The 71,096-nt window shown below is 35.0% G+C and overlaps 6 protein-coding genes, 1 long non-coding RNA gene and 1 pseudogene across 10 annotated transcripts in view; 4 read left to right on the top strand and 4 right to left on the bottom strand.

Annotated features, from left to right (window-relative positions):
* Positions 1–5,014, bottom strand: part of LOC146946100 (beta-galactosidase 15-like) — a 5,166-nt gene extending 152 nt beyond the window's left edge. Inside the window, exons 1-17 of the mRNA XM_085744300.1 lie at positions 4,825–5,014; positions 4,530–4,738; positions 4,357–4,423; positions 4,027–4,119; positions 3,781–3,924; positions 3,489–3,577; positions 3,276–3,381; positions 3,089–3,176; positions 2,872–2,990; positions 2,594–2,755; positions 2,124–2,317; positions 1,923–2,026; positions 1,692–1,801; positions 1,339–1,572; positions 629–843; positions 254–530; positions 1–151 (exon numbers count right to left, since the gene is read on the bottom strand). The exon at positions 1–151 is cut by the window's left edge and continues 152 nt beyond it. Coding sequence (XP_085600426.1) covers positions 38–151; positions 254–530; positions 629–843; positions 1,339–1,572; positions 1,692–1,801; positions 1,923–2,026; positions 2,124–2,317; positions 2,594–2,755; positions 2,872–2,990; positions 3,089–3,176; positions 3,276–3,381; positions 3,489–3,577; positions 3,781–3,924; positions 4,027–4,119; positions 4,357–4,423; positions 4,530–4,738; positions 4,825–4,998 — 2,499 coding nt within the window. The 5' untranslated portion in view covers positions 4,999–5,014 and the 3' untranslated portion in view covers positions 1–37. The remainder of the gene's footprint in view (positions 152–253; positions 531–628; positions 844–1,338; positions 1,573–1,691; positions 1,802–1,922; positions 2,027–2,123; positions 2,318–2,593; positions 2,756–2,871; positions 2,991–3,088; positions 3,177–3,275; positions 3,382–3,488; positions 3,578–3,780; positions 3,925–4,026; positions 4,120–4,356; positions 4,424–4,529; positions 4,739–4,824) is intronic.
* A 9,215-nt stretch (positions 5,015–14,229) lies between these two features.
* Positions 14,230–17,236, top strand: LOC146946099 (zinc finger BED domain-containing protein RICESLEEPER 2-like). Its single transcript, XM_085744301.1, has 4 exons — positions 14,230–14,355; positions 14,813–16,073; positions 16,204–16,949; positions 17,049–17,236. Exons 2-4 carry the CDS (start codon positions 14,816–14,818, stop codon positions 17,085–17,087), a joined length of 2,043 nt encoding a protein of 680 aa, XP_085600427.1. The 5' UTR covers positions 14,230–14,355; positions 14,813–14,815; the 3' UTR covers positions 17,088–17,236.
* A 16,783-nt stretch (positions 17,237–34,019) lies between these two features.
* Positions 34,020–39,413, top strand: LOC146946098 (uncharacterized). The gene is made up of 2 exons (XM_085748144.1): positions 34,020–34,856; positions 39,174–39,413. Exons 1-2 carry the CDS (start codon positions 34,020–34,022, stop codon positions 39,411–39,413), a joined length of 1,077 nt encoding a protein of 358 aa, XP_085604270.1.
* Positions 39,414–40,315: 902 nt separating this feature from the next.
* Positions 40,316–44,578, top strand: LOC146946097 (organic solute transporter ostalpha protein (DUF300)). 3 transcript variants are annotated; one of them, XM_085744297.1, is made up of 9 exons: positions 40,316–40,591; positions 41,579–41,800; positions 42,205–42,261; positions 42,483–42,591; positions 42,714–42,898; positions 42,984–43,072; positions 43,412–43,661; positions 43,769–44,005; positions 44,128–44,578. In XM_085744297.1, the coding sequence occupies exons 2-9, from the start codon at positions 41,651–41,653 to the stop codon at positions 44,323–44,325; spliced, it is 1,275 nt and encodes a 424-aa protein (XP_085600423.1). In that variant the 5' UTR covers positions 40,316–40,591; positions 41,579–41,650; the 3' UTR covers positions 44,326–44,578. The 3 variants fall into 3 exon arrangements, with proteins under 3 accessions (XP_085600423.1, XP_085600422.1, XP_085600424.1); XM_085744296.1 differs by having other exon boundaries at positions 42,714–42,902; positions 42,973–43,072; XM_085744298.1 differs by lacking the exons at positions 40,316–40,591; positions 42,483–42,591 and having other exon boundaries at positions 41,663–41,800; positions 42,714–42,902; positions 42,973–43,072.
* A 584-nt stretch (positions 44,579–45,162) lies between these two features.
* On the top strand, positions 45,163–46,479 carry LOC146946096 (uncharacterized). The gene is made up of 2 exons (XR_015026633.1): positions 45,163–45,755; positions 45,998–46,479. It is a non-coding gene; the product is annotated as an uncharacterized LOC146946096 (long non-coding RNA).
* A 1,946-nt stretch (positions 46,480–48,425) lies between these two features.
* LOC146946095 (uncharacterized) lies at positions 48,426–54,451 on the bottom strand. Its single transcript, XM_085744295.1, has 13 exons — positions 53,909–54,451; positions 52,834–52,989; positions 52,524–52,736; positions 52,330–52,419; positions 52,129–52,245; positions 51,554–51,823; positions 50,858–51,011; positions 50,617–50,694; positions 50,298–50,398; positions 49,831–50,001; positions 49,599–49,673; positions 49,177–49,281; positions 48,426–48,862 (listed from the first exon to the last, which is right to left on the bottom strand). The coding sequence occupies exons 1-13, from the start codon at positions 54,299–54,301 to the stop codon at positions 48,530–48,532; spliced, it is 2,256 nt and encodes a 751-aa protein (XP_085600421.1). The 5' UTR covers positions 54,302–54,451; the 3' UTR covers positions 48,426–48,529.
* A 1,809-nt stretch (positions 54,452–56,260) lies between these two features.
* Positions 56,261–58,376, bottom strand: LOC146946094 (Pentatricopeptide repeat (PPR) superfamily protein). The gene has a single exon (XM_085744294.1). It carries the CDS (start codon positions 58,148–58,150, stop codon positions 56,345–56,347), a length of 1,806 nt encoding a protein of 601 aa, XP_085600420.1. The 5' UTR covers positions 58,151–58,376; the 3' UTR covers positions 56,261–56,344.
* An 8,424-nt stretch (positions 58,377–66,800) lies between these two features.
* On the bottom strand, positions 66,801–68,237 carry LOC146946093 (F-box protein PP2-B11-like; annotated as a pseudogene). The gene is made up of 3 exons (XR_015028223.1): positions 67,965–68,237; positions 67,796–67,872; positions 66,801–67,573 (listed from the first exon to the last, which is right to left on the bottom strand). The product of XR_015028223.1 is annotated as an F-box protein PP2-B11-like (transcript).
* Between the last annotated feature and the right edge of the window lie 2,859 nt (positions 68,238–71,096).

The raw sequence follows: 71,096 nt of genomic DNA, 5'->3' as shown, positions 1-71,096 counted from the left end.
GAGGTTCATGTCCCAAATTTATAGGCTAAAAATCAACCTAAACACCACAAACTGCCTCCACTGCAAGCCTCTTGACTATATTTCCACAATTAGTTGCCCCAAATGTTTTTTCTGAAACATCAATTGAGCATGTTTCCTTGCCAACACATGCCTATATAAAACCCAAAAAACAAAGTTAATTAATCATCATCATATACTATATTATATAAAATAATCTTGAAATAGCAAGTAATAAAATCAAGTAAAAACTTACTTTTTTTACAAGAGACAAAGCTTCATTATTACTTTCACAACTACCCTTAGTGAATGCTCCACACGTACCTTGTGGATTTCCAAAACTTGCAAACTTTATATCCGAAATGGACCGACCATGGCATGATAATTCCAAAGTTTTATTTTCATAAGCATTTGCACAAGCAGTTCCAACAATAACTGTTTGGAAATTTATTTGTGAAGGGTTACCACCAATTTCCTCAAACAAAACCAACGTGTTCACACCATCTTCAATAAAGTCACGAGGGACATGGTACCTAAATTATTCAAAGTAACATAATTGTCACACTTGATATTATTATTATTATTATCTTAAATTAAAATAGTAATTAATTGAGCATGTTAACTAACTAACCATCTTTGTGAGGGTTTGCCACAATTGCTAACACATTTTGTATCAGTATATTCTCCACGGTAATCACAAGGATCATCACTACAACCATCTTCATCTGCATTATAACTAGGCCAATAACGACCAAGAGAGTGACCATTCACCCATGCATAACCTTTTCCCAAACCTTGTAAATCAACAACTATAGGGTCTGATGCTAGTGGAGCTTTGAAAGTGGTCTAACAATTATAAACAAACAATCTAATTAGTTAATTGAAGATGGACAATTGTAACAATTTTAAATTAATATTAAAAAATAAAAAAATATATATAAAACCTAGATGTTGTTTTATTCACCAATTATAACATAACACATGGATTAAAAATGAATTTAATCAGTATGCGGTAACAATGTATAATTGTTTTACACATACAATTAAATTTTGACATTTTAATTATTGAATATGAAAACACATAAGTTGTCGTATTTATTAATTGACGTGATAACACATCGCAGAATGTATGTGTGAAACAACTTCACACTATAAGTGGATGGTAATTAAACTCCTAAAATATTTAGTTAAGTTTAAAACAATTCTATTTATATATTATTGGATATACAACCTATGTGTAAATTGTAAAAAGAAAACAGTAAATAGTACAATACAAAAAGAACTTATCTAAAACTTGCCCATATATTAATACAAGTATAGAAGAAAAATAAATTAATTTACCTTGTACCAAGTCAACATCTTGTTAATAGGTAGCTGATCAGATTCCCATTTGGAAGAAGAAGCAAATAATGAATCTTGATTAAAGAATTTGTTTTCCCATCCATGCAACCCAACTTTATATGTCCACTTGTGTGATGACAAATCTTTGATGATTGTCTCATCACCTTTTGTACCAATCAATTCAATAGGGCTAACAAGACCATCTTGCATTTTATCATATTTTTGTCCATAATTCTGTTATCCACAAAATACACATATATTAATATCAATAATAGCAACCAACATGAGTGCTTTTGAATATTTGAATAATTTTAATTATAATAATTATGGTGCATAATTATGTAATGTAATACCTGAAGTCCAACGGTGACACTAAGCAAACTGATATCATTCCTGCCACGCTTCAATTTAATGTTAGTCTCAAATTGATCATTGTGAATGCCATATGTAGCCCAATGAGAACCTATTTATAAACCATATAGAAACCATGTATATCATTAAATGAATACTTTGGCAATGTTATAATTTTAACATAATGTTAATCAACCATGAGTGTCATTTAAATATAGCATGTGTCACATTACCAATGTGTTCTCCATTGACAAATGCATGAATTACATGGCCAGTGCCATTAATCCTTAGAATTGTATTATTTGTCCAAACTGGATCCTTTTGATTAATATCAAGTCTATCATTAGAAAATAAAATAAAATAAATGTTAGTGATTGACATTTGAATATTGAGATGAAAAATAAAGATAAAATTAATAGGGTTTTATTAATTACCTTGTCATGTACCAAAGATAGTCACTAGAATCATTAGCAGCTATTTTTTGATCAACAATTGTATTTTCAGAGACACTTGATTTCCCAAGCAAAGCATTATGAACGTTCTCTGGTCTCCATACCCACTTCAAAGCTTCAGGTTCATCTTCAGCTTTATTTTGTTTCTTTACCATTATGGAGGTTTGAACATTTACCTAATTATTAAAAGAAATAATTAACATCAATTAATAAAAAAAAAACTAAATAGAAATACAATTGTGTTTATCTTTATGAAAAATATGTGATTGGTTCGTAGCCATTCTCCACATACGTAGTCGGGACATCAGTTGTCGATAGATCAATATTCAAACAGTCCATATTTAAAGTCATTTTTTCGAACGGACCAATCTTGATCGACAGACACTGATGTCCCGAATGTAGGATACCGATACTAGACGGAATCTGAATTTAAAAAATGGTGAAAAAGTTACCTTGGCAGTGTTATACTCTTCAGTTTGACAGTCAGGAAGAATACTAACAGACCATGCAGGAACATTATATGTATTTCCTTTAAATGTTACTGTGGCATCAGTGGAGGTGTTGGTATTGGTCAAGAAGCAACTTGATGAACCATTTGTTGCATAAATAGTAGCCTACAAATTGAAAGCATATGATATACCTCATTAAATGTTTTTATCCTAAGATATAACATATAATGTATAAAGTAATACAATCATGCAAATAGAATTTTGTTTTCCATTTATTTTACCTTCACATAGTTTCCTAAATCAATTTTAGATACATTTCCATTGGTAAGACTATTTTCCATTGACTTCAAAACCAAGTGAAGTTCTTTGAGGTGACCCCATTTTGGTTGTGCAATGTTTCCTACAAAAATTTTAAACAAACATTTACTTCATGAAAAGAAAAAAGAGAAAATAAAATGTATATTCTAATTAGATTAAATTAAAATTGATGTAGGTTACCATATTCATCAAGAGGTGCATCATAATCATATGAAGTGGTAATGTATGGACCACCAGCTGTTCTTCCAAAATTAGTTCCACCATGATACTAAAAATAAAATATACATGTACAAGAAAATGTTATTACCAATAAATTACTTATAAATTAGTCCACAAATATTAATAACTTGGACTCTAAATTATTTACCATATAGTAGTTTTGGAATGTGCCTCCAGTTTCAAAAAACCTTGCCACAGAATAGGCAATATCTTCTGCAGTTCTATGTGGATCTTTGCCACCCCAATTTTTGAACCTTCAAAGAAGAATAATAGGAATTTAATTACAAGTTGAATTTATCAAAGAAATAAGATATATCAATTTGTTTTACATTTCAAAAAAATTGGTGTAATTGAAACTTACCAGCCAACCCAATTTTCAGTCCACATCTTGGGGCTGTTAGGATTATTGGGTTCAAAGTCGTGACAATACCATCCATTGCAAGTATTAATCTGGCATACAATAATTCAATTAAGAAAATCAAATACTAATAGTTCTTAAATACTTTTATTTTAACCCCTCTTGAAAATGAAATACAATAATATCATTTAATTATTATTTGATATAAATAAAATTTATAATAATCTAAATTTAATTACATAGAAAAACATTTTTTTTTGTTAAAAACTTGGACAAATATAAAGTAGAAACTTACCATTGGTTGAGGAGCATCAGGTTGTTGGCACATGATCCATGGAACTCCAATGTTGAATGAATCAGCCATATTGGCACACCAATTTATATAAGCTTTGCCTTCATCCCCATAAGCTGACATAACATTCCCATATTCATTCTCAATCTGTTTAATATGAAACATTAATCATCAATTAGTATATTAATACACAAAGTGGAGATAAAATAAATATTTTTAGTTAAATAATAATTTTAATAAACGAATTACCTGAGATAGAATTATAGGACCACCTTGAGAAGCAAAAAGTTTCTCTTTTCGTACCATATCCACAATCAAAGTAGTGAAATTTTGCATTTCATTCTATAAAGCCAAAATCAATGAAAATTAAGAAATAATAATTCACTAAAATACTATATAAAAAAATCAATAGTATCATAAATTAATATTCAATAAAAGTACTATATTAGTCTTCTTCAAAAAAGTACTATATTAGCAACAAAAACCTAAAGAGTACTTTTGTCAAAAAAAAAAAAAAAAAAACTAAAAAGTGCTATATATCAATGGTATTATAGACATTCAAAATTGTCAATTATTTACCATAAAGACTTTATTTGCCGTCCGAATCTCAACACCAGGAAGATTGTAAACCCACACAGGGATTCCTCTGAAATTAAACAATTGAAGAGTTTTATAATCATAAATGAAACATATGATATTATTAATTTAGGTCAAAATAAAAGTAAAAAGGGCCATATTTAAATTAGGTTTACCCATAATTCCATTCAGCACAAACATAGGGACCAATACGAAGCACAGCATAAAGTCCTTCATCTTGAATAGTTTTGAGAAATCTAATGAGATCGTTGTTGCCACTAAAATCATACTCACGACGAATTGGTTCATGTGCATTCCAAAACACATATGTTTCAATTGCATCCAATCCACCTTCTTTAGCTTTCTTAATCAAATCAGGCCACATCTAATATAAAATAGTACGTGACAACATTGTTAGCGTATAAATAATATACATAATCAATGAAAATTCGAATAAAAAAAGCTTGTTACTTGAGGTGTGCTTCTAGGGTAATGGATTGATCCAGAAATAAGAACTCTTCTTTTGCCATCGATTTTGATGGCTCTACCATCATGAGAAACTTCAACCGCGTAAATTCCATATAGGGTAAATAAAATATAGCAAAGGAATAAAGGAAGGTAAGCAAAACATCTTAGAGAAGCCATTTTTGTTTGTGATTTTTGGTGCGTTTCAAAATGAAGCAGTGGTGACCTTATATAGCTTGGTAAAATTCATATTTCTATTCACTCTTATCCGTATACTTTATGTTTATCGAATCACAGCTGATTAGTGATTACTGATATTAACTAAAAAAACAAACCAAGAGTCTATCACTGCTCTCAAAAAATTAAGAGTCTATCCATTCGTTTAAAACAAAAAAACTAAGAGTTTATCCCTCCTCTATAAAAACTAAGACTCTATCCTTAAAAACAACGAATCTATCCTCCCATAAAAGAATAATCGTCTTGATAACACTCGTAATCTCCTTAATTTTACTTTCATTTTGCAAAATTTAATTTATTTGTTTTTTAAAAAATTAATTATGGATAATGTCATGTAATCAATTTCCATGGATAACTATGAGAGTAATTTATTTGTTATTTAATTTTTTTTTTGAAGAAATGTTATTTAAAAAATTAATCACGGATAATGGTCATCTAACAATTTTTTTCTGTATTAGAAAAATTTAATAATCATCCTTATTAAAAATTTTCATGTCGAAGCTAAATTTCATTCTTGGTGAAGTTCACTTCCACGGAATATGACAGTCTTGGCATAATAGAGATTTCAAAACCATTCAGTTTCAATAAGAAATTCAAATTGTCAATAAAGAGGCAAGATCAAAGGTCGAAGACACGTGGAAGCATATTAGATATGTGGCGAAGACTTGTAGTTTTATGACTGTTATTTTCAGTTACTTCTTATTGTGTATATACAGGAATTTTTCATAAGAAATGGGGGTTACAAATCAAGAATACAGAATCTTTACGCTCAAAGTACCCAAGTTATAGAGATCAAAGGTCGAAGACACGTGGAAGCATATTAGATATGTGGCGAAGACTTGTAGTTTTATGACTGTTATTTTCTGTTACTTTTTATTGTGTATATACAGGAATTTTTCATAAGAAATGGGGGTTACAAATCAAGAATACAGAATCTTTACGCTCAAAGTACCCAAGTTATAGCGAGAAACGAGTAACAAGAAATGTATGTGTGATTCGATGTACCAATTTTTATTCATGCAATGCAAATCCTTTTCTTTTAAATTGTTTACCTTCATCTTTGAAGTTTTATTCCTTTTAAATCTTGAAAACCTTTTTCAATCTGTCGAATAAGACAGTTTATCTTCATCTTTTTCGCATTCAAACTCATGAACACCATGGATATTCAAACCTTTTCTAGAAAACATTTGCACAAATATGTCCTAGGATTTCTAGTTTGATCCTGCAAGCAAGTTATTTAAAACTAAAGCTTATTTACTAAAAAATTTATGGAAAATTTTATTAACGTATGCATTTAAGAAGTGGCAAAGCTCTTTCTGAAATGTCCTCGTGATCTTAACTCAGTTGGTATGGACAATACATAATATATGCAAAGTCCGAGGTTCGAACCTACAAGGTCCGCGGTTCGAACCCCGACCACCACAAAAAAACCCTTCCTAAAATGGCTCGTCCACATACCAACAACGCTTCTACATCCAACAAACAAAGTGGCCTCCAATCCAACAAACAAAGTGGGCTCCAAACTACGCAAGAACAATCAACCCAAGCGCCAGTTAGTGGTGCCAATGTGTCAACTGCCATGATAGCTTAGTCAATATGGTTGAAAACATTTTGGCCCAAAATGGCCTTAATGTGGGGTTGCATAGACAAAATTTTGTGTCAGCATTATCTGAATATGTGGTACAAACTTAACTTTCAAAATGACCTTTTTATTTTTAACGACTTTGAATTTATATTGTATTGATGTACTCTATCAATTTGAACGAATGAATATCGTTTATTTTTGTCAAAAAATAATAATTTGTCAATGATTGAATTTGGACACGAGAATTTTTTTTAAGGATTGGACTTGAGAAAATTGTAAGCAACCATTTTGAATCCTTATTTTAAAAAATAAAATAAAATCAATTCTTTGTTATTAGCTACTTACTACTCAAAGAGTAGGGATTGGAAATGGTCAGACTAGTCTATAGAGATTTCAACCTGGCCTACATCAGGTTAAATCATGTCTTTTTTTTTTGTTAATCAAAGGAAGACAAGACTTTTTTATAAACCTATTTAGATAAAAAAAAATTCAGGTCATCTTTCTTATAAATAACACCGAAGTAATTCATCCATCTATTTAAACAATGATCATGTTACTTATTTAAATACGTTGATCTAAAATATAGACTTTTAAATAGTTTTTTGAAAAGAGAAACTCGCAATTAAAATATAAAGTGATGAGCTTATGTTGATGACTTGAAAGTGAATATGCTTTCTATGCTATGATAGAAGTGTGATAACATGATGTGTATGGAATGGGGGATAATATAAAGTGGGGCTAATTTTGGACCTAAAAATACTAACTCAATTCTCCTTTTCTTGCATTTCAAGTCATTTGAACTATCTCTGATCAATTACATCTTTCTCTGCATTTTATTTCAACATTACTTGCAAAATTCACATAAAAGGGCATTTTAGTCATTTCCTATGTTAAAATTTCTTTCAATCTTTGAAAAATTGTGTGAGTCTTTTCAACTGGTTTGAATAAGTCCTTATTTCAATTCTATGTCAAAATCCAGTTCAAAAATTGCATTTGAAGTCATTTTGAGTCAGTTATGCCCTCAGGGGCATTTTAGTCTTTTCATGTGTCAAGACTCTGTTTAAACCCTTAAAATTGTCTCTGAGTCTTTTAATTTTGTTTGTATAAGTCTTTGCTTCAATTCCTTGTTAAAAATCCATTTTAAAAATTCATCTGAGTCATTTTTAGTCGTTTTAAGCCTCCAGGGGCATTTTGGTCATTTCACATAAAATTGCTGATTCATTTTGATCTGCTTTGTTGCGTTTAATCGTCTCGCTTTACGTTAATTTTCAATTTATTACTTTCAGTTCAATTTTAGTTTTAATTTTCATTTTGGTCCTTGTACTTTTGTTATTTGCATTTTAATCCCTTTTTAAGTTTGTTAGAGTCCAAGTGCCATGTGTCCAAATGCTATTGGTCCTTAAGAGTTTGTTACAAGTCTAGTGCCACATGTCTCATTCCAATTGGCCCAAAGCTTACCATGTCACCTATATAAGTCAAACCCATAGTCAAAATTTCACATTCAATCATTCTTCACAAAAATTCATAAAAAATCACAAAACAATTTTTTCCTCTTTCCCTCCTTTCTCTTCTCACGTGGCAATTCACCACCACAACAAACTTTCACCACCATAACTAACCCACTCCACCACCATAACAACCTTCAACCACCACTTCCACCACCCTAACAACCTTCAAAAATCCTCCATAACCACCCAAATTCATCACTATTCTTCCATCACCACCGAATTCAACAACAAACCACATCAATTCATCCTCAACCACTCATAACCAAATCACCTTCTGAATTCAACAACATCGAAATGCACAAGCTCAGAACAGATTCAAGGCTAAACCGAAGAAGAAGAGGACGAAGCTGAAGCCAAGGTCAAAGGAACAAGTCATAGAACCGAACCTGAAGCAAGAAAGAATTGGAACAAGAAAACAGAATCTGAGCTTCAATATTCGAACAAGACGTGATCAAGAAGAAGAGAAGAATCGTCCAAGATCAAGCTTGCAAAGGTTCAGATCAACGAAGTTTCTGGCGAAATCGGAATTGTTGTTGCCGCTTTCCGTCCGAAGTCCTCTGCTTCTCCGATCTTCCTAAGGTATCATTACTTCCTCTTCTTGGATTCAATCTATGACCAATATTGTGCCCGTAATCGTGTTGTCTGTCCAAATCGATTGTGGCTTCACGTGCGAATTCGTTTTGTTTCTCCATTTTTGCGTCAGATTCAAAGCTTTTATCGTTAGTGTTTGCTTTTTCTTGTTTTGCACCTGCGTTCATTCTTGTGTGTTTGGGGATGAGGGACGATTGATGGTATGTTAGAGAAAGGCGATTCAGGGAATGGTTAAGAGGAGAATTTTGTGTTTTGTTTGCGATGGGAAAAGAAGGAATGGAACGATGGGAAGAAGAAGAAGCTTTTCACGTTTTGACTAGTTAACCCATTTTACACAAAAGCTTTGACCCATGCCCATTTGCAATGCTGGTTCAGGGTCAACCCTACCCGATCCATTCCTTTTGTTCTAAAGCCCAACTGCTATGTCTGTTTGACCGTTTGCTATGCGCACCCCTCTTCCTGTGCGTTTCAATGTTCTTTTTGCTATTTTCACCTCCTGCGTATGATTTTTTCTATGATAAAATTCCCAAAAAATTACTATTGGTTTTTGATGCTTTTTGATGTTTCTTGATAATTCTTGCATGTTAAATCTTGGTTAAAAATGCGTGGAAAAGTACTTTGATCATTGTTTTAAAAACTTGCTAGAAACTTGTAAAACCTTTGAAGATTTTGTGGATTTCTCTTATAAATAAATTTGGTATTTGAGCCCTATTTTTTGGAGTAAAGTTACATGTGGAAATTCATTTCGGGAACATGTAGGATATATTCTTGTTGTTGCTTACTTTTTGTTGACATTTTTGTGAAGTTTTGATGTGGTTTTGAACTTGAAATTTTGTTACATAATTGTGGCTTTGAACATGTGATTTCTTGGAGTGAATTTGCCTATTAAATGTGGTATGTGCTTGCTGTTTTGAGTTAGATTTTTGTGGACTTTGTGTTGTAAATAATGTGAAATGATCTTGTGAAATAAAGTGCATAAAGGACTTGAAAATCTTATAATCTTTGGCATGTCGATTTTCCTTGATTCTCATATTTCCTTCCTTGAAATAAGTCACCTAAGATTTCCAATGTTGTTAGAATTTAGGTCTCAAACTTGCTTTAGAAGTATATTGAATCTCAAGTCCCTTTGTCACCTTTTTTTACTAGAATTGTTAGTTTACTTTACTTGCAAGTCACATTTGTTTTACTATGCATTTGTCATTTTGTTTCTATATCATTGGTTCTACTAACCCTTTTATTTCATGTCTCATAAGCATACTTCATTCTTCCATCATAGTTTCATTTCTTGCACTTTAAATTCCATGCAAAAATTAGAATGTAAAACCTAGGGTGGTGTACTTTACTTTCATGTCATTTTAATTCCTTGCAAGACCATAGAATGTATCTAGGCCAATGATGTAATAAGGACAATGGACTCTAATAATGTACACCGACACAAGCACCGACACATGCACACACACCACTTTAGGTATATGGTTAGAATATGCATGTTTAGATGTATCTTTAGGATTGTATGTCTAGATGAATGTTTAGGCTTTATACTTAGAAAAATCATTTTCCAAAAAAACTTGAACAAACTTCACTCAAATGCTTTTCTAATAAACCTTGGGATCAAAATCCCATTGTAATTTTCCCTTTCTTTTTCTTAATCAAACTCTTAATGAACCTTAATCATACTTGACTTCTTTTGCAAAATGACTAATCAAACCTCACCTTTTCTTAAATTCTCATGCCTTTAAGGCCTCTCAATCTCCATTCTTCAAAATTCATTTTCAAACTTAAAATCAACCAACAAAAACAAAAACATTTTTGGAAGAGAACTACGGTGGATTTGATCCCTTAAACGGGTACGTAGGCAAGGAATCAAAATTCCTTCAATTCAAATAAAATAAAAATTCAAAAACATTCTTCTCCCTCCAATTCTTCACTTAGTAAACTTTTAGGTGTAAATATCATTTTCAAATAGCATTTAAAAATAAAGCGCGCGCGTAGAAATTAAAGACGGTTCCTATAGGATACTATAGTCGTTATGGGTGCCTAACACCTTCCCGTAGCGAAAACAACTCCCGGACCTCGATTCTCAAGGGTTTTGCTTACTTTTTCCCTTCCCAAGAAAAAATAAGATATCACCGGTTAAAAGGTTCAAACGCAATCAATGTTTGACACCCGAAAACCAAGATAAAACAGCTGGCGACTTCACTGGGGAGATTCGAGAGTTACGCCTAGTCTTTATTTCCATGCTTACGCTTGTATTTTTACTTGCTTCTTTTACTTGCTTTCCTATGTGAATAAATGTTTAATTTATTGCAAACATGTGGGGTGAGAATATCAAAAGTCCTGCACCCGGGCTGAGTGAACTTAGGATTTAGGAGGGATATAATCGACAATTCATTCCGGGGGTCGCCTCGTGTTTTGGATTATGCGATCAATCCCACATAGTTGAGGCATTTTAGGGGTGATGTTGTCGGCGCGTGTTGTCGCGTTTAGGCACTTTACTTCTAATTGTTCTATGACGCTATGAACCGTAGATAACCAAACCCATCCATAGCCATTTTCTAGGATGTAGTGCGGAGGCTAAACCGAGTGTTGTCTCGAGTTTTAGTCGTCACGCGATACTACACTCAAGTTAGACCTTCTCACGGATAATCATGGAGCGAGTGTTGTCTCGTGACACCGTGATATACGTTGGAGAGGTTGCAACTTGGGAACCTTTTTAGAACCCGGTTACTATTTCCTAAAGCCCTAGATTCACCGGACACCGTGTCCACCCATGACTCCTCAACTTTGAACTTCAACCCACCATGTTTTCTCCGAACTTGAACATAATCATGCATTCATGCATACATGCATACATGCATAAACTTTTTCCATGCATTGTTATCGAAGGGCTTAAACAAGTTGAATTTGTAAACATTGTAGGAATGAAGAAGACTAAGTCCTACAAGTTCAAGGAAGTAGATTTGGCTAGTTTGAGAGATTTGGCACTCAAGGTTGAGGACCCGACTGGTTTCCGACATCGTTACGGGGCTTTACTTACTATTCTCCAGACTAATGTGGATGAGAAGCTTGTGCACACTCTAGTGCAATTCTATGATCCGGAGTATCGGTGCTTTACTTTCCCCGACTTTCAGTTGGTGCCTACTCTAGAGGCTTATTCTTCCTTGATGGGTCTATCTATTGCTAAGGGGGTACCTTTCTCAGGACCTGAAAATCCTCCTACTCCATTGGTTATTGCTAAGGATCTCTATCTCAAGACCACCGATGTCTCCAAGAATCTTGTCACTAAGGCACGCATCCGAGGGTTCACTTCAGAGTATCTACTTGAGAAAGCCAACCTCAAGACCACTTGTCAGGATACTCTTGAGGCTATTCTTGCACTTCTCATCTATGGGCTTATTCTCTTTCCAAATCTTGATGACTTCGTGGACATGAATGCTATTATGATCTTCCACTCCAAGAATCCGGTTCCTACTTTGCTAGCTGACACATACCATGCTATTCATGATCGTTCCGGCAAGGGTCGTGGATACATTCTTTGTTGTGTGCCTCTCCTCTATAGGTGGTTTATTTCGCACCTTCCGGAGTCTTTCCACGACAATCCGGAGAATTGGTCTATTTCACAGAGGATTATGGCTCTCACTCCTAATGAGGTGGTTTGGCTCACGCCCGCTTCTAGGGTTAAGGAAATCATCTTTGGTGGTGGGAAGTTTCTTAATGTACCTCTTCTTGGTACCCGGGGTGGAATCAACTATAACCCGGAGCTTGCTTTGCGACAATTTGGTTTTCCGATGAAAGATAAGCCCATCAATCTTGCTACAGCTCCTTACTTCTTTCACTACTCCAATGCTCCCACAGGAATAAGAGAGGATTTCATAGGAGCTTGGTCCAAACTTCGGAAGAAAGAGGTGAAGCACATGGGTGTAAGGTCCGGTTTTGCTCATGAGGCCTATACACAGTGGGTGATAAACCAAGCTGTGGAGATTGGTATGCCTTACCCCCCCTATGAGATATGTGTCTGCATCTATTCCTACCATGCCTTTGCCTCTACTCCCACCTACTCAGGAGATGTATCAGGATCATCTAGCTATGGAGAGTCGGGAGAAGCATCAGTGGAGGGCTAGATACTATGAGGCTGAGAACTTGATTATGACTTTGATTGGAAAGGATGAGCAGAAGACTCATGAGGTGATGACACTGAAGAAAGAGTTAGCCAAGGCTAAGAGAGAGATTGAAGAGAAAGATAGGTTGCTTATGAGAGACTCTAAGAGGGCTAGGGGTGCTCGTGACTTCTACGCACGATACTGCAGCTATGAGTCTGAGTCTGAGGATGATGCTTCCACTTCCTATGCTTGAGGATTCCTTTTTCCTGTTGTTATTTCCAGTTGTTTATGTTGTTTTACATTTCAAAGTCTATCCCTTGGCTTAGCATTTCAAAGGGAATTGTCTTGTAAAACTATATGTTGGTTGTTTGTTTCCCGTTTATGTTAATTGTTGTTTAGTAACGTTTACAAGTTTCTAGTTTGTCTAAAACCCTTCGATAACACATAAAAAGAATCTTTTTGCATATGCATTTACACATTTCATGCATCATATGCATTCATTTGGCACAAAAAACTTCTCTCGTGCTCATTGCCTCCTGGTTTTGTCCGCCGCAGTCTGAAAAGTGGCTCGTGGTCGCAAGATTTACCAACCAGATAGAGTGCATCAAACAAGATTTCACAAGAGAAGGATCATGGCTAACTTTGAAGAAGAAAATGCTCAGCTCCGTGCTGAATTGGCTGCTATGAAAGAAGACTTGGCTAAGGCTCATGACGTTATGTCCTCTATGATGGCTGCACAGGAACAACCAGCCACATCTGTTCCAGCTGCTACTGAAGCAATTCCATCTATCCCACTGTCTACTGTGGCTACTGATGCTCGTTTTGTTATGCCCAATGGGCGTCCTTATGGTCTCTCAGCTTACTATTCTCCATATACTGCTGCTGGTGTCTCTGGTTTTGCTGGTCAAGGACAAATTCCCGTATCTATTGCTATACCTCAAGTGACTACTGTTACCGATCCTATTGTCCACACTGTGCAACAGGTGATTGATGTCGATACTCCGTGTGGACCAGACCCTGTAATGGAAGCTATGAAACGACAGTTAAAAGAGTTGGCTGGAGAACTCCGTGAGTAGGGTTGGGAATAGGCTAGGCCGGCCTACAGGGGCCTACGGCCTGGCCTGTTTAAGCCTGGCCTGGCCTGGCCTATTTATTAAAAAGGCCAGGCTAAGGCTTTTTAAAAAGCCTATTTAATAAAACAGGCCAGGCTTAGGCTTTGAAAAAAGCCTGTTAAGCCTGATAGGCCGGACTATTTATACCATAAGTTAAGCCTAATAGGCCTAATTATTATAATATAATATATATCAACAAAAAATCATTCCCAATTCCCATTGGCCGCTAAAAAATATCAATCCCAATATAAATAGAAATAATTTTTTATTGAGAGTCACATAAGTCAGACTCATATCAAACAAACGAAACGACAAACCCTATTCCTTTGGCTTCTCTTGAGCACCGTCGCGGCCGCCGTATCACCTGTTGAATCGCTGCTGCTTGCTGCTACCTTATCGATCAGGTTTGAATCCTATTCCTTTGGCTTCTCTTATATTTCTATTTTCCATTTCCCTTTCTATCTATTTTTAGATTAATTTCAGATTCTCATATAGTTTTTCATTAATCTGTAACACTGAAACAAACGTTGATTTTCTCATATTGATTTTCTGAGAACACTGAAACAAACGTTGATGAATGAATGAACATGAAAACTGAATAAGAAATGAAGGTTTCGATTTATATTGCATCAGGGTATAGAGTCCTCTTTCTCTCTGTTCATGGGTCGATGAACGACTCTCTCTCTCTCTTTCTATTCATGGGTCGATGATTCATGGGTCTTGTTTTAGTGATTTTAATCCCTTGTATTGAATCATTTTCATTAGACTGATATACAAGGCAATAAGCAGAAACTAATAAAATTGATTAATAGTTTTCTACTTAATATAACACATTTTCATTAATGTTTTTACCATGTACAGCAAATGTCTTCTCAAGCAAATGAAGAACCAACTCAAGCAGGAGCAGACACAACTCAAGCAGAAGCAAATGCAACCCAAGAAGAAGAAACTCAAGCTGAACCAATTGTTGGGAGAAAGAGGAAAAAAACAAGTGTAATTTGGAAAGATTTCGATGAAAAGGAAATTACTAAAGGTGTGTTTAGAGCTGTTTGTAAACACTGCAAAGCACAATATACTACTGGGACGGTAGGATCCAGCACAAGTCAAATGAAACGACATCTTTTAAGTTGCACAGCCAAGAAATTGCAAGATGCTACTGAAAAGAGACAAGCTGCTATTCCATTTAAGCGTGTGAGTTCAGGTAACCCCTTTCTTACTTCTGGTGTTGGATACTCTAATGAAAGGATGAGGGAAATAATTGCAACTGCTGTAATGGTTCATGAATATCCTTTTAATGTTGTTGAGGATGATGTTTGGATGTGGGCATTTGAATTTGCAAATCCTGAGTTTCGCAAGGTTACTCATAAAACAACAAGAAGTGATTGTTTGAAACTATTCGAGAATGAGAAAAAAATCTTAAAGAAACAGTTGGAAAGTGTGAGCAAGATTAGTTTAACAACAGATATGTGGAAATCTAGCCATCAAGTAGTTGAATATATGGTTATCACAGGACATTTCATTGATGCGGGATGGAATCTTCAGAAAAGAGTTTTGAGTTTTGTGAAAGTGCCTGCACCAAGACGTGGTATTGACGTGGCTGATGCTATTCATAAATGTTTGAAAACTTGGGGGATTGAAAGTAAAATATTTACAGTATCTGTTGATAATGCTGCTTACAATGATTTGTGCTTGAAATATCTTAGGGATAATATATCGCTGAGTAGAAAGTTAATCCTTAATGGTGATTTGTTTCATGTTAGGTGCTGTGCGCATATTTTGAATTTGTTAGTGCAGGACGGCCTTAGTAAAATTAAGGATATCATTTTTAATATTCGAGAGAGTGTCAAATATGTTAACCACAATGATGCAAGGCTAAAGAACTTTTGTGATCTGGTTGAGCAAAAAGGTTTGAAAGAAAGGAAACTCGTCATCGATTGTCCTACAAGATGGAATTCAATCTTCAATATGTTGTCAACCGCTTTGAAATTTAAAATTGTATTTTCAGTCTACAAAGAAAAAGAGCCTCACTATGATCATGCCCCTTCATCTGAAGAATGGGACAAAGTTGAGAAAGTGCGTAAACTGCTCGAAGTGTTTAATTCTGCTACTCATGTGATCTCAGGTAGTTTCTCAACTATTTAATTTTTGTACTTTATTACTCTTAGAAATGTTTAATGTAACTAGTGTTTAATATAACTATTTTTGTACTTTATTACTCTTAGAAATGTTTAATATAACTATTTTGAATGTAGGTAGTGAGTATCCGACTGCAAATTTGTATTTGCCTGAGGTCTGGAGGGTGAAGCATGTACTTGATATGGCAGATGAAGATGAAGATCTCTTTATGAGAGAAATGGCAAAACCAATGAAAAAGAAGTTTGACAAATACTGGGGGGACTGTAATTTGTTGATGGCTATAGCTAGTGTTTTGGATCCTAGGTGCAAATTTCACAGTGTTTGTATATGTTTTCCCAAGATATATAAATCCAAGGAAGTTTCTGATGAGAATATAGAGAAGGTTAGGCGTTCCTTGGAATTATTATATGATGAGTATGTGGCCTTATCTTTGGAAGAGTCTTATTTGAGGCCTGATGTTAATTTGGATTGTGATAATCCATCTTCCTCTCAAACAAATGTTAAAAATGCCACTGGAATTGATGAAATGTTACAAACCATTCGGGAGCAAGAAGCCATTTCTCCCACGAAGTCAGAATTGCAAGATTATCTTGATCAAGGTGTTCATGTTGTTCCTAACTCTGAATCCTTTAGTGCTTTGGACTGGTGGAGGAACAACAGCATGAAATATACGATCTTGTCTAAGATGGCTGCTGATATACTAGCTATTCCAATCTCAACTGTTGCATCCGAGTCCACATTCAGTGCTGGAGGTAGAGTTATCGATGAATTTCGCTCTAGATTAAATGAAGAATCTGTTGAAGCTCTCATTTGTGGTGGTGATTGGTTCCGTCATAAGTATGGTGTGAAGAACAAATCAAAGGTTATTCTTTGTCATGATATTTTACTAATATTTATTCATATATTCATATGGTATTGTTTAGTCCAATAACTAAAGTATTTTTTTCTTTTGGTTCCCAAGGTTGATAAAGATGAGATACAAATCAACTTGAAGATTTGATATCAACTTGCTGACTTGTGTGATATGTTGAATTATGCTGACTTTTGCTACACCTTGAAGATTTGATATCATTTTGGTGGTCTATGTACATGGAGCTGACTATGAGTGATATGTTGACATGCTGACTTTTGCTACACTTTTGAGTTTTGACTAAGACCATGTGACTATGAGTCTATGACTAATGAGTGTCACTCTATCACTCATTTCTTTTTTTGTTTTCTCATATCAAGCACTTTATGAAATCATATGACTTTCTATTTTTTTGGTGAATTGTACTCAAATGGTTGATAAATATTGATGAGTACTAACGAAAGATTATTATTATTAGCTCTAAATTCATTGTGATTTGTTGTTTTGTTGTTATAGGCTTTTAAACAGCCTTTTATGTTGTTAAAATTTGTTTTTAGTAAAATAGGTTTTTAAGTAGGCTTTAAGGCCTGTTTTGTCTATTTAGTTGGTGAAATGAACTCTTTGATGACCTTAATGTTAAATAGGCTTTAAAGTAGGCTTTCAGGTCAGGCCAGGCTTTTTAATAGGCCAGGCCAGGCTAGGAAAAACGGCCTATGATAGGCCATAGGCCAGGCCTAGGCTTGTATAATTTTTCGTAGGCCAGGCTCAGGCCTTTCAAAGCCTGGCCTGGCCTGGCCTATTCCCAACCCTATCCGTGAGGTCAAGGCTAGCCGTGGAAACAATGTCTCTGCTAAAGCTCGTGATCTATGCTTGGTATCCCGATTTGAGATTCCTAAGAAGTTTAAGGTGCCATACTTTGACAAATACAATGGGTCTTCCTGTCCACATAACCATGTCATTCGGTACGTCCGAAAGATGGCCAATTATGCAGATAATGATGCACTGATGATACATTGCTTCCAAGACAGCCTAGCAGAAGATGCGGCAGATTGGTACACCGGTTTGAGCAAAGACAATATCCATACTTTTGAAGAACTTGCTGCTGCTTTTGAAAGTCATTATGAGTTCAATACCCGTCTGAAGCCAAATAGGGACTCTCTTAAGTCCTTGTCTCAGAAGTCAGATGAAACTTTCCGTGAATATGCCCAGAGATGGAGAGGGGCAGCTGCCCGTGTTTCTCCTCGACTCGATGAGGAAGAATTAACACAGACATTCCTGAAGACTCTGAAGAAGGAATATGTTGAAAGAATGATAGTCTCTGCTCCAAATAATTTCTCCGACATGGTTACTATGGGAACTCGTCTAGAGGAGGCTGTCAGAGAGGGTATTATTGTTCTTGAGAAGGGTGAATCTTCAACCAGCGCACCTAAGAAGTATGGTAATGGCCATCATAAGAAGAAGGAATCCGAAGTAGGGATGGTGTCCGGTAACCAATCTTCAGCTACTATCGCTCCTATTAATGCTGCTCAGTTACCTTTACCCTATTAATACATGCAGTACTCTCAACATCCCTTCTTCGCACCATTCTACCAGCAATATCCTTTGCCACCGGGTCAACCACCAGCACCCGTTAATGCCGTTGCTCAACAAGTACAACAACAGCCTCCTGCTCAACAACAGCAGCAGCAGCAACAGGGTCCTCGGCCCAGGACTTATTTTCCACCAATACCAATGCGGTATGCTGATCTGCTCCCAACTCTACTTGCTAAGGGACATTGTGCCACCAGACCAGGCAGGCCTCCGCCTAACCCCTTGCCCCCTAGGTTTCGACAGGATCTTACATGTGAATTCCATCAGGGTGCTCAAGGCCATGATGTTGAAGGTTGTTATGCTTTGAAATATGTTGTGAAGGATTTGATAGACAGAGGAAGGTTGACCTTTGAGAATAATGCTCCTCATGTCCTCGACAATCCACTTCCAAACCATGCTGCTGTTAATATGATTGAGGCTTTTGAAAGGATCCCCGTTCCTCAAGAGGATCCCATATTGGATGTCCGCAATGTTGTTACTCCCTTGGTACCGCTACATGTCAAACTATGTCAGGCTTCTTTGTTCAATCATGATCATGCTTCTTGTTCAGAATGTCTTCAAAATCCTATGGGTTGTTGTGTGGTGCAAAATGATATCCAAAGCCTGATGGATGACAAGCACTTGATTGCCAGTGATGTATGTGTGATCGTGCCAGTGTTTCATGATTCTCCCGCTGAAAGTGCATCTAAGACAAGGAATGCTGAGCCCTTGGTGATCAGGTTACCTGGTCCGGTATCTTACGCCTCTACAAAGGCAATCCCTTACAAGTACAATGCAACCATGATTGAAAATGGAGTAGAAGTGCCTCTGGTATCCCCAGCTACAGTTGATAATGTTGTTAGTGAAATTACAGCTCTGAGAAGTGGAAAAGTCCGTTCACCCTTGTTCCAAAAGAAGGTGGTCACACCTATTTCCACCGTAACTCCACCAGTTGCTCCTCCTATTGACAAGAACTCCGGCCCAACAGGCCAATCTATTGACGAGTCTAATCTGGATGAAATTCTGAGGCTTATTAAGAAGAGTGATTATAAGATTGTTGACCAGCTGCTGCAAACTCCGTCAAATATATCCATCTTGTCTCTGCTCATGAGCTCAGAGGCTCACAGGAAAGTGTTGATGAAAGTACTAGAGCAAGCTTATGTTGATCATGAAGTCTCTGTGAATCAGTTTGATGGGATAGTGAGTAATATTACTGCCTGCAACAACTTGAGGTTTGGTGACGATGAACTCCCCGAAGCAGGGAAACACCATAATCTGGCTCTGCATATCTCAGTACACTGTAAGTCTGACATGATATCCAATGTGCTGGTGGACACTGGATCATCTCTAAATGTAATGCCTGAATCCACATTAAGGCAATTGAGCCATCATGGAATCTCTTTGAGGGGAAGCAGCTACTTGGTTAAAGCTTTTGACGGATCTCGCAAAGATGTTCTTGGGGAAGTAGATCTACCAATCACCATTGGCCCTGAGACATTTCAAATTACTTTCCAAGTCATGGATATCAATGCCTCTTACAGTTGTCTCCTCGGAAGACCGTGGATTCATGACGCGGGAGCAGTCACTTCTACTTTGCATCAGAAGCTCAAGTTCATGAGGAACGGTAAGATTGTCACTGTACATGGTGAAGAAGCATATCTGGTTAGCCAAGTGTCATCTTTCTCTTGTGTTGAAGCAGGGTCCGCCGAAGGGACGTCGTTTCAAGGCTTGACTGTTGAGGGTGCAGAACCCCGAAGGGCTGGTACTAGCATGGCTTCATTGAAAGACGCCCAGAAGGCTGTTCAAGCAGGGCAAGCTGCTGGCTGGGGCAAAGTAATTCAGATTGTGGAAAACAAGCGTAAAGAGGGCCTTGGATTCTCCCCAACCTCTGGTGTTTCAACTGGAACTTTCTACAGTGCTGGGTTTATCAATGTTATTGCTGAAGATGCTGCTGAAAGTAGTTACGTGCCCACATTTGTTGTACCAGGAGGCACTGTGAGAAATTGGGAGGCCATTGATGTTCCTTTAGTCATGCATGCTTCCATGTAATGTGTCTTGTTGCTCATGTTTTCTTTGTTTTCAGAATAACAATCCTTTCGCTCTGCCCAAGGCGAAAGTGATATCATTGTAAGGGCGTGTTTGTTTCGGCATTTTGCCGTTATCAATAAAAGTTGTCGTCTTTCTCACGACTCTTTGTTTTTTACTTTTTAGTGCCTTTTTCTTGGAAATAATGGTAATGCCAGAAAAAACCAAAACATCTGTATTTTCTTATTAATTTCAAAAATCTGCATAGAAAACATTTTTCTAAAAATCATCCCAATCATATTATGCAGATTGAACCACAATAAACCCGTTGAACACAGTGACCCTATGGCTCCTCCAAATTTTGAATTCCCTGTATATGAAGCTGAAGATGAGGAGGATAATGAAGAGATACCGTATGAGATCACTCGACTGCTTGAACAAGAAAGAAGAGCCATTCAGCCTCACCAGGAAGAGATTGAGCTTATCAACCTGGGTACTGAAGAGAACAAGCGAGAGATCAAGATCGGTGCTGCACTTGAGCCAGAAGTAAAAAGGAAGATTATTCAGCTTCTCCATGATTATCCAGATGTCTTTGCATGGTCCTATGAAGATATGCCGGGGCTAGATCCCAAGATTGTGGAGCATCGGATACCGACAAGGCCTGAATGTCCTCCTGTCAAACAGAAATTGAGAAGGTCTCGTCCAGACATGGCTCTTAAGATCAAGGCTGAGGTGCAAAAGCAGATTGATGCGGGTTTCCTCATGACAGCTGAATACCCTGAGTGGATTGCCAACATTGTACCAGTACCAAAGAAAGATGGGAAAGTTCGAATGTGCGTTGATTACAGAGATCTGAATAAAGCCAGTCCGAAAGATAACTTCCCATTGCCTCATATTGACGTGCTTGTTGACAGTACTGCTCAGTCTAAAGTGTTCTCCTTCATGGATGGTTTCTCTGGCTATAACCAGATACGGATGTCACCTGAAGATAGAGAAAATACGTCCTTCATCACTCCGTGGGGGACGTTCTGTTATAAGGTGATGCCGTTCGGCTTGATAAATGCTGGTGCTACCTATCAAAGGGGTATGACTACTCTGTTTCATGATATGATTCACAAAGAGATTGAAGTATATGTTGATGATATGATTGTAAAGTCAAGTGACGAAGAGCAGCATGTTGTGTATTTGAAAAAGATGTTTGAAAGACTGAGAAAGTACAAGCTGTGGTTGAATCCTAACAAGTGCACATTCGGTGTACGATCTGGAAAGTTGTTGGGCTTCATTGTCAGTCAAAGAGGCATTGAAGTTGATCCTGATAAAGTCCGAGCCATCAGAGAAATGCCGGCCCCTCAAACTGAAAAGCAAGTCAGAGGTTTCCTCGGACGTCTGAATTATATTTCAAGATTCATATCTCACATGACTACTACTTGTGGTCCAATTTTCAAATTGCTCAGAAAGAATCAGCCTGTTGTATGGAATGATGAATGCCAGGAAGCTTTTGATAGCATTAAAGAATACCTGTTAGAACCACCTATCCTTGTCCCACCAGTGGAAGGAAGGCCTTTGATTATGTATCTCTCAGTGTTAGATGATTCTGTGGGTTGTGTCCTCGGACAACAAGACGAAACTGGAAAGAAAGAGCATGCTATCTACTATCTGAGCAAGAAGTTCACCGATTGTGAGACCCGGTATACAATGCTTGAAAAGACTTGTTGTGCTTTAGCTTGGGCTGCCAAACGCCTGCGTCATTATATGGTGAATCATACAACTTGGTTGATATCCCGAATGGATCCAATCAAGTACATCTTTGAGAAGCCTGCTGTGACTGGAAAGATCGCGCGCTGGCAAATGTTGTTGTCTGAATATGATATCGTGTACAAAGCTCAGAAAGCAATCAAAGGAAGTGTCCTTGCTGAGCATCTTGCTTATCAGCCTCTTGATGACTATCAGCCGATTAAGTTTGATTTCCCTGATGAAGAGATCATGTATTTGAAAGCGAAAGACTGTGAAGAACCACTGATCAATGAAGGGCCGGACCCCAATAGTAAGTGGGGATTGGTGTTTGATGGTGCTGTAAATGCTTATGGTAAAGGAATTGGGGCCATCATTGTAACTCCACAAGGGCACCACATTCCTTTCACTGCTCGAATAACTTTTGAGTGCACGAACAACATAGCTGAATATGAAGCATGCATCTTGGGTATTGAAGAAGCCCTTGATCTGAGAATTAAACACCTTGACATCTATGGAGATTCTGCACTTGTTATTAATCAGATAAAGGGTGAATGGGAAACTCATCATGAGAAGCTGATCCCTTACCGTGACTATGCAAGACGTCTGTTGACATACTTTACCAAGGTTGAGCTGCACCACATCCCTCGGGATGAAAATCAGATGGCTGACGCTCTTGCTACTCTGTCTTCCATGTTTCGTGTGAATCACTGGAACGACGTGCCCGTAATCAAAGTACAGCGTCTTGATAGACCCGCTCATGTGTTTACTATTGAAAATATGCCAGATCAGGCTGATGAAGATGTGAATGATAAAAGCCTTGGTATTACAACATCAAACAATTCCTGCAGAACCGTGAATATCCACCTGGTGCCTCCAACAGGGATAAAAAGACGTTGAGAAGATGGGCTAGCAAATTCCTTTTGGACGGAGAAATCCTATACAAGAGGAACTATGACATGGTCTTGTTGAGATGTGTTGATAAACAAGAAGCTGAGAAGTTGATGCATGATGTACATGATGGTACTTTTGGGACCCATGCTTCGGGTCATACTATGTCAAGGAAACTGTTAAGAGCCGGCTATTACTGGATAACCATGGAGTGTGACTGCCACAAACATGCCAAGAGATGCCACAAGTGTCAAATTTATGCTGATAAGATTCATGTGCCTCCACACGCTCTCAATGTTATATCTTCCCCATGGCCTTTCTCTATGTGGGGCATCGACATGATCGGAAGAATTGAACCAAAAGCTTCCAACGGACATCGTTTCATTCTAGTGGCAATTGACTATTTCACCAAGTGGGTTGAAGCTGCCTCCTATGCAAATGTGACCAAGCAAGTGGTTGTCAAGTTTATCAAGAATAACATCATCTGTCGATATGGTGTTCCCAACAAGATCATCACTGACAATGGCTCCAATCTGAACAATAGCATGATGCAAGCTTTATGTGAAGAATTCAAAATCGAACATCACAACTCTTCTCCTTATAGACCTCAGATGAATGGTGCAGTTGAGGCCGCTAACAAGAACATCAAGAAGATTGTTCAGAAGATGGTCACTACTTACAAAGACTGGCATGAAATGCTACCTTTTGCCTTGCATGGTTACCGTAATACAGTGCGCAGTTCAACCGGGGCAACTCCTTTTTCTTTGGTATATGGTATGGAAGCAGTTCTCCCTCTGGAAGTGGAGATTCCGTCTCTTCGAGTGATCATGGAAGCAAAATTAACTGAGGCTGAATGGTGTCAAAGTCGGTACGATCAATTGAATCTGATTGAAGAGAAACGTATGAATGCTATGGCTCATGGACAGTTGTATCAAGTGCGAATGAAGAATGCTTTTGACAAGAAAGTCCGACCTCGAGAATTCAAGGAAGGCGAACTTGTATTGAAAAGAAGAATAAGTCAGCAACCCGACCCAAGGGGCAAGTGGACACCTAACTATGAAGGTCCTTATGTTGTCAAGAAGGCTTTCTCTGGTGGTGCTTTGATTCTTACCCACATGGATGGTGTTGAGCTTCCAAATCCTGTTAATGCCGATATAGTCAAGAAATACTTTGTCTAAAAAGAAAAGAACAGCGTGGTAGGTCGAAAACCCGAAAGGGCGGCCTAGGCAAAAATGCGCTTCCCGGTGGATCGAAAACCCGAAAGGGCGATCCAGGCAAAAGTTAGGGACAAAAAAAATGAATATGAAAGAGCTCGCTGAGATTGTACGCAACTCAGGCAAGAATGAGCGCCTCGATGAGCCGAAAACCCAAAAGGGCGGTTCATGCAAAAATGAGGTTGACAATAAAAGACAAGTAACTATATCTGGCAAATCACCATCACCCTTGGGGCATCTACAACTGTCAATGATCGTCTTCATCAGAGGCTTCTGTACTTGTGAATTCAAAATTTCTATGAAATGTAGTGGTCATCGTGTTCAATGTATCACCAACCAATAAAATTACCATTTTCCAAGCTTTGTAAATCCGTGAAGTCATGCCTTTGGCTAACTCTCACTCTTCTACATCAATTTGAGCCTGTGCTATTGTTTGAAACTCTATTTTTCTTTCTACTTTCAATGCTATATATACAAAATATTTCTTTTCCATTTGATAATGCCAATATCTGAAACAAACATCTTTGAAAATTGAAAAATCTTTTTCTGTCTATTTTGAAAGCAAACCTGAGCAATGAGGTACATTTCAATGAAACATGCATGAATAAATGAATGTCAATGTCTATTTCAATACTTGTTACAAGCAGGTTACTCCCCAGGATGATCTGTGGTCAATGGCAAGAATGAAAAAACAGAATGAAAATGAAAAATTGAAAAAATGAAAATGAAAAGCTCGCTAAGTTGAAAACCCGAAAGGGCGGCTTAGGCAAAAATGAGCACCCCGCTGATTGACAACCTATGAAGGCAATTCAGGCAAAAATGGGGCAATGAAAAGAATCTTATTCCCCGGTGAATCGAAAACCCGAAAGGGCGGTTCAGGCAAAAATAGGGATTGAAAAATGAAAGAATGAAAATGATATGAAAAGCATTGACCACAGGTGCGAACATCCAATGTTTACCCAGCACTGACACGCCTAGCAGCGGCGACCTGTATCCAAGAACTTTCCAAGGGTCCTTCCTTTACAAGTTTTATTGCCCTCAGCCATGGTTTTGATACGTCTCTCAACGACGGTCTCTCCAAAGAGGTTTTCCCCTGTGAATATGTTGCAGCACGAGCCACTACGTGCCCAATCTTCCAATGTTTTGTCTACCTTTGTGAAACTTCTCTGTCAAACTACAAACCAATCATGCATTTCAGGCATTCATACATGCATAATCATGCATTTTATGTGCTTCATACATTTAATAATCTTGCTATACCATACGCACATGCTGCATTTCCAATTTCAACTTTCAACCCAACTCAGTTCCCAATTTCAACTTAATCCAAATTGCAACTGTCAAACTCAATTTCAGTCTCAATTTCAATTTCAAACTGTCAAATCCAATTTCAATTTCCAACTGTCAAATTCAAATTCAACTGTCAAATTCGAAGCAATTTCCAATCTCAATTTCAATTCAATGTCAAATTCGAAGCAATTTCAATTCAACTGTCAAATTCGAAGCAATTTCAATTCAATGTCAAATTCGAAGCAATTTCAATTCAAATGTCAAATTCGAAGCAATCTCAATTTCAATTTAATGTCAATGCGAAGCAATCTCAATTTCAATTTCAAATCAATCTCCAATTTCAATCCAATCTCAATGTCAATGTCAATGTCAATTTTTCAATTCAATTCCAATCCAATCTCAATTTCAATTTCAACTCTCCAATCCAATGTCTATGTCTATGTCTCTGCTCAATCTCAATTCTCAATCTCTCTTTCAATGTCAACTTCCAATTCAATCCAAATCAATGTCGATTTACTCTCAATTTGCTTTTGGGCCAACAAAAATGGTCATGTTTATCTTCAAACCAAGTCAATGACAATTTACCCTCAATAGGTATCTTGTCAAATCAGACTTCCAATTTGTATCTTGTTATCGGTCAAGTGGCAAGTTCGATCCAAAGAACAGCTTGTACCTGCTTATATTTCCGGTCAAACGGCAAGTTCGATCCAAAGAACAGTTTGTACCCTTTGCTTATGTTTTGTTATCGGTCAAACGACAAGTTCGATCCAAAGAACAGTTTGCATCTACTTACATGTTGTGGTATTGATCAAGTGGCAGGTTCGATCCAAAGAACAGCTTGTATCTACCCTTTGTCTATATCTCCGATCCAAAGAACAGCTTATATCTACCTATATGGCTTTGTTTTCAATCAAGTGGCAAGTTCGATCCAAAGAACAGCTTGTACCCATCTCTTGTTTGTATTTCTTGGTCAAGTGGCATGTTCGATCCAAAGAACAGCTTGTTCCTATCTTTTGTTTGTATTTCCTTGGTCAAGTGGCAGGTTCGATCCAAAGAACAGTTTGTACCCATCTCTTGTTTGTATCTCTCGGTCAAGTGGCAGGTTCGATCCAAAGAACAGCTTGTACCTATTTTTTGTCCCCTGGTTTGTCTACCCTGTCAATGTCTACCTAAATCCCCAGTGATATGACATGCTCTGTTAGACTCCAGTTGCTTGTCTTGCATTCATAATCAAAATGTTGCATGGCATTCATGTTTTGAAAATCTGAAAACGTATTTTTATGTCCAAAAACAGTGCAAATGTTAATATTTAAGTATCTTCGTCCCGTCAACTCTAAGACTTCGTCTCTTGACTCTCCGAACAAAGAAACTTAAATAGGGGCAGCTGTTATACCCTAATTTTGGACCTAAAAATACTAACTCAATTCTCCTTTTCTTGCATTTCAAGTCATTTGAACTATCTCTGATCAATTACATCTTTCTCTGCATTTTATTTCAACATTACTTGCAAAATTCACATAAAAGGGCATTTTAGTCATTTCCTATGTTAAAATTTCTTTCAATCTTTGAAAAATTGTGTGAGTCTTTTCAACTGGTTTGAATAAGTCCTTATTTCAATTCTATGTCAAAATCCAGTTCAAAAATTGCATTTGAAGTCATTTTGAGTCAGTTATGCCCTCAGGGGCATTTTAGTCTTTTCATGTGTCAAGACTCTGTTTAAACCCTTAAAATTGTCTCTGAGTCTTTTAATTTTGTTTGTATAAGTCTTTGCTTCAATTCCTTGTTAAAAATCCATTTTAAAAATTCATCTGAGTCATTTTTAGTCGTTTTAAGCCTCCAGGGGCATTTTGGTCATTTCACATAAAATTGCTGATTCATTTTGATCTGCTTTGTTGCGTTTAATCGTCTCGCTTTACGTTAATTTTCAATTTATTACTTTCAGTTCAATTTTAGTTTTAATTTTCATTTTGGTCCTTGTACTTTTGTTATTTGCATTTTAATCCCTTTTTAAGTTTGTTAGAGTCCAAGTGCCATGTGTCCAAATGCTATTGGTCCTTAAGAGTTTGTTACAAGTCTAGTGCCACATGTCTCATTCCAATTGGCCCAAAGCTTACCATGTCACCTATATAAGTCAAACCCATAGTCAAAATTTCACATTCAATCATTCTTCACAAAAATTCATAAAAAATCACAAAACAATTTTTTCCTCTTTCCCTCCTTTCTCTTCTCACGTGGCAATTCACCACCACAACAAACTTTCACCACCATAACTAACCCACTCCACCACCATAACAACCTTCAACCACCACTTCCACCACCCTAACAACCTTCAAAAATCCTCCATAACCACCCAAATTCATCACTATTCTTCCATCACCACCGAATTCAACAACAAACCACATCAATTCATCCTCAACCACTCATAACCAAATCACCTTCTGAATTCAACAACATCGAAACGCACAAGCTCAGAACAGATTCAAGGCCAAACCGAAGAAGAAGAGGACGAAGCTGAAGCCAAGGTCAAAGGAACAAGTCATAGAACCGAACCTGAAGCAAGAAAGAATTGGAACAAGAAAACAGAATCTGAGCTTCAATATTCGAACAAGACGTGATCAAGAAGAAGAGAAGAATCGTCCAAGATCAAGCTTGCAAAGGTTCAGATCAACGAAGTTTCTGGCGAAATCGGAATTGTTGTTGCCGCTTTCCGTCCGAAGTCCTCTGCTTCTCCGATCTTCCTAAGGTATCATTACTTCCTCTTCTTGGATTCAATCTATGACCAATATTGTGCCCGTAATCGTGTTGTCTGTCCAAATCGATTGTGGCTTCACGTGCGAATTCGTTTTGTTTCTCCATTTTTGCGTCAGATTCAAAGCTTTTATCGTTAGTGTTTGCTTTTACTTGTTTTGCACCTGCGTTCATTCTTGTGTGTTTGGGGATGAGGGACGATTGATGGTATGTTAGAGAAAGGCGATTCAGGGAATGGTTAAGAGGAGAATTTTGTGTTTTGTTTGCGATGGGAAAAGAAGGAATGGAACGATGGGAAGAAGAAGAAGCTTTTCACGTTTTGTCTAGTTAACCCATTTTACACAAAAGCTTTGACCCATGCCCATTTGCAATGCTGGTTCAGGGTCAACCCTACCCGATCCATTCCTTTTGTTCTAAAGCCCAACTGCTATGTCTGTTTGACCGTTTGCTATGCGCACCCCTCTTCCTGTGCGTTTCAATGTTCTTTTTGCTATTTTCACCTCCTGCGTATGATTTTTTCTATGATAAAATTCCCAAAAAATTACTATTGGTTTTTGATGCTTTTTGATGTTTCTTGATAATTCTTGCATGTTAAATCTTGGTTAAAAATGCGTGGAAAAGTACTTTGATCATTGTTTTAAAAACTTGCTAGAAACTTGTAAAACCTTTGAAGATTTTGTGGATTTCTCTTATAAATAAATTTGGTATTTGAGCCCTATTTTTTGGAGTAAAGTTACATGTGGAAATTCATTTCGGGAACATGTAGGATATATTCTTGTTGTTGCTTACTTTTTGTTGACATTTTTGTGAAGTTTTGATGTGGTTTTGAACTTGAAATTTTGTTACATAATTGTGGCTTTGAACATGTGATTTCTTGGAGTGAATTTGCCTATTAAATGTGGTATGTGCTTGCTGTTTTGAGTTAGATTTTTGTGGACTTTGTGTTGTAAATAATGTGAAATGATCTTGTGAAATAAAGTGCATAAAGGACTTGAAAATCTTATAATCTTTGGCATGTCGATTTTCCTTGATTCTCATATTTCCTTCCTTGAAATAAGTCACCTAAGATTTCCAATGTTGTGAGAATTTAGGTCTCAAACTTGCTTTAGAAGTATATTGAATCTCAAGTCCCTTTGTCACCTTTTTTTACTAGAATTGTTAGTTTACTTTACTTGCAAGTCACATTTGTTTTACTATGCATTTGTCATTTTGTTTCTATATCATTGGTTCTACTAACCCTTTTATTTCATGTCTCATAAGCATACTTCATTCTTCCATCATAGTTTCATTTCTTGCACTTTAAATTCCATGCAAAAATTAGAATGTAAAACCTAGGGTGGTGTACTTTACTTTCATGTCATTTTAATTCCTTGCAAGACCATAGAATGTATCTAGGCCAATGATGTAATAAGGACAATGGACTCTAATAATGTACACCGACACAAGCACCGACACATGCACACACACCACTTTAGGTATATGGTTAGAATATGCATGTTTAGATGTATCTTTAGGATTGTATGTCTAGATGAATGTTTAGGCTTTATACTTAGAAAAATCATTTTCCAAAAAAACTTGAACAAACTTCACTCAAATGCTTTTCTAATAAACCTTGGGATCAAAATCCCATTGTAATTTTCCTTTTCTTTTTCTTAATCAAACTCTTAATGAACCTTAATCATACTTGACTTCTTTTGCAAAATGACTAATCAAACCTCACCTTTTCTTAAATTCTCATGCCTTTAAGGCCTCTCAATCTCCATTCTTCAAAATTCATTTTCAAACTTAAAATCAACCAACAAAAACAAAAACATTTTTGGAAGAGAACTACGGTGGATTTGATCCCTTAAACGGGTACGTAGGCAAGGAATCAAAATTCCTTCAATTCAAATAAAATAAAAATTCAAAAACATTATTCTCCCTCCAATTCTTCACTTAGTAAACTTTTAGGTGTAAATATCATTTTCAAATAGCATTTAAAAATAAAGCGCGCGCGTAGAAATTAAAGACGGTTCCTATAGGATACTATAGTCGTTATGGGTGCCTAACACCTTCCCGTAGCGAAAACAACTCCCGGACCTCGATTCTCAAGGGTTTTGCTTACTTTTTCCCTTCCCAAGAAAAAATAAGATATCACCGGTTAAAAGGTTCAAACGCAATCAATGTTTGACACCCGAAAACCAAGATAAAAGAAAGATCAGGCCACAAGTCGTATGAATGTAAGCACGACATTACTTGTTACAACTGTGGAGAGGCAGGTCATATCAGTACTAAGTGTACCAAACTGAAGAAGGCGGCGGGTAAGGTGTTCGCTTTGAACGGGGAGGAAGTGGAGCAGTCGGATAATCTTATCCGAGATATGTGTTTTATCAATTGTACTCCTTTGATTGCAATTGTTGATACTAGTGCTACTCATTCTTTCATCTCGGTTAGTTGTGTTGAGCGTTTGAATTTGGTTGTAACTCTGTTATCGCGAGGGACGGTCATCGGTACCCCAGCCAATGGCTCAGTGACTACTTCCTTGGTGTGTGCTAAGTGTCCCGTTAATTTCGGTAACATTGATTTTGAGTTGAATCTTGTGTGTCTTCCGTTGAAGCATATGGAGGTGATTTTTGGTATGAACTGGATGCTATCTTTTGTTGTGATCATTAATTGTCTAACCAAAAGTATAACGTTCTCTAAGAAAGTAGATGAGGTGGGTGAGAAGTTCTTGACGGCGGAGCAAGTGAAGAAGTTCTTGGACGGTGAAGCTAGTGTGTTTATGATGTTTGCTTCATTGAAGGAAAGTAGTGAGAAAGGAGTTAGCATAGTTTTAAAAACCGGACCGGTGATCGACTCGGCAGGGGTATCGGGTCATTGAGTCATTGGTCGAACCATTGAGTCAATGGTTGAACCGCATGACTAAATTGGTTTGAATCGGATGACTCGGTCGTGTGACTCGGTCCCTATAATTTTTTTGTATAAGTATTAATATAAGTATTAAACTTGATTAAATTAAATATTTTTTTCTATAAAAAATTAATCACACACACCCATAAAATTTCAAAAACAAAAATAACCATAGAAATTAACATAACTTCACAAGTCTATTCTTCAAATTAATCAAAATTACTCATCTTGTCTATGTATAAAAAATATCTATGCATGAGTATTGATTCAGTCTATATTAAAAATGTCTAAAATAATTCATGATAAATAAATTATATACTTAAGTAAATGTATATATCAAACTAGATTTATTTTTTAAAGTCATATAATTTCAAGAAATAACAAAATATTTTTATTTTTAGGGGAAATAATCTTATAACCGTATAATTACTGGTTCATGAAACATTAGAATTGGGCTTATTTCACAAGCCCATCAATCAAAAGTAAAAAACCCTAATATCTAATAGTTGTAGCAACATCATTATTCATAGCAGCCGCCAATACAATAGCTACCCAAGTTCACTTTTCCTTTTTCTTCTCTGCTACTTCTTGTTACTCGATGGAGTTTCAATCCAAAGTATATTCTCCTCCTTCTGCAGACCTTTCTTCTTCGTGTTTCTGTTATTTTTTTTCAAAGCTAAGTATCGAACCGGACGGTTCTGTAAACCGGCTGAGTCACCGGTTTTGGCCGGTTTTAACCGAGCCATTCTGGTTTGCACCGGTCCAATTACATAACCGATCCAATAGGCAGCTCGGACCGGACACACCACCGGTTCCCGGTCCAACCGGTTCGACCGGCCGGTCCGGTCCGGTTTGTAAAACTATGGGAGTTAGTGATTTGGCGCTAGTGCAAGAGTTCCCAAAAAAATTTCTAGACGACATTACCAACTTACCACCGGAGAGAGAAGCGGAGTTTGCAATTGATTTGGTGCCAGGAACGAGTCCTATTTTGATTGCGTCGTATCAGATGTCTGCATCGGAGTTGGGTGAGTTGAAGAAACAGTTGGAAGAGTTGCTCGAGAAGCAGTTTATCAGGCCGTGTGTTTCGTCGTGGGGTGCTCATGTGTTGTTGGTTAAGAAGAAGCATGATAGTATGAGGTTGTGTGTGGATTATCGACAATTGAACAAGGTGACAATTAAGAATCTATTGGGTATTTGTATTGGCTTCATTATTGCTAAAACAAATATCCATGTGTTGATGTTGGATACAATGTTCCAACATGTTTTGGCATTTCTACGAGATGTTGGATATGATGTTCCAACATCCTGGCACGGTTCAATGTGCCCTGTTTTTATGCCTAGATGTACGCACGATTTATCTTATTAAGGAATCCACGTCTTTATTTCTTGTTGGTCAAGCAACGCGCTATTTGTTCAGAATCAGCTGTGTTTTTATTCCTAAAGGAGTAACAATATTTTAGGAAATCATTGGATATGTTTGGCGGTTCCTAAAGATGTTCCTACCTTTTAGGACTTTTTATATTTGTTACTGATTCTCGTCATGTAGATCAGCTGAAGCATCTACATTATTCTGAAGCCCAACAAAACTATTTAGCCCATGTTGCTTCAGTATATATTCAAGACTTCAAGACCTAATTATTCATTCAAGTCGTCATTCTAAAAGAATAGTTTTTTAGGGTTTTGAGTCATGTTCTTTGTGTGTCTTCTCTTGTATCGTTTTGATGCAAGTCTAGGACTGTTTTTGTTATTTGCAAGCCTTTCTTGTATCACCTTGATGCAAGCTTAGGACTGTTTATTGAGTTTTAACTTGTTGCTACACCAAAGCTTTGAAGGAAGGTAGTAGTTTGTGTTTGAAGGTAACTTCACTATTTTGAGTTGTTATTATATAATCACAGGGGATGTGATTGTTTGAGGGATAGTGAGATGGGATCTCAGATCTAGGAGTTCCTAGGTTGAAATCAAGACTGGTGTCCTGGGTCTTAAGTTGTAAACGTTGTTTGCTGAGAACTTTACAATAAGGACTACACTAGTGGATTTCCTTCCTGACTTGTTAGCCCTTAGAGTAAGTGTGCTTGTCACTGAACTGAGTCAACAAACCTTCTGTGCCTTCTACTTTCTTGTCATTTATTTTCGTGCATTTTATGTTTGTTAGCAGGATGTTTAAACATTAATTTCTACATCTGTTTTCTGTGTGTCTGGTGTTGGAACATCGCATAGAACATGTTCTAACTAACAGGCTAGAATTTCAATTCGTATCAGAGCAGGCACCCTGCTTGTTTTAGGGTGAGCTTTAGGGAAATTTCTTTCTAGCATTATGGACAAGGAAGGAGGATTTGTGAATAGACCACCTCTGTTGGATGGATCAAACTATGACTATTGGAAATCACGTATGAGTGTTTTCCTCAAGTCTATAGATAGCAGGACTTGGAAAGCAGCTCTAAAAGGTTGGAAACATCCTGTGGTTCTTGACAAAGATGGAAACAAGACAGCTGTCTTGAAACCAGAAGAAGAATGGACCACTGCTGAAGATGAACTTGCACTTGGAAACTCCAAAGCATTGAATGCATTGTTCAATGGGGTAGACAAGAACATGTTCAGATTAATCAAGCAATGTACTGTTGCTAAGGATGCTTGAGAGATTCTCAAAACTGCACATGAAGGAACATCTAAGGTGAAAAGTTCAAGACGTCAACTTCTCACTACTAAGTTTGAGAATCTGAAAATGATGGAGGATGAGAACATACAGGACTATCACTTGAATATCCTTGATATTGCAAATTCCTTTGACTCTCTTGGAGAGAAAATCTCTGATGAAAAGTTTGTTAGAAAAATTCTCAGATCTCTACCTAAGAGATTTGACATGAAGGTAACAGCTATTGATGAAGCTCAGGACATCTCTAGCCTGGAGGTTGATGAGTTGATAGGGTCTCTTCAGAACTTTAAAATAACCATCAATAGCAAGACTGACAAGAAAGGCAAGGGCATTGTGTTTGTGTTTAATGTTGATACTGAAGAGACACAAGGAATTCATGAGGATGATGAAAACTTGTCAGAGGTTGTAGTGCTACTTGGAAGGCAGTTTAAAAGGATCCTAAAACAAGTTGACAGAAGATCCAGAACAAATGGTCAGAACATCAGGTTCAACATTAACAATCACCATAGTAATGAGAAGAAGGGGCGAGCTGATGAAAGGAGTACTCAATCCAAGGGGGACCAATGTCATGAATGTGAAGGATATGGTCACATCAGATCAGAATGTGCCATATTTCTCAATAAACAAAAGAAAAGCTTGGATGTCTCATGGTCTGATGAAGATGACTCGGAAGGAGATGTGGAGAGTGAATCTGCTAAACATGTCACCACCTTAACTGGTAGAGTTATGTCATATACTGAGTCATGTGATGAAGAGCTGAGCTATGAAGAATTAGTTGCATCCTACAATGAACTGGTTGCCAGAAGTACAAATGTGAGCCAGATGCTGGAAAAGCAAGAGAACTTCATCAGTCAACTGCAACTTGAAATGAGTGAGAATATAGCCAAAATTTCAGAGCTCAATGATGAGGTAACACAACTGAATTCCCAACTGGAGCATGTGAAGAATCATGTTAGAATGATGACTACATGAACTAATGTACTGGAGTAAATCCTTGAAGCCAAGAACAAAGAGAAGCCTAAGAGTACCGACTTTAATTATAAAGCACTAAGCAAGAAACAACGAAACAGAAATTCTACCTATGCTCTAGAAGATTATGGGATGGTTAGGAAGACTCGGTATGACCAAAAACCTATAGCTGCTGCAGGAACTGATGACTTAACTGTGAATGATCCAATGTTTGAACATTCTAAGGAACATCATGTTTTATCTTGGTTTTCGGGTGTCAAACATTGATTACGTTTGAACCTTTTAAACCGGTGATATCTTATTTTTTCTTGGGAAGGGAAAAAATAAGCAAAACCCTTGAGAATCGAGGTCCGGGAGTTGTTTTCGCTACGGGAAGGTGTTAGGCACCCATAACGACTATAGTAACCTATAGGAACCGTCTTTAATTTCAACGCGCGCGCTTTATTTTTAAATGCTATTTGAAAATGTTATTTACACCTAAAAGTTACTAAGTGAAGAATTGGAGGGAGAAGAATGTGTTTGAATTTTTATTTTAGTTGAATTGAAGGAATTTTGTTCCTTGCCTACGTACCCGTTTAAGGGATCAAATCCACCGTAGTTCTCTCTCAAAAAATGCTTTTGTTTTTGTTGGTTGATTTTAAGTTTGAAAATGAAATTTTGAAGAATAGAAAGAGGCCTCAAGGGCATGAGATTGGAAAATAGTGAGGTTGAATTAGTGAATTGCAAAATATGGTCAAAGTAGGATTAGAGTTCATTGAAATTTGATTAAGAAAATGGAAAAGAAAATACAATGGGATGTTGGATCCCAAGGTTTATTTGGAAAAGCTTTGAGTGAAGTTGTTCACATTTGTTTGGAAAATTGGTTTTTTCTAAGTAGAAGTCCTAGGCATTCATCTAAACATACAATCCTAAACATACATCTAAACATGCATATTCTAGCTATATAGTGATGTGTGTGCGTGTGTCGGTGCTTGTGTCGGTGTACATTATTAGAGTCCATTGTCCTTTACATCATACCCTAGATACATTCTATGGCCTCTTTGCCAAGAAATTAAAAGCATAAGAAGAATATTACAAAATTTCCTGAGTGTTTACATTCTAACTTTGGTACAAATTAAATTGCAAGAAGAAATAGAGATGAATATGGGATGGAATGAAGATGCTTATGAAATGATGGAACATGAAATGAAAGGGGTTAGTAGGACATGACAATATCAAAAGGAAATGAAGTAAGAGAAATGCTAGAATATAAAGGATAGAAAATAAGGGCAAAATGAGTGCAAATATGGCTAAAATTTATTCATAGAATGCAAGAACCATATGACCTATAATTCTCACATTCCAATGCATTTTTAAAGGTTTAGAAACAAGTCTTGGAATGGGAATTAAGGCAACATGATTTACTTGGCATTTTAAAACAAATTTTGAGCATATTTACATTATTTAACTATTCAATGGCTTGTAAGCTAAGTAACCTACCAAAATTCACAATTATGCAACAAAATTAAACACAAACAGTAGCTAAACCCTATGAAATCAAGTGGTATAGGTCACCAATATTCATCAAGCAATTTGGATTAAAACCAAGCAAATTTTCATTCACTTTTAGTACAAAATATCACAACAATAGTAGAAAAAACTAGCCACATTATTTTTACCAATTTTTATTATGTAAAGATCATCACAAAATGCTACAAAAACTATCAAGAAACCTATATGAATTTTTTGGGAATTTTCAAGGGTTTTTTAAGCTAAAAATTACAAGAAAATTGCTAATTCTTAGTAAAAAATAAATAAAAAAAATGTCATGCATATTTTTTGTCAATTTTATTATGTAAAAATGTCATGAAAACACCAAGAATATCATCAAAAGCCTATGGAAATTTATTTGGAGTTTCTTAGAGGAATTTTAACATGCAGAAGGTATAAAAGACATGCAACATGGTGCAAATAGCAAGAAAAAAGGAAGAAAAACGAAATTCAGCAACAGAGACCCAGGCCCATGGTCTTTGATGGATCCTGGATCATCCATTGGCTTTACAGCCTTCAGATTGATCCAGGTCCAATTTTGACCAAGATCCAAGGGCTGAAGACGCACCAAGCAAAGTGGATCAAATCAAACACGCATCAGGACCATACAAACTCACAACAAGACAGATCTAACGGCCTAAACATGAAGGAACACAGAACGAACACAACACGCGCGCGCGTGGGATCAAAGGCATGATATTTAAGCAGTTTGCAGAGAGAGAGAGACATAATACACATATACTTCTCTCTCTAACATGAGTTAGAGAGAGAAGCTCTGCAACAACGAGTCTTCTTCTCCGATCTTCTTCCGGCGAGTTCAAACATGCCGGTACGGTGGTCCGACGGTGGCGCCGCCGTACCGGTGGAGTTTTTCAAAGATTTTTACATCCTTGAACTCGTCTTCTCTTCCTCTTTACGGTTTTGAAACTATTTTTCGCAAAGAAGGCTTAGATCGGAGTAGATCTAGATTCGAATCCTATGGTTCTTCAGATTTTCAAAGATTTTCGAAACACCTTGAATTGAAACCCTAATCTACACTATTTTCCTCACTGATTATGATTATGCACTTGAATTTGCGAAATAAACGGCGGATTTTCACAGACTGCATTTCTAGGGTTTCGGTTTCAAATCTTTTCGAATCTTTTTTGGAAATTCTGCTTTGATTCACCGTTTATTCATGCTTATAAACTTTCGATGATGATTTGAAACCTAAACGAGAAAGTTTTTTGAGAGTTTACCTGGAGATTCAAGCGATGATGTGACGAGGATCTTCGTGAATATTTCCTTTGAGCTTCTGGTGAATGATTTGTTGAACTGAATCAATGAACTTCCTCTTCTCTCTCTCTGATTCGAATCTTCTTTGTTCCTTCTTCTTCGTCCTCAAACTTCTCTGTGATCGTGCAATTCGTCAATCCAATGGCAAAATTGCGCTGGAATTGCAGAGCTAATGGATTCGATGATGATGATTTCGTAAGAAATCTCTGAGAATCTTGCTTCAAATTTGTTGAAATTGTTGGATTCTGTTGTGTGTTGAATTCGTATTCTTGCGAAATCTGAGGAAAATTAGCGTGAATTTGTGAAATATTGACCTGGAATTTGATGTGAATTGATGATTTGGTGTTGGATTGGTACTGGTTTGATATGAATTTCTGAGATTCTGGACAGTTAGGGCTTTGAGATGATGAACTTGTTCATCATTGTTCTTGAGATTTTCAGAGTTTGTTACGGTTTTGATTCATTTTGGGTGGAGAGAGAAATTGTGATGTGTTGGTGATTTTTTTGCTGAGTTGTTAGCATCTCTATGGAATGGCAATGATTGGAGCCTTTTATAGGCTGCCATGTGTAGCTCTGCACCAATGAAATGGTGCCACCTGGACTTGGATTAAAATTCGGACCCAAAGGACTGAAATTGGACCTGGGGACTTCCCTGCAATTACCAAACAAAAATGGACTGGACTGCAAAATTAAAAAGGACTGAAACGTAAAAAACATGACTTTAAGGACTAAAATGCAAAATTAGAAACTTTAGGACTTAAAAAAACTAAAATAAAATTGGAATAAAAAATGGTAATTTTGACTAAACGTAAAGTGAAACGAATAAAAAACACAGAACGGACTAAAACGAACCAATGGCCTAAATGAGGTACTTTAAAGTACCTCTCTGCCGAAATTTCGTGTGAAATGACCAAAATGCCCCTGGGGCTGAAAATGACTCAGATGCAATTGAGAAATAGATTTTTTAACAGAAATTGAATCAAAGACTCATAAAAGCAAAATTAAAAGACTCAGGGACAAATTTTAGGATTTAAACAGGGTTTTAACACGTGAAAAGACTAAAATGCCCCTAGGGGCAAAACTGACCCAAAATGACTTCAAATGCAGTTTTTGAAATGGATTTTGACATAGAATGAAACAGAGGCTTACTCACACTACTTGAAAGGACTCAAACAAAATTTTGAAAGACTGAGAGAAATTTGACACAGGAAATGACTAAAATACCCTTGCATGTGAATTTTGCAAATAACATTGAAATAAAATGCAGAGAGAGATGTAATTGATCAGAGACAGTTCAAATGACTTATAATGCAAGAAAAGAAAAATTGACTGGTATTTTTAGGTCCAAAATTAGGGTATAACACATCAGAGTTCCAAGACCAAGAAGAAACCCAGTCCTTGGATCTTTCATCATTGTAAGGAAGTGGTCACATAATACCTTATTGCTTCAAGTTGCATGGACACTCTAAGCAATCTCAACAGAAACCACCCAAGAAGGAGTGGATCCCAAGAGGTGTTAATGCTGGGTTGATAGCTCATACCTCCTTAAGAGCTTCATCTAAGGAAGACTGGTACTTTGATAGTGGGTGCTCAAGACACATGACTGGAGTTGATAAATACCTTGAGGATGTGAGACTTTATGCTAGCAGCTATATCACCTTTGCTCAACTTGATCAAACATGGTCTACCTAGACTTGATAATGTGCTTCTTGTGAAAGGATTAACTGCCAACTTGATCAGCATAAGTCAGTTATGTGATCAAGGAATGGAAGTGAATTTCAGTAAGGCTGAATGTCATATTACTGATAAGAAAGGAGAAGTTCATATGAGAGGTACCAGAGTAGCACAATTCCTATCTGATGTATATTCTTATTTGTTGTCTTAATTTATTATTGATTTTATCTTATGTATGTTCAAAACTAACCCTTACAACCAACATTTGAGGTACTAAAGAAGAGATGACGTGTGCTTGATTTTTTTATTTTTGGCATGTATGAGGGACAAAGTTGAATTTTTATTGGATTATAATATTTAATAATGTTAAAGGTTGTTTATTTTAAGAATTTTAATTAAATTACTTTAAGAAATTTTATCCAGGTTTTTGCTAGGAATTAAAAAAATTCTTAATTTTTCAAAAGAAAGAAATAGTGTCTTGGATCAAAATCGAGGACATTACACTCTAACCTGACATTATATTAACTTTTTTAGACATTATATTGAATTTTATCATTCTAATATTATATATATAATATTAATTATAAATCTTTATTTTAAAAAGGTCCTGGATACGCCGCTGCCTACTCCCTCCCACCCCTCTCATTATTAACGTAAATGTGTTGATTTTCGATTTGGTTGGCAAAGAGAAGAATAAATGGGAGGGAGCAAATACGTAACTAAATTTAACATGAAATATTAGTAACACACGTTTTAATACACATTTTTAAACATCTATTTGATTTTATTTGATTGGTTAAAATTTACATGGAATACACCAAATTTATATGGGACCTACATGATTCAGCGGGACACAAGTAAATTTAATCGATTAAAGAGATTGTGTTAAAAAGTATATATTATAACATTTCTCGTTTAACATACAGTGTCCTTTATAAATATTCAAAATGAAGCTAACGTGTCATGGTTTCGAATGACAAGAAAAACGTGTCAAGCCATTGTAATTATCCCTTTGTTAGACATGCACATATTGTTTGTTACACTTCTATGTTCCAACAAAATACAATAAACACCACACTCATATATCAATTCGCAATAATTTGTGCAAAGTGGTTTACAACATAATAACATTTCTGTTTTGTGACAAGGGTTCTGAATTTGGATTGTGGAAGACAAGGTTGTTTTTTCAAATATAGGTCGGTTTTGTCTTGTTTTTATTCGTTGATCTATTTTTCTCTGTGTTGATTGATTATTTAATTGTATTTTGTATAACACGTGAATGTTTATTTAGTATAACATAGATAACATGTAAATTCCAATTTTTTTAGTTTATGTCATTAGAATTAAAATTTTAATTTTTCTGAATCCTAGTAACATAGACAAAACTCATACATGTGAATCCTTAACATGGATAAAGTATTGGCAGATATTGAAGTGCAAAAGGGTAACGAGTCTGAATAATAAGGGCAATTGGTTTATTGTAGACAATTATTTTTGAAGAAGCAACTTTAGACAATTTTATTTTGCATTTTCAAGAGATTGATTGATTCTATTATTATAAGTGGTTTTGTCTAGTAAAAGGTGGTAGTTATTTTGTTAATTATAGATTGAAGAACCAATTCGGTTTAAGTCCCGGACAGAAAAATAAACTCAAATTAGTCCTGACATTTTCGTACTAGAGACAAATTAATCCCCTGATATAATAAGTTAGGGACTAGTTTGTCGCAACTATGTAAATGCCATAGATTATGAGTTTATTTTTCGTCAGAGACTAAAGTGAGACGTGAGAAAATTGTGAAAGACTGAATTAAGTCTTTATTTGTTGATTCTATTCTATTATAGGGGTTAGGATCCTCTCCATTATCTCGATTAACATGATAAATTACGATTCAAATTTCAACACATGATAAACTACCATTTGAATCTTTGTTGAAAGAGACGTTCATATTTAGAATCCGACAAACTGTTAAGTACCGGACTCTTTGAATAGGATTTTCTCGGGAAGGAGTAGTATTCTCCTACCAGAGAAAAAATAAACTTCTCCAATACATGTGTTAAAGCTCTCCTTAAGAGTCCCATGTTTGGAAATTGACTTAGTTCTTATAAACATGTTGCTATGATCTTGTGGTTTATTTATTCTTGCATATTGCATGCTTTGCTGATCAAGAATTACACAACATTAGGAAAGAGGTGTCATAAATGCTCATTTATCTGCTAAAATTCTGAAGTACTTTGGAGATAAGGATGCTTGAGGAATGGCATCAAATCATTTCTCAAACTATGAAGGAATCTATAACATTTTTCACCAACCTGCTCTCATCATTGCCGGGTGTTCTGTGCTTGTAGCTCTAGTGCTCTCCCTTTTTCTCATTTTTCAACATCTCCGATCGTATACCAATCCTTCGGTAAATTGTTTTTCTCATAGCTATGTTGTTTTCTAACGTACTGTATTTACTAGCAATCTTAACTATTTCATGATCATAATGTAAAGTACATTCGATTAAGAACCTATGAAGCATTGACACAGACACTAGATACAACACTGACATTGATTATAATATTTTAGAAAATGAAAGTGATTGAATATAACCACATGTGTCCGTGTTGTGTCGGACATACCTTTAATATAAAGTGTTGGTGATTAATAGATCAAAACTTGTTCATGTTTGAGAAAAGAAAGAAAAAGTAACAAATTATGTGTGCTTTTGCATATCGTAATTGCAACTTTTTACGTTGAAAATGAGATCTATAAGTCAAGTTTAAGGAGATAGGAACAACTTCGGCTAACTCAAAATTGGTTTACCTTCAGGAACAAAAATGGATTGTTGCTGTCATTTCTATGGTCCCAATCTATGCTACCGAGTCTGTAAGATTTCTATTAATTTGACAAACATATTTCTCATTTCAGTTTAGCATCATTTGGAAGGAACAATTGTATCTAGTCTTTGATTTTTCTATTTCAAAGTGGAATGAAGGCTAATCATGCTGATGTCTTGACTCGATTAAATTTCTACATTCTGATGAATTATAGAATAGTGACATCAATGATAATTCATAGCTTTGGCTTATTCTTCGCAATCATTGCAGATAATTTCTTTGTGGAATCCCAGATTATCTCTTGCTTGTGACATTTTAAGAAACTACTACGAAGCCTTTGCTCTATATTCTTTCGGAAGATATCTCATTGCATGTCTAGGTACGTTGCATATACTTTGAGTCTGTGACCTCAATGTCATACGAATTTAGCTAATGTGATGCTAAATATCAGAACTTTCAAAATATTTCACATAATTCCATTCTTTAAATGATAATTGTTAGGTGGTGAAAGAAAGGTTGTGGAACTACTTGAAGATGAATCGGAAGAACACCTCGAAAAACCCTTATTGCATGATTCTGACGAGAATAACGGACCGGAACAGAGATCATTTTGTAACTTCTTTTGGCATCCATGCAAGCTTGGAAAAGATCTTCTTGCTATTGAAAAATTTGGTCTTGTCCAATATGTAGGTGCTAAAATTTTCCTTAAAAAGGGTTCATTGTAGCTTTAACGCGACTTTATAAGCCTAATTTCAGTTAGATATAGCGCAGATGATCCTGAAGACTGTTTGTGCATTCTTAGCAATGATACTGGAACTCTTTGGTGTTTATGGTGATGGGGAATTCAAATGGTACTACGGGTATGTTACTTATGCAAAACCAGAATAGTTTAATTTTGATACACTGTCTGTGTAAAACTTTTTATACTGTCAAGCAGTTGCAACCAATTGTAATGCAAATTTTAAGATAACAATTAGTATTAACTGATGGTTTAAGAAAAAAAACATTTCAAAATGACAGTGCGTACCAATTAAATTCACGCTAAAATCTAACATGGTTTATCATAGTGTATCGTACGATTAACTAATATATGTGCCCTATGTTTCAACTATACATTTTTTCTTTATATTAATTTCACACATTAATTAATATTAAGGCAAACACATCTTCATCTTTGTTAACCACTAATTATTTTGCAGGTATCCGTATATAGCAGTAGTATTGAATTTCAGCCAGATATGGGCATTGTATTGCCTTGTGCAGTTCTATAATGTTACTCATGAAAGACTTCAACCAATAAAGCCACTTGCGAAATTCATCAGCTTTAAGGCTATAGTGTTCGCTACTTGGTGGCAGGGTGTTGGTATTGCGCTATTATGCACATTTAGAGTGCTACCAAATGACGGAAAATTACAAACTGGACTGCAGGATTTCTTAATCTGTATAGAGGTGGTTCATTCTTTATGTTAATTGTAATGCAGTCTTTTTCTTAACACAACCTTACAATTCATTTTTTTGTCCGAGACTAATTACAACTCATGTCAATGATGATGCAGATGGCCATTGCAGCTGTTGCTCATGTGTTTGTATTTTCCGCAAAACCATATAATTTTGTTCCTGCCTCTTCTGCACATGGAAAAGTCACAAAGGAAACAATAAAAGCAACATTGGATATAGACGAAGGGGGGGAGCAGAAACCAGCGATGCTGAAAGAAACAACGACGCAAGTGGAGGCTCCAAAAACAAGTGTCAAGGAGAGTGTCCAGGATATAGTTGTCGAAGGCGGTCAACGAGTAAGTTCATTGCATAACAAATAACATAAGTTGAATTAATCGTCACTTTTAAAACTTACAGCCATGCTTGTCATCATTGTAATGTTTGTTTTTTTGTGTATATATATATCATCAATGAAAAGGTTGTCAAGGATGTTGTACTGACGATAAATCAAGCAATAGGGCCGGTGGAAAAGGGAGTGACTAAAATTCAGAAGACTTTTCATCAGAAATCGGTGGTTTCATCAGATGACGAGGAAGAAGAATCGGATATAGAAATCGAGACAAATGTCACAGAAAATCTCACGGCAAAAGAAAGGGATGATAATGCAATGGTGTAATTATAAGGATGTAAGAGAAACTAGAAGATGTTGCCTTTGTTTTTCAGATTAAGGTATCATATTCTACAGACTACATGTGAAATGTTGTGACCAGTTTTACATGGGAAGTTTCATGCAAAGATGCTGATTTGCCAGCCAATTACTAGTTCAAGAATAGATTGTATAAATATCAGGAATTGGCTCGTCTCAAAAATGAGAGTAGTCGGCGAAATGACAGAACCAATGGTTATATTCTAACCACCATCATTTGTTACGCTGAAAAATGCTAGCAACACAGTTTCTGACACATCTCTTTGTATTGGTTGAAGTTCATATAGGCCTACCCAATCTATGTGCGTCCCACATTATTTAGTGGGTCCCATTTAAATTTCTACCAATGGGAAGGAGTGTGTTGAAAAACGTGTGATAAAAGTGTGTTGCTAGTACTCTTGTTATGCATCTATACCCATTAATAAAGGCAATACTTTTCTTACTTTTTTTTGGTGTAGCCTTTTCTTTTAATACCAAAATGCCCTTGCACTAACTCAAGTCTTAAAGTGCCCACGGTTGGAAGTTTGAGCGGTTTCAGTTTCGATAGAATCAAAAACTAAGCGGTTAGATTATTCTGTCGAAAGGACCCGTTTCACTGAGCGGTTTCATTATGTTGTGAAGAGGAAAAAAACCAGAGAACGAAATTAGGAATATAGGAATATGGCAATGGCAAATTGTACACATTTGGAGCTTTCAATACAATTTATCCTTTGCAACTTTGGTATGTCAGATTGCATATGATCAGTTCTTTTCCAATATTTTTTTTTCCTTTTCTTTTGAATAGTACGTATCAACTATTTCTTTTAATTATAGTTTTACATTGTTCAATTTTTCTTCAACAATTGTTTGTTTCTACATGCCTTTCATACATTAAAAATAAACTTCTCCCATTAGAAAGATTGTATAAGAAAATAGTGATGATAAGGAACACATAGATATAAAGGGTACAAACAAGTGACATTAGAGAGAGTTGATGATAAGATTGTATAACATGAAGGGGGAGGTTGAAACTTTGGATCTTTTAATAATTTTTTGAATATTCCAGTTTCAATTTCACGGCTTAATGATATAAATTACTGCAGTTACCAATAACAAATGATACAAACAATTGAACAATTTCACTTTTTCATTTTCTAGACTTTTGTTATGGCTTATTGGTTTGAACTTTCTATTCGATGCGACGGTGCCCGAATCCATTTCACACTTTCAATTAGCTATTTTTTTTTATTGAAAAGGGGTTTCAATTTGCTATTGATGCCGAGTTTTTTTTTATAGCAGTGAAGGATTCATGGTAAAGTGATGCTAAGTCAACATTTACACCAGTTTGCAACCACAAATGCCTTGCAGAGTGGAGGTTTCTTGATAATCATAAAGGAAAGTTTTGTTGTGATAATGATTGGGTGAGAAAAATGTAAAACTAATAGTACTCCATATATCCTTCTATGAAATGTTTTTTTTAAGGAAACATACTTCTATAAATTTTGTTTCCACTATAAACTTGATGTGTGCATCATTTAATTAATTTTTGCTATTTAACTATTTTGTACCATCACGAATTGTTAATCCAGATTGCACACTTTTTTGATTTATGACGGTGTCTCAAAGTAGCTTCTAATAACTCAAAGTAACTGATTTATGACAGGTTCTCTATCTATATTTGCCAATTGCTAATGAGAATTGAGGATTGAACAGTTCTATTGTTTTTTCTTTTCAAGACAAAAAATCAAAGAAAATGGGAGCAGGGATGTCCAAATTACAATTGCAAGAGACATTTCATCCAAAGATAGAGAGGAAACATGACAGGTTTCACCAAATATCTATATTTCTTATCTCTTTTATGATCCATTGATTTCAGAACAAAGAGAGAGATACAATTCATCCATTTGACAACAACGCATACATATACTTTTGTCTTACACTTCTTATTTTTAATTTCAATTTTAGTTTTGATCTATTGGCCAATTTTTAGTTTCTATTATATCCTTCATTGATTTTTTTCTTCGAATTTCCCTTACATTGATTTATTGTATTCATTTGTTTTTCTTTAGTTCTCATGCAATTCCCATTATATTTTAATCACTTTTTTTAGTGTGGAAAATTGATCTAACTTCAATTGCGTTTCAATCTTCCAACCTTCCTTTTTTTTTTTAACAAGAATGTTCTAACCTTCCTTTGTTTAATTTTTTTTTCTTCGAGAGTGGTTTCCTGTTGTCATAGATTTAGATGGATATCACAAGCTTCATGGAACTGCTAACTCCAAATCGGTGTTGTAAATGTACCATTTTGCACTTTTTTTTTTTTTTTTTTAATTTCAATAGGGTTAAATATGTTTTTAGTCCTTATAAAATTATAAGTTTTTATGTTAAGTCCCTACAAAAATTATTCACTTTCAGTCCCTATTATATTTTATAGGGACTACTATTTTGGAAGACTAAAAGTATCCATTTTTTATAAAATAGTTTTCAAAATTGGGACTATTCTTACAAACTACAATATTGTGGTGGACTAAAATTATCATTAAAATTTTCTAAAGACCAAACTTAAAAGTTTGTGATTTTATAGATACTAAAAACATATTTTACCCATTCCAATATTTCTTTTTCTAAATGTTCACAGTGTAGTAGTCTATAGCTTTGTTATCAATTTGGAAATCCGAAAACACAAAGATAAGTGGAAGGTGTTATTAGGAAGAATTCCATGAATTTGATAACGATTACCTCTTTTCAAGCTTTATTTTGTATATTTGACGTTGATTTTTAATTTGATATAAAATAGTGATGTTTAATTTGAAAAAATGCAGTCATTCAAATAGTGGTTGCGTTGATGAAGTGGACTCCACCATTTCAAGAGTACGAATTACATTCTTTCTTTAAAAAAAAAATAGTATGATTTACATTCATTTATACTTTCACTCAAGTGTCTTAGCATAACCAAGATTTATTTATGATTAAAATAAATCTTAATTTTGTTGGAAACCATAGGTGTTTTTACCCATTCAACAGCACCAATAACGTTAATTATAAGTATTTCACTATAAATGTGTAAAGCACTTCTACTTTATATAGCTTGACACATGGTACTTGAATATAGAAAAATTAGTTATAGATAACACAAATTTAATTTCATTTCATGACCCTTCGTGCTTAAGTCGTTAAGGGAATGTTTACTTTATAAATTTGTTACCTTCATAACAACTATGAAACATTTGCCAAATTTTGTGTTTCTCGTCAAAGTTTGTGAAGGAAATATTTAATCAAGGAAAATGGAAGGAAGTGAGAGTAAGGAAAATGGTAAGAAAATAGAGGATCATTAAGAGCATCCTCCAACTACGGTCTAAATGTAGACCCACGTTGCAATCACACAAAGATGATGGAAGGGAGAAAGTTGCGCTAACGACCAAGATAAGGTTTTACTTATCATTTTCAATGCAACTTACCAACATTGAATGTTGCCACAATATTTACTTTCTTTCGAAGACATAAAGGTTATAGTCCTCTACATTTTTCTAACCAGTTAGTGAGTTTGAGATGTTCATTGAAATGATCATCGAGGTCCTATAATTATTGTCATATTCATTCATGTATCATTTTACTTTTTTATCAGTTCGATTTTTTTATATCAAGTACATGTATGATCATCCTTTTAATTCTAATAATTTTGTCCATGATATATCAGTAAAAAGTAAATCAACATTAATAAAAAAATATTGTATATGAGTTATATACGTTAGCGCAGTAGAAAAAGCGGACAGACGGGCACGAGAGTGCCCGTCTGGACGCTAGTGTGCATATAATATCAACATATACTCATTTATTTATCAACCGGTCGAATGCGCACTTTAGAAGAGCCTTGCCATAATTATCAATCTCTGATAGTAACCAAAGTGATAAAATGACAATAGAGGTCCTTTAAAGTTGTGTATTTTTAATAAACAAATATCCTTTTTTTTTTTTGAGAGAATAAACAAATGTTTGACAGATACATTTTTGAAAAATGAAAAAAGTGACTTCCTATTGCAAATTTTATATGTTGGCCTAAACTTTTGGAAAATCTATAATACAACACAAATCTGAAGGAAAATGAACTATAAAACGATACAGATACATTTCGATGTAACAACCGCGCGCGCACACAGTTAAAATACAACAATGATACAACAAACTTTGAGATTTCATCATTCATCTCCAGTACAGCACATCTCTGAACAACAATTGAGGCAGCTGTAGCATCCTAAACCAATACATAGCTGAGAAAACACAGTTGCACATTGGTTGTTCATCTTGGTACAGACCTGAATGCAGCACATGCAACAACAATGGTTTAAGCAGCTTCCACAACAATCTGTGGCTGCTTTAACAAACATTTCAGCACCATCATTCAAGCTTGGTTCATCACCTCCTGGTGGTGTGTTCTCAGCAGTTGCTGCCAAGTTGCCAAAGCCTATGCCTAATTTTGGTAGCAAAAGCATTCTCTGACCTTGGTCTTTTTCACCTTTCTTTTTTGATACCTTTTTGCCATGATTTTCATAGAAGGATTAGAATGATAAGAGTGAAGTTTACACTTCACATGTATATTAAGTATTTTAATACTATGTAGTGATGATGTTAAGAAATTTACACTGAAATATCTATTCATATTTCACCATGTAGATATTTATGCATGTATGTCAGAAAATAATATTACAAATTTACAATGACATGATAGTGATTATGATTGAACTTCAGCGTAGTTTTTTTTTTACACTGTCGGTGTATAGTTATTAAACTCGCAGAACAATATATGTTAATTAGGAAAAAGAACTTTCAAGTTTCTGATACATACTTTTGTTCCATCTGATTGCTTGGCCGTCTTCAAATGATCAACCTCAAGAACTGACATACGTGTATACTCGGATAAAACGCCAGTTTGTAAGCTCAGTTTTGCAATCTACCAACAAAAATTATGTGACATAAGAACAGTCATTAAAAACAGAAAGAAATATAAAGGGATTAATATCTAAGGGAGGGACCATTATAACTCAAATTAAAATTTTCAACTCAAACATGTGAGCTATGAAGCACATATACTCTTCGGATAAGATGTGTCCAGGTGTCGGATACGTATCGTGTCCGACACCGACACGTACGATTACATTTTATTATGTTATATTTTCAAATTATTATCGGTGTTGACGGTCCATGTCTGAGTCTGGGCTTCATAGCATGTGAGTAATTGGAGTGATGACACAAAAAGTAATAACAAACCTTGTGTTCTAATTGTTTATTGTTAGTAAGCCAAGCTTGAGCAGTAAGATACTCTATCTGTTCTCTTGCAAAAACCTGTTAAAGAAAAATGAAGTGCAACAGAATTTCAATTTACAATCAATAATGAAGGAAATGAAGCACAATATAGATCCTTTCAAGAATCTGTAAGTATAACTCTATATAACAAAGAAACTTGAAATTTAAATATTCTATATAGTATAGAGAACACTACCCTCTCTAATGGCATGTCCTTGGCATTTTGTATTTTTAAATTTATTTCAAAGTTACTGAAATCAGCCAAGACACCTTTTACTTTAACAACTTCTGGAAAGTTTCCCCTGTATCTTCCAGGTAAGATCAATGGACCATTTGATGAAAGATCTGGAATTTGAGAAGGATAAACCTATATAAACATTGCAAATAATAAGCATTAGAGTTACAATATCAGAGAAAGCTATATAAAAATGTAACACATACAACAGAAAAATAATTGCAAAAAATTTACATGACATGTGAATTCCAACATGGTATTATCATATAAATGAGTCTTCATATTTTCAAACAGAAAAATTATGACACATAATGTATGTAAAACACAAAGATCATCGAATAGGTCCATCGTGATCGAATAGCGAATTGCAGAAAAATCGCACAAGGGACTAGCGAATTGCAGAGTTTAGGTAACGGTAAAAGGTTTACCTCAAATTCATCCAGATCATCGAATAGGTCCATCGTAATATTTGCAAGAACAACAGATGCAGCTTTGTCAAACAGTTTTAGCATTTGAGGCTCAACCAAATCTGGCGATAAGTAACAGAAATAGGTCACAGTCACATTGAAGATGAAGATACTTCTTTCTAGTGTTTAACAACAAACTCCCAACCTCTTGTTATGCATATGTTTATTAAATATCTTGTTAACCAAATTTTTTCTAGAATATGTCACTAATCTTATAACAAAAAGAAAGTTAAACAATGAAAATGATATTTACGTTTTGAAGTTAGAATTCAGAACTTGCCTACATCCAAAGCTGCAACATGGTGTCCCCTACTAATCATAGCAAGCATTTTCAAGAAATATTGATTGCAGAATGAACCTGGGAGTGAATGAGGTTTTATGATTAATACAAGTGAACGAAAAAACAAATTTTTACAATTAGTAAAAATAGTAAGAATGTTAAAATTTTCAACTTGAGAATAATGTAACAATATTCAAATTTTGATTCAGTCTCTAAATATAATAGAAAAGAGAAGTGATACCTATGCCCAAAGTGTAAATTCTGGGAAATATTGATTCTCCTTTGATCCTTTTATTTATCATATCACAAGTTTCCCTCTCATCTTCAACAGTTCCATCTGTAACTAGGAAAATAATTGGAACTGATCTTCGGCCATCGGATAGCATCTCTAATGCCTGAAAATAAAAGGAAAAACATATAATACACCTATATTCAACAAAGAACAGAATAGAACTATATAGTATCTTTTCTGCGGGCATATAACATTTTGATTCTATAATCTATATTCATCAACTTAAGTCTATATTGATTTGTTAGTACAGTTCTGAACAGTTAAGTAACCACTTCTCAGTAAGTTGAATGAATGGTGAAGATTAGAAACAAAACATCTATTTGTTACTGACCTAGTGTTGTCAATTACAGATCGCGGAAAATCGCGGTTTGTTTAAATTCTGCTACACTACAGTGCTATTATGTCTATAGCTGCTATTTGACAACACTTTATACGAAATAGCGTATCACATAACAATAACAATTTGATGAAATTCTGATGCATTATAGAACTGTTGTAACTTGTAGATGCTATTTCACAACATTGTACTAACCAGACACTAAATACTGGTGTTGCGTATAAAATTTATCGAATATTGGATTTAGTAATAAAATAAACTCATCTCCAACAAAAAAGCAGAAAAATTTGTATGAATATCTAAGTTACCGTGTTTAATGGATGCAAAATATTTGTATCACCTCCGGCAACAAAGTTTATGTTGATCCATTCAATGGCCCTTTCAACAGCATCCTTTGAAGCCAATTCCATTGAAGTTGAAAATTGATATATCTCTCCATTAAATGCTATAATACTAAATGAATCATCAGGATCAAGCTTAGAAAGAGCAGCTGATAATGCATTCTTTGTGTCATCAATTAGTTTTCCTCGCATGCTTCCACTTATGTCGATAACGAAGACAATGTCTTTCCTGAATACCTAGCAGATTCGATAAACTTCTCAGCAAGTACTTGTGAAAAAATAAGTATTAAAAACATTTACTACATATTTTTTAAAGAACTGCTATTAGTATAAGTTACAATTAACATCTGCATCTCGACCATTTAAGAAATTTTATCATTTAACTTTTTTATAAACTACTATATACTTAAACGAACTTTTTTTGCAATTTATTTTGAATGAGAAGCCGCTATAAGTTAGAAGCTAATCCAAAGTGATTACTGAAACAGTTACAAAATTATACGTAGAAATGTACACATACAAAGTTTAGAGACGTTACCAACCTTCCTACTTTGAAGATTTCCCGGTGAAAGGTACATGCAAAACATCTCTCTCTGATCATTGTCATCGACAGATGCAGATTCCAAAATAACCACACCATTTATTTGACTCGAAGAGACCTGTATTTAGGTAACATGCCAATAAGTTTACATTTCAACCGAAGCTGAAAAACAATGATAATAAAAACCACTATTGAGACTTACAGAATACGAGAAGCTAAAATCGCATTTCGACCAGGAGAGAACATCAGTGTCATGTGAGAAACCTATGCTCCCGGCACTGCGCCTTACTTCCTGTGCAGTCAGGGAATGCAACCACATTATCACACATATGGTTAATTGGTTATACATGAAATTTCAACTGTAATCCAACAAAAAATGTTCAACTGAATATGAACCTTCATTGGATGACTTGCTGTCTTGCACATAATGTCATTGCCGGTGACAGCATTCACGTTTATATGTATCTTTTCTTTTTTAGCCATTCTCTTCCCAGCAGGGTTGACGTAATCCGGAAAGGTAAATGGCACGTTCAAGGAGAATACATCGTTGCAGCATGTTATCTTTTGTGACCAACTAAGTTTAATTGATAAATTTGAACCTCCATCTATCTGTTACAAACAAAATCAGAATCAGATAACATAATCAAATGAGTTTAGATATCAATAACATTCAGAATAACAGATTATATATAATTATATATAATACCTGTGGTATAGTCAAAGTAAATATATTGGACTTGAGAAAGCCTCCATCATGAGGTTTGGTCGCATTGTCCTTTCCATCGGTTTTGTCTTCCATATCAACCAGTTGAGTTGAATATGATTTCCTATGAACACTGACTTCCACACCTAGAATTGAACCCTGTTAGCCAAATGGTATCAGAACACAATTTTCAACACCTTTAAAAAAAATTCATGGCTAATTTCACAATGAATGTCAAAGAATTTACTGAATATCCATGACAAACTTATAATGGATATGTAACACTAGAAGTTCTAGCCTAGACACGTTATAAATTGACGCAAATATGGATACAACAATGGAGTGAATAGGCAACTTTGTCCCTAAATTTGTAGCCATTGTTCAATTTGGTCCCTGAATTTTTCAAAATAGTACAATAGTCCCGATATTTGTTTTGTGTCAGTGAGTTTCAGCATCCCTCTACTAACTTCTGACATTACAAAACTCATGTGAACGGTCACATCATCGTTTAACTTTGCACGTCATTACAGGTAACCTCTGAAGTTAGCAGATGATGAAACTGATTGACGCCAAACAATTTCAGAGACTATTGTGCTATTTGAAAAATTCAGGTAGTAAATTGAACAATGGTCATAAATTCAGGGAATAAGTTGACTAATCAGTACCCTTGATGTATAACGGGGATGAGTAACTCATTTAGTTGAGCTAAGCGATTGAAGGAGAGTCAAAAGTCTAGCGTTCAAATCCTCTCAAGGTAGAAAATACTAGCATATCAACTAGGCTACTAATATGCAGTGTCAGGGTTCGAATTTCGGACTCCTTGGCTATTCACCGCAAAAGATGAATTTCTAGCCACTATGATATTCACATTCAACGCAAAATCAACATGATACAGTTGACACTGTATTTTTATATTTTTGGACAACATGGCACTATCTATTAAGGTGTGTATTTTATCAAATTTTATATTATACCAAATTAATTTAGACGAATATTTTTTTCTTTTCTGCAAAAAAACTCTTCAAGAATTAGAAACAAAAACAAACATGAGAATGCAGAAAGACGTGCACACATGTACCTGAGAACACATAGGAACAACAACAATACAATCACAACTCCTACTCCCAGAAACACAATGAAGCCTCCAACATCCCACAACCTCAACAAATGCACTATCCAACCAAGCATCAACCCTAAGATCAACACCGTTAATCATCTGAAGCGGAATCAACGCAGGAGGATCACACCTCCCATGCACATGAGGTTGATAGCTAGGGACATCAGGATTATCAACAATAGCAGGATCATGAATAACCGCGTAAACCATCGGTGATGTCGGTAGAAAAGCTGTGTTTGTTTTTGACATTGTTGGTGGTGGTTTTGGCGGTGTTATCGCTCTATCATTGCCGAAATATATTCGTTTCGATAATTTTATTCCTTCTTCAACCGATTTTGAAAACTCTTCAGCCATAATGACAGAAGGAGAGTGGATAAGGAATTTGGAAATTCCTGTATTGTTTCTCCTTTTGTCTTAGGCCTCTACCATTGTTATTGAGCTTGAGATTTTCATAATTGTTTTTGTTGTTGTTGTTGAAAAGTTTGGTTCTGGTTTTTCTGGTGTAATGGATAAAAATAGGTGGGTTTAAAATAACATTGACGTGATGTTGTAAATTTGTATGTGTAACGTATGTGGCATGTTACATTGGAAATGGATTCATTGTGTCCTTGTCATGCAACTCATGCTGTACTTTTTTTTTGGCTTTTATTTGGTTCATAGGAAAAGAAACATGACAAAACCATATCAATTATTTTCTTGAGTAGACCGTCCAACTATTTTCAGTGCATAATACGTCACAAGGAGAGAAAAAATCCAAAAAGTCTATCATCGTTAAAATATAATGGTTCGATCGGTTTTTCGTCAAAAAAATGTTTGAACCGATGAAATTTATATTATTTTAGTTTGATTCAATATCGTTGTTTTATAAAAAGTGAAACTGAATCAAATTAATAGATTTAGTTTGGTTGATCGGTTTGTTAGAAAATACAATTAAAAAAACTTAGTAAAAACACTAATTAGTTGAAGCAAAATATTGCATGGTTAAAATCAGTTTTTTTTTAAACCGAGAATCCTCCACGCACGCAACTGTAGAGACTAATCATTCGAACCTTATGAGACTCAAATGGGCGGCAAACTCCCCCTAAGAGTTTAGGGCATACCCAAAGCTGGATTTAAACCCAAAATATTGGTTAAACTAGAAGAGGCTCATTCCATTTCATCTAAGTGCACTTGGGTAGTTTAAAATCTGTTTAGAATTAAGCGAAGTTTTTTACCAAAATAAAATGCATATAAAATTAGAACACCCTAAGGTGTTGAAACATAGTGAAGGTTAACATGGGAAAGGTGAATCCTTTCCCACCATGGGAAAGGTCACTTTTTACCTACACATGGCAGTGCAACAATTTTTAACTCAAGAAATGTTAATTTGTACCATAAGAAACCCCCAATAGTAATCATGTCTTGAAAACAACAATTTTTAACTCGAGAAATGAAAACCACAATTTTTAATACAAAATTTCTATCTTTTGATGATGAAATCAACCACATAATTCTTTCAATGCTTTTTGTCCTCTTAAGTGAAAAATGTGTGTTAAAATGTGTATACCTAGCAATTCTCTTATTTACTTTGACAATTTCATATTACAAACAAATTTCTTCAAAGTTTTGTATATTTAATGATTTGAGATCTTCGGTGCAGTTTAAATAGTTCAACCTGAAGACGTGAAGATACACCCAAACAAAGATTCCTTTTAAGTTTTTGAAGTCACAAGTGGAGAACCTGAGAGTTCAATAAAAAATGTATAGATACTACTAGTAAATATAACGTGTAATAAATAAAATGTTCATGTGTAGAGTCTATTAAACTTTGTGCACAAACATAAATTGTTAATAGATTTATATATTTTAAACATGAAAATTGGCAGAATGTTCTGCATAAGAAGTATTTTTATGGTATGCTTCTGAACAGAAGAAAGAACAAAATTATGTCTTTCCCTGCTTCTATGGTAGCAACTGTTGGATGACAGTACAAGTCTCCGACCGGAAGGGTTTACCTGCAAACACTTAGATGCTTACTCTCGACAATGATTGAAATATGGAATGCTACATTACAACAAAGTTGAAAAACAAGTTCACCTGAACATCTTTGAAATGGAGCCAGCTCAATCTAAAAGGTGAAGGACACAAGTACAATTGAAGCAGTGTACAAAATATCTTCTTCAAGGTGAAACATTTTTGTGTTTATACAGTCATGACTATATGTACGGGGTTTAAGGCACCTTATCAATCATGATACAGTTACTAAGAAATTAAATACATATAGTACAACAATAGAAAAACTGCAATTAATATAAGCAAAATATATATTTCAGATGAATTTCAGATGAACGTAGCAAACTATATATTTTCATTCAGGTATTGATTTTGTTGTGAGGTGAACATGTTAACATGGTATTATCACCAGTAATCTAGACAAGAGCAACTCCCATCTCTAAAATGATGAAACCGATTTCGGTCTCTAACTATGATTTCTCTATGATACGCCGCTGATATTAGCTTGGTAAATGCATGACAATCCCCACAAACTCGAAGGTTTTTAATAATTCTTATAGCTAAACTTGAAGGAGATGCTATAAGAGCAAATGCTATGGCTAATCTTTCACTATGGTAAGAGAGTACACCTTCTTTATCTTCTTCTTCTATATCGAACAGAGCCTCGGCTGTTCTTGCCTTGTGACCGTATTCTTCAATTCTACTATTAATCTCCGCGATCTTCAAATATATTTCCTTTGAAAATGGATGACTTCTGTCACCTGTAAGAAACTCATGCATTGCACCATTTATCTCCACTAAGCTAAAACCCGGCAACTTGTTAACACCATGATGTTTCATCAGCTTCCTCACTCTCTTAACATCATTCACTCTACCGACACTAGCATACATATTCGACAACAGCACGTAATTTCCACTAGTTTCTGGTTCCAACTCTATTAACTTTGTGAGAGCAACCTCTCCAACACGTAAATTACCATGAATTCTTGCCGCACCAAGTAAAGACCTCCACAACACCGCATTTGGTTTCATCGGCATATCTGCTAACCACTCCTCTGCCTCCTTTAATCTCCCGGCTCGACCCAAAAGATCAATCAAACAACCATAATGCTCGAGTTTCGGTTCCACCCCATGAACATCCTTCATCGATTTGAAAATCTCCAACCCTTCTTCCACTAATCCAACATGCGAACAAGCAAACATCGTAACCACAAAAGTTGCACTATCAGGAACTAGCCCCTTAAACTTCATCTTTCTATAAAGTTCGAGTGCTTGATTCCCATAACCATGAACAGCAAAACCCCCAATCATTGCAGTATAACAAAACGAATCCCTATCATTTTCAGGCATTTTATCAAACACTTGACATGCAAGATTCAAACATCCACATTTCGAATACATATCAACCAATGCAGTTCCCACAAACCTATTCATCTTAATCTTATTCCTTAACACAAAACAATGAACCCAAAAACCTTGACTAACAGCACCTAAATTCGAACAAGCACTAATCAACGCAACAATCGTAACTTCATTAGGCCTTATTTTCGTAACTTGCATATCACGAAACAAATACAACGCTTCTAACGAAAAATCAGCATCATCGAAACTATTCGAGTAACTATGATAACTCGCACTACGTGCATAACCATTCAAAATAACATTCCACGTCGCCAAATCAGGTTCATTAATTCGATCAAAAATATATCTCGAAACACACATTTTCCCATATTTAGCATAGAAATTAAGCAATGAAGCTTGAACAAAATTATCATAAGGTGGTTGAAGGAATTTCAAAACATGTGTATGAAGTAATGGACCATAATGAAACCATGATTTGTTAGAACAAGAAGCTTTGAAAAGTGATGGAAAAGTGAAACTATTAGGTTGAAGATTTTTGTTAATGAGAATTTTATTATAAAGTGAAAATGCTAAATGGATTTTATTTTGATTAGTTTGATTAATCAAAGATGAAATGAGTGTATTGTAGAGGAAAATTGTTGGGTTTGGGATATAATTAAAGATTTTGAAAGCATAAGGTAAGTTAAATTTGGAGGATATGTTAATTAAGTGACTAAGAAAATACGTTTGATATGATAGACCAGTTGTTATTATTTGGGTGTGGACTTGTTTAAGGGTGTTGAAATTGTTGCATTTTTGTTGTAATGTTTGGAGGGTTGGGTGGTTAAATATGTGGTTTTTGGATTTCATGAAATCAAGTTATGTTTCTTTCAGAACAGAACCAAATGGTAACAACACTGTCAGTACCCTGTGATTGTGTCTGGCGGCGAGAGGGATGGTGGTGGCTGCAGGACGGCTGCGTGAGGCGGTGGACGGCAGGTTTAAGGCGGCGGGTCAAGGAGTGGCGATGATGGGTGGTGAAAATGGTTGAGTCATGGGTCTCTCGATCTGATGTATAATTGTATTTTTATTGAAGAGTCAAATTGATCTATGCTTCTGTGAGTCATTGATCCCTAACTCTATTAAGTGTATTGAGACTAATTTGAGAATGACTTACAAAGACAATGATTAATTGATTATTTACTCATTTATTCAATTCATTAATCTTTAAATCTTTTTTAATATTTTCTTTTATATAAAATCTCAGTTTACCAATATTTTCTTCCAAAACAATGAATTATCTAACACATTTTAAGCAAACAATAAAAAAGTTCTGTCGAAAAAAAAAAAAGAAAACAATAAAGTTTTTATCTATGAAGTCCGGATACGTGATATATGGATACTCAAAAATTTTAAAATTTAAGATACGATATGGCTAAGATACGTTAACAAAATTTTTATATGAATGTATAGTACTTGAGAAAATCATCATTGATTACTCTTCATTATTAGGATTATTATATTATATTATTATTAAAATCACAATTTTAAAAAAAATAATATATATGAACAAAATAAAAAAAATGTAAAGTTTTCTTATAAAATTTAATCATATACATTTCCACTGAATTTTCAAAACGTTGTCTCACTTTTTTACTCTTCATCTTTTATAGGATACATATCTTATAAGTATCCTTGTGTGGCTATCGTATCCGCGATTATCCGTGGAGTATCGGTATATGATACGTACCCAATACAGGTACGTCTCCTTTTTGGAGTATCCGGACTTCGTAGGCTTTTATGTTGGGTTTTGCGTGATCTCAGACTTTATACTATATTCTATGTGGGACTTGAATTTTTCTCAATACAAACTCACCTTCATGTCTAGTGTGGGTCTTGCGTTCAATTCGCACATTGTAGTCTTTAATCCGACTTTGATGCCAAGTTAATTGGGTTTGTATCTCATCAAAAAGGTTAGCTTAAAGAGTGAGGATGCCCGAACACATTTATACATTAAACAATTTAGGAAACTAAGCAATGTTGAACTCCAAACAACTTTAGTACCAACTATCACGCCTAACGTGAGTCTTAGGTTCAATTTTTACATTGGAATCTTTAACTCAACTCTGATACCAAATTAAATAGGCTTGAATCTCACTCCAAAAGTTAGCTAATAGGATAAAGATACTCCTACACACTACTAGAAAAAACAAAATAGAGATGGAAATTAGTGACGAAAAAATGAAATTCCTCACCAATTTTGTCCTCGCAAAATGTAGTGACATAATTAGATAGAGATTCATGTTTTCCTTGCTATATTTTTTTTTGAGTAGTGACATTTATACACCTAATAGCCTGAAATCCTCAACAATATTGAACTCCAAACAAACTACAAACAACTTCAATAGCATCATCACAAGTATCTAAAAATTTGAACTAATTTGTAACAAATATCAACCTATTTGTAACTATAAATTAAACTAACTCCAATAACATCTAATAAATCTCTAATTATATCTAGCAATATTAATTAAGAAATCAATTTCAAGTCATGTCATGTTAATCATAAGCCTTACAAATAAGTCCAGTGGAAGAATTAAAATTGATAGTGTATGTTTGTTTCTATAGTGCTAAAGTTACTTTAAACTAAAATTGATTATATTTGAATGCGTTTATGTAAAAGTGATTATTTATCAAAATAAACTTGAGTGTAAAAATTATGCTTGGGTCTTTAAAGTCTCTTTTAACTTTCCAAAAATTGAATTCAAACACACACTTAGTGTGGTGCTTAGGCAGGAATCAAATATCCGACAAGGTTATGTGTGTTAAACACTTCATGTGTCAAATTAAATTCTCTTTTTCGAAGAGTATGAGTGGGTTGTTAAACATTTATTTTGTTGCTTTAGATATATAAGGTTTTGGAGAGCTCTTACATTATTTTTTTTTTTTTACATTTCCATGGTTCTGGAGAAATATTGAAATAAGCTCCACAAATATTCTTTTGGTTATTTTTGTCCCTTGATATCTTTTTGTTTATGTGTATTTATTTTAGCTATTGATCATGTTGAATTTTCTTGTAGTTCTTGACTTTTCTTTAATGAGTTATAGAGACCCTAGTAATTTATTCACAATTGAGTTACATAAAATGACATATTTAATATTAGAAATTAAAGAAATGAGTTGACAAAAATAATATAACATGAAATCGTGATACTTCTTATCCATTTAGCTTTGATAATATAAGTGGTACAATCCAAGGACAATGGTGAAAGAAATTAATTTAGATAAAGATGTACATCAAATTATAGACTAGACATGGAGTAAAATAGAGTTTAGGGTTTTATTTTACATACTTCATGGAAAGAAATAGACACAGTCATTCATCTGGATTTCATGGAGGCCCTTGATTCCCTTCACTTTTGCTACTAATGTCACCATTGTAACCTTCCCAATTCTTCAAATATCTCCAACCTATTTTATTATTTTCTCCCCCTCCTCCTCTTGCATCAAGTCCATTTCCTTTGTCTTTTTCATCTTCGATTTGTCCACCTCCACCTTGTGCACCTCCTTCACCGCCATTTCCTCCTGAGCCTGATCCACCTTTTGATCCTCCTTTACCACCCTTTCGTTTTACTGCATAGACTGGCCAGGTCCAAGCTCCACGTTTCCAGGAAACTTTTAATTTGAATTCTTCTATTTCACCAACTGCAAATTAACAAACACTTTGTATTAAATTTCTTCAAAAAAAAAAAATCTTTGTATTGAATATAATAAAAGAAGGAAAAAAATATGTGTGTTTATTTATGTTTATATACATTGTTTCTCATCTTTGGATGGCTCAGTTGCCACAACAGAGATAAAACCTAGTGCACAAATAAAGAAGAATGAGATAATAGACTTTGTTTTCATCCTTGATCAACTAAGATTATATTGAGGTTAAATATGAATATAACCATCAACTATTTATAGTGATTATCAGATATGATACATAAAACATGAATTAAAAGATCTTGATTAAATTTTATATATTCAATGAAAAAGATAATATAATATAATTTGTCTTATTATGAGGATATTAAGTCATCAACACAACACCTATTGATCCATGTAAGGGTTAAATTGGAACATGTAACTCTTGATTATATTAGGGAGATTACAACTTATAGTTCTATATTCGTTTGTGTTGGTGTAAGAGGCTAATGTTTATATGTTTAAGATTAGAAATGTATCATGACTATTTATTAATAATATAAATAATTTCTTTATTATGTTTATGTCAAAGTTATAAAGCCCCTAGAATAGTTAGTTTTTTTAATGGAGCGCTAAGTATGACTTAATCATGAGACATAAGAGAATTATTCTTAAAGTATTCGGAGTCAAGCTTTAGTGTGACGTGGAATAACAATAGTACATAAACACTATTATGGATGTGAGATATCAAGTCATGACCAATGGCGGATCCAAGACCTTAAGTTAGGGGATGCAGATAATTTATTTTTGACTGAAACTTTGTAACACCTCGATTTTTAACAGCGCGAGTGTATTTTTTACTAGAGCGGAATATATCAATATCGCCATATCCGTCAAATAAAATCAGCGTAAATATTTTCCAAAATAAAAATATTTCTAACGAATTGATACATGTGGATGAAATAGTTACAACCCAACATGTGGGTCAAAGGTCCTCTCCAATATATAACTACATCAAAGATAATGTAATCTCAAAATAAGGTTAAGCAAGATCAGTCCAACATGATGTCATGTACTAACTCAAAGACATGATCCATTGCAGTATACAAAAGGAAAGACTATGGACCTAGTCAACATATCAAGTAGCTACTACCTAGGAGTAAAAAAAACATATCCATAAGGATGACGGATGGTCGGATTTAGGAAAGTGTCCAAAATTGTTTATCTGGTAGTAAAGTGTAAGTAGAGTATCATATCTACAGGGATTGTCATTCCAACTAGACAATTAACGTTACTTATTCAGGAACAAAAAACGGTAAATTAAAACAATAAAATAAAAGATAAAAGGGGGTTTTTCAATAGTTTAGGAGTAACCTATTTTAATTGTAGAAATTTAGTGGCGATTGCGATTCTTCAAATCTCTTCTATTCATTTGTTTGAATAAATTAATGGTCAATCATTATTCAGATATTGGATTTACGTCTTTTATTTAAGTGAAGAGTTCGTTGGGTTTGATTTCATAGCATATGTTGAGTTTCAGATTTTCATAGCATATGTTGAGTTTCAACATATCAAGTAGCTACTACCTAGGAGTAAAAAAAACATATCCATAAGGATGACGGATGGTCGGATTTAGGAAAGTGTCCAAAATTGTTTATCTGGTAGTAAAGTGTAAGTAGAGTATCATATCTACAGGGATTGTCATTCCAACTAGACAATTAACGTTACTTATTCAGGAACAAAAAACGGTAAATTAAAACAATAAAATAAAAGATAAAAGGGGGTTTTTCAATAGTTTAGGAGTAACCTATTTTAATTGTAGAAATTTAGTGGCGATTGCGATTCTTCAAATCTCTTCTATTCATTTGTTTGAATAAATTAATGGTCAATCATTATTCAGATATTGGATTTACGTCTTTTATTTAAGTGAAGAGTTCGTTGGGTTTGATTTCATAGCACATGTTGAGTTTCAGATTCTGATCACACGGGTTTGTACATGTGGGGCCTTACTCTCTCAGAAGTCTGGGTTCATTCCCCTCATTCTGTCAAGTTGTTACCTTACAACGGAGTGTTTACGCGTGTTAAAGCTTAGGGTTGACAATATTGTATGGAGATGCACCTTCATGCGTAGAGGTACGTGGGGTTCTTACTCTCTCACAGAGGTATTTAAAAAAAATACTTAAATTAGGGTTTCCTAAATTCTCAATGGTCCTAAAGGTTCCCTCGTCTATGAATCTTAGAAGTTCATTGATGATAGGTCATCTTACGTTATTCTTGGCATGTTTTTTAGCCTATTTTAATAGGTTTTACCAGTAAACAGAGGAGTATTAGATCAATTGACTATGATTTCGGGACATTTGAATTGTTTTCTATATTTGAGTCTGTAAATTTATTCTTCCCAAAACATAGCAATTTCAGGGTGTTCTTAATGTAATTCGTGAAGAAATCAAGCAAATCAGGCAAAGCAAGACATCAGAAGATTTATGTGGTCATTGGGATGATGAAGAATGAAGATTCAAGAGGCCTCAGAAGAATTTATAGAGGGATGACTTCTATTCCCAAGCTCCCAGACATCTTATATTGAAGAAAACACCTAAAAAGGCAAAAATAACAAGCATTTCAGCACAGAAAACGCACTGAAGCGCCAGACGCACCATATGGGAGGCTTATCATATTCAGATTGTGAGGCTTATCATGGGGAGGCTTTGTTGAATGACTTGAACATTAGTGTCCCTTCATTGAATCAGATTGTTATTATCCATAATAAGGACATGAATGTTCCTTTAGAAACTGGTTTGGAAATGATGGGTATAGGAGAGGAGGCACCTTGTGTAGTGAAAAAAGGCCCTCAGCACCTGAATATGGTTTGTCTGGTTTGGGTAGCACACTCCTGCATTGTGTTACGCCTCAACCTATCACTACTAACCATACCTCTCTAACAACATATAAGTTTCCTGTTTTGTAGCCTGTCAACACACCAATGCATACTACAACTGTTTGTTCTTCTAAAGCACAAAAAAGTGTGGACATTTTACAAAAGTTTTGGGGGGATTATATTATTGAGGAGCACGAATCTAGCTTTTCTGTCCAACAACAACTAACAAAAAAAGAAAAGAAAAAGAAGCAGACAAATAGACAAGTTTCACCAAAAAGCATAAGTAATGAGCATATACAAACTAGTTCTAAAAAGGGTGTAATCAAAAGCAATCCCAAATCTGTGTCATTGTCGTGTAGACGGTTCTTACTATTGTAGATCTATCTTAATGAGATAGATTTGTTTCATTGATTGTATTGATCTTTGATCTTTTACTTTTGTAATGCTAGTAGCTAGATATGTTGTTTGGTAATTTGGTTTCTTTGGTTTAAAAGCAAAGTTCTAGCTAGATGGTTGAAGTTTTGCTTCTTAGGGATAGTCTTGGATTGATTTCTCGGGTGTAATCTCTTACTGTATAGGATTCAGGCCTTCTCCTGCCATTTATTGCTTTATATGTCTATGATACATTACTTTGATTTTGTTATGTAACTACTACCACAATCAAAAATATAAATTTAACACTCATTTTTTTAAGATATTAAATGTATATTTAGGAAACATGGCATCCATGGATGAAGGAGAGAAAAGCTTATGAAATTGTTCTATTGATAGTAAAATGTGATATTACAAATGAGGAAGTTATCCCACTAATGGGGTTATTACAAGTATATATACTACTACAAACTAGTATTCTAATAGTCCCCCTCAAGTTGGAAGGTGTTCAAAACACTTCCAACTTGAAATGAGAAAATACAAGGAAAGATGTCGGGAACACATCGGCTAAAAAAAAACATAGTCATCAAACAAGTGCTTATCCAACAAGAAGCAACCACAACTCAAGGTTGAACCAATTGAAGGAAGGAGCATCAAAGCAACGCTTAACCACCATCTGGTAGAAGCAATCATCAACAAAGCCAATTAAGGCACAACGCTTAACCATCAAGAGTTTTCAATAACTCAAGACAGAAGCACAAGAAGAAGAAGAAAAACGACGCATAACCACCCTTGGACAGAAGCACGACGCTTAACCATTCATGACAGAAGCTTATCAACATGGCTAATCCATCATGAACAGAAGCACAAGACAAGAAGAACAAGGATATCAAAAATCAATGATGATATCCAAAAGAAAAAGAAGTGCAAGGAAAGGCCAAAGTCTACAATGGAAGGAGGTCATATGTTGAACAAACTTGACACCAAAGGTACCATGAAGCAACAAGACCAAGGTTCCATAGATAAAAAGAGATGCCCTCCAATGTCGAGCCGAGACAAGAATAACCAAATGCAAGCCAATAGAGATGCATAGCCATGTGATGTGTCTTTAAACCATATAAAACAAATCCATGTTGATGCATTCAAACCATAGACCAAAACCAATGCTTCCAACCATGAAGCATAACAAAAAAATCCAAAAGAAACAAATCTGATCCTTGTGTAAAGACAACTTCAGGCTTCAAAGTTCCACATTCACATCAGCAAAGTGAGGTAATATTGGTAGATGACAAACATGTCATGTTGCCAAATCAAGCTACTGTGATGAGTATGTGATGCCCAAATAACCATTCTAACACAAGTGAATCAAAACCAGAAGATAACAATATATCAGCTAGGCTCCAAGAGACACCAACACTGTCCAACAATATATGGAACCTTGCCAAAAAACTTCACACACGATCCAGGACAAAAAAAACATGGCAAATAAGCACAAGCTGCCAACAAGGAATCCAACTAAAGCCAGCCAAAAATGCTCTGCAATTTCCAATATCATGTCCATAATGCAATCAAAAGTAGCTTTCACAAAGAGGTATCATCAAATAACTTTGCAAACTAATTACCAACGGAAAATTCTGCTTCAGATGCATATCCTCAGAACTCAAGAGACCAATGACGAACCAAACAAATGTTGCAGCAGAGACATGACCCCAATAATTCTCAAAATAGTGCAGAACCAGCTCAAACCAATATCCAAAGGCCAGTTGCAATGAATCAGTCAAAGCCAGAACAGAATCAACTCAACAATCGGTTCGCAAAGCCAAAATCAACTCAACAACTTGTGAGTATCCAAAGCAATCTGAATCAACAATATCAATCACCTTGGGAGCTTCATGTACTCTATTCCGGTGAGGACTTTCAACAAACACCTTGGGATCAACATTCATATGCGATAAAGACCAAAAACACCAAAATCTCAAGGCACATAGAAAACGAATGTGAGTCAGAAGAGAAAATAGAGGAGGTATCGTATAAGAAAATCCAAAACTACTTGAACAAAAACGAAACAAAGCTGACGACGATCGGATCGAAAAATCAAAACTCAATTAGAATTGGAATCGCAAACCCTAAGAATTGGGGAAAAAGTGATAACGAAATTGCGATGAGAAGTAATCGCAAGGATAAGAACATACACAACAAGAAATCAAAATAGCCACAGACAGAAAATCTCGATCAATCAAGAATTCAGATAAGAAATTCTAATCAAACATGAAATGGAATCCAAAAACAAACAGAAAGAAGATGAATCAGTGTATGAAATGAACAAGAAATTGCAAAACCCTAGGATTTGGGGGTAATTGAATCAGAACGACGAAGAAGAAAAACAGAGAAAGATGGATGAAATTTCTCGAGAAAAAGTGAACGAAAATTCTCGAGAAAGTGAGAAAGGGGGAAAAAAAGAATGGAAGAGAAAAGGAAAATTGAGAAAATTGAATTTTCTCAAGAAAATGCAGCGGAAAATATCCTTCAAGGTGGATACCAGATTAGCTCTGATACCATGTTAGGAAACATGGCATCCATGGATGAAGGAGAGAAAAGCTTATGAAATTGTTCTATTGATAGTAAAATGTGATATTACAAATGAGGAAGTTATCCCACTAATGAGGTTATTACAAGTATATATACTACTACAAACTAGTATCTCTAATATGTATGATTGGACTAAATAGACTTCATATCTTCGATTTAATTGATAAGGCACTATGATAAGGCACTAACTACCTAACTATGTTGCAATAAACTTTTGATGTTATTTATTGTATATGGATATAATATATATTATATCCCCGTGAGTTTAACTCAGTTGGTAGAGATATTGCATGTTATATGCAAGGGTGTTCGAACTCCAAACACCCCACTTCTTTACATTTATAATGTGTGAGTTTTAACCACTAAACTACTTAACCAAGTATATATATTATAATAATTTGCAATTGTAAGAAGATTTTAGTATGAGAATAGTGAAAACTTTTTAATCCATATGATAATGGCATTGTTTTACCAACAATGATAATGGTTTTATCACTTTAGCAATCCCTTTATTAACGTTTAGAACATGAATATTTGCCACATGGTATGTTGAAAAGTTGAAACTTCAAGTAGTATTCTGCCATCCAAGATGCAAGACTCCTGAATAGTTCAATCAAGGTTGCTTGATTTAACTTCTATTCCTTCAAGAAAGAAATTTCCCTCAATAAAACTCATTTGGACTTCGTCATCTTCGAGGCATAAATTAAACTCTCATGTCTCAATCTCCAACCACCCATCGAGTCTCACACTAGGACGTTGCAATCCTACTAAACAAACAAATGAAGTATAAGTGTTAGTATCAATAACTAACATTTACATAAGAAATAAAATCAGTCAATACCATAAAAACATTGAGTGTGAACCATTGATTCACGGATTTAATATTCATCATCAAGGTGATAAAAGAAAATAAAAAAAGTTAGACAAGTTAATAAAGATTAATTGAGTGGTTATAGGTTATAAAATAGATAGAAAAGTTGAGAAAAAACCTGGAATCAGAGGCAATAGGTAGTACAATATCAAACAAAAAACTCTTTTTTCCGCTCTTTCTATGCAATTGAATCCTCTGCATTTCAACATATCCAAGACTTATTTATTAGTACTCACACTTCAAAATCCAACAATTAATTCGGAAATTGGAAATACAAAGAATAATACCGTATGAGTATTATCGATCATGATGGGGCGATCAGATAGGGCGAGATAGAGAGCCTTTTTGGTCGGAGCGTTGGCAATGGAAGGATGAGAGTGTGGGATGATGAAACCGATGAATTGGGGATCGAGAAAGTGATTCCAGACGGTGTCAGAATCGGCAGCAGAACGGAAAGCTTTGGAAACGACGGAGAGCCTGCCGACGTCATCCGGAGTCATACGAGAGAGTATGGCGGCGATGCACTCTTCCGGCAACTCTTCAAATGCTCCCATTTTGAGGCGTGCCGAACACAAAATGAAAACCCTAATTTCTGAGGCTGATAAGAAAAGGGAACAAGAGTTTATATTATTACTAGACTCTAACACGTGCGATGCACGAGTTTATATTTTTAATTGTAGAGATATATTGAGTACTATGCTATGATACAACTGCAAAAATTACAGCAATTTAAATTATTAACTTTATTTTATTACCAAATAAAATCATCGGGTTGTGTTCTCAAATTCCTTCTCGGCCTTCATATTTGATTACACTCATGTTAAAAGAAGAACTAAAATAAGCAAATTAAAAATAGTAAACATGTTTCAAAAGTCAAAGTGAGAAAACTATAATGTTATAATCTAGTGTAGATATTTTTGCAAATAAAAAGTCAGAATAAATAGCTTCAAGTAATATAATATAGGAAAAACACTTTTTCAAAAATATAATATAGGAGAAATAAAGATGCCGAAAAAATTACACTAAAAAAGTAAAGTTTCTAGTAATAAAATCATCATGTAACGTGTGAATATTTCTTTCCACATATGTAGCATTTACTATCTATACATATTATGGATACACTCGGGAATGATAAATGAGATATCACACTAGCAAGTATTGGGGTATGAATGTTTGTTTAAATTTTTTGTCATAATTTCTCTTATTTGTTGATCATGTAGTAAAATATCCTATGTCAATTTTTGTTTTCCTTTTTAAATGTACTAGGGGAGAAACAGAAAAATAATGACATGTGAATTTCATAGTTTTGCTTGACTTTAATGTATTTGGAAAAGCTTATATTTTTTCAGAAAATCAAATCATAAAAATGGAACTGTAGTGATCAACCCAACAATGAAATGAAGGCTAGTAAATTTTCTGAGGTTGAATGTGGTAAACATACCTTTAAAATAGGTGGAATAAATAGTCAATGTTTCGTAATATTAAGTGGGTGTTGTATTTTTTACTAGAACTAGAATAATACATTGCTCTAATTTTTTGGCTTATTCTTTATACCCAAAAAGTCCAACATGGTCCCTACTGTAGGTAAGAGTGACCTACTGTTACAAAGAAGCTTGATAAAATCCTTGATACTAATACTTTAAGCTGTATTGATGAGAATGTTAATTCTAGGGTTATTTATTTCAACTAGGATTGGTCGTGATTTTGTTTGAAAATACAAAACTGGTGCACTGAACTTTTCTAATAGTTCAGTTCGAGAGAAACTATTGACATTTTTTTTTCTCGCTAAATCAGGAGAAATGACATGCATTAAGGGGAAACAACGACATCGCAACTAGGTTGACACTCCGATGAATCCCCATCCTCTACGGTCAATCTCGAAGTAATATTAAAAAAACGGGGAAAAGATACAAGAGGGAGACTAGGCCAAAACCCTAAAAAAAAAAAACAGGAAAAACAGAAAAGAAAAATAAATTGTTTAAACTCAGTAATTCTAATCAAAAAATTGTTGTGCATCCCTTAGTAACAATTTATTCCTTATTAAATAATTTTTCTTTTAACTAGTTACGAACCCGTGCTTCGCACGGGGTGAATTGTTTTTTTTCGAAAAATATGTGTTGGCAAACACATATTTGTTAATACGCTTAAAAGTAAACTGATTCGAAATTTAGATATTACATGCATATAAATATAAAAAACCATGATCCATAACATATCGAATCCTAGATAGGTCTACCATAAACGAAACCAAAACAGAAGTTATACAACATAGATTCTAAAGTAGTTGTGTTTGATGGATTACAAAGTTAAATTTCCAAAATGGCCCCATCATCTTCAATTCCAAAAGTAACCACTACCTTTTGTTGAATAACGTGTTTTTTGAAAAAAAAATTGCTCTAAAGGAGAAATGATCAAATTACAGAAAATAGCTACATCTTTCTAAGAAATTACTGCCCTTTATAAATGTGGAAATCAAGCAAGTTAGAATATTGTGTTTCTGAAATTCCTTATTATTTGTTTGAATAAGTTATAATTTAGAAAATTTGTTTATTAGTAAAACCGATTAGTAGTTGCGCTCAGGCTTCGACTCTTTTTAATAATGTTGATGCAATTTATCTAAGAACATAGATGTAAATGTTGCTGATTCATAATTCTAAGTTACACATTTATAAACTAAAAAGGATTACTGCATTGATAAAAAAATGACCAAGTTAAGGGAAATAGTAATCAAAAAAAATTTTTCACATCAACTCAACCACTGTTCTTAATGTTCCTAAATGTGAATTCAAGAACATCTCCATCGACAAATACATTACCAATACAAAATTTTCTCCAGCATTGTGTCAACTCAATTCCTCCCCTACATGACCTTTGTTGCTTATTCATGTCAATTCCCCTCCATTTTCTTCTTAAACCTTCAATTTAATCATACCTTAAAGGTTAAAATAATTTCTTGCCATAACTTAACATTGAAAGTGCATATTAACCTCTTGGAATAATTTAAAAGGATCGACATAAACATAGAAGATTAAAGATAAATTTATAACTTTAAACTAATTTTAAAAAAAAAAATTACTAAGTTTGACTAAGATCTTACAAAAAAAAAAGTTTGTCGAAGATATTGATCATGACAATACTAAATACTATATTCCTTAGATGCCTAGAACTTGAAAATATCTACTTTCTTACTTTTATTCAGATTCAATACTACACATAGGGGCTATACTCGGAAAATAAACTAAAATAAATGTGTCTAGTAATTTGTAACAAGACTTATATTTAGAGACACTTTTTTTCTTCTTCCGAATGAGACTTATATGTATGGACAGAGGTTATATTGATGTTGCTGTTTTGTTTGGGTGTTTATGTCTAGTTCTTGCGTCGTTGCTAGAAACTGCAGTATAGTCCTTATCTAGTGC

This window comes from Medicago sativa, chromosome 2, assembly GCF_051527215.1.
Source record: "Medicago sativa cultivar Bolivia chromosome 2, Bolivia_mono, whole genome shotgun sequence".
Classification (NCBI taxonomy): Eukaryota; Viridiplantae; Streptophyta; class Magnoliopsida; order Fabales; family Fabaceae; genus Medicago; species Medicago sativa.
Note: the sequence above shows the minus strand (reverse complement) of the source record. Positions and strands in the feature narration are given on the sequence as shown.

What these genes read in the sequence shown, in the direction of transcription:
- LOC146946095 (XM_085744295.1), bottom strand. Translation starts at nt 54,301, where the DNA reads ATGGCTGAAGAGTTTTCAAAATCGGTTGAAGAAGGAATAAAATTATCG. An exon ending in TTGTTCCTATGTGTTCTCAG is followed by an intron (nt 52,990 to 53,908) that starts GTACATGTGTGC and finishes TTTGGCTAACAG; the next exon opens with GGTTCAATTCTAGGTGTGGA. An exon ending in TGTTGCAGCTTTGGATGTAG is followed by an intron (nt 50,399 to 50,616) that starts GCAAGTTCTGAA and finishes ACTTATCGCCAG; the next exon opens with ATTTGGTTGAGCCTCAAATG.
- LOC146946097 (XM_085744296.1), top strand. Translation starts at nt 41,651, where the DNA reads ATGGCATCAAATCATTTCTCAAACTATGAAGGAATCTATAACATTTTT. An exon ending in ATATCTCATTGCATGTCTAG is followed by an intron (nt 42,592 to 42,713) that starts GTACGTTGCATA and finishes GATAATTGTTAG; the next exon opens with GTGGTGAAAGAAAGGTTGTG. An exon ending in TTGTCGAAGGCGGTCAACGA is followed by an intron (nt 44,006 to 44,127) that starts GTAAGTTCATTG and finishes ATCAATGAAAAG; the next exon opens with GTTGTCAAGGATGTTGTACT.
- LOC146946099 (XM_085744301.1), top strand. Translation starts at nt 14,816, where the DNA reads ATGTCTTCTCAAGCAAATGAAGAACCAACTCAAGCAGGAGCAGACACA. An exon ending in TGCTACTCATGTGATCTCAG is followed by an intron (nt 16,074 to 16,203) that starts GTAGTTTCTCAA and finishes TTTTGAATGTAG; the next exon opens with GTAGTGAGTATCCGACTGCA. An exon ending in GTGTGAAGAACAAATCAAAG is followed by an intron (nt 16,950 to 17,048) that starts GTTATTCTTTGT and finishes TTGGTTCCCAAG; the next exon opens with GTTGATAAAGATGAGATACA.
- LOC146946094 (XM_085744294.1), bottom strand. Translation starts at nt 58,150, where the DNA reads ATGAAATCCAAAAACCACATATTTAACCACCCAACCCTCCAAACATTA.
- LOC146946098 (XM_085748144.1), top strand. Translation starts at nt 34,020, where the DNA reads ATGGAGGATGAGAACATACAGGACTATCACTTGAATATCCTTGATATT. An exon ending in TTTCAGAGCTCAATGATGAG is followed by an intron (nt 34,857 to 39,173) that starts GTAACACAACTG and finishes TATTGCTTCAAG; the next exon opens with TTGCATGGACACTCTAAGCA.